This window comes from Sorghum bicolor, chromosome 8 (assembly GCF_000003195.3).
Source record: "Sorghum bicolor cultivar BTx623 chromosome 8, Sorghum_bicolor_NCBIv3, whole genome shotgun sequence".
Classification (NCBI taxonomy): domain Eukaryota; kingdom Viridiplantae; phylum Streptophyta; class Magnoliopsida; order Poales; family Poaceae; genus Sorghum; species Sorghum bicolor.
Window position 1 is genome coordinate 1,728,306 of NC_012877.2, and position 67,591 is coordinate 1,795,896.

General features: G+C 42.7%; 4 protein-coding genes and 2 long non-coding RNA genes across 6 annotated transcripts; 3 read left to right on the forward strand and 3 right to left on the reverse strand.

Moving 5' to 3' along the window:
- LOC8071446 (transcription factor MYB30) lies at positions 19,702-21,310 on the forward strand. Its single transcript, XM_021465909.1, has one exon. It carries the CDS (start codon positions 19,780-19,782, stop codon positions 20,737-20,739), a length of 960 nt encoding a protein of 319 aa, XP_021321584.1. The 5' UTR covers positions 19,702-19,779; the 3' UTR covers positions 20,740-21,310.
- LOC110437460 lies at positions 21,990-28,967 on the reverse strand. Its single transcript, XR_002455517.1, has 3 exons — positions 28,426-28,967; positions 22,959-23,380; positions 21,990-22,869 (listed from the first exon to the last, which is right to left on the reverse strand). It is a non-coding gene; the product is annotated as an uncharacterized LOC110437460 (long non-coding RNA).
- LOC8071447 (cell division control protein 45 homolog) lies at positions 31,399-33,855 on the reverse strand. Its single transcript, XM_002442679.2, has one exon. The coding sequence runs from the start codon at positions 33,695-33,697 to the stop codon at positions 31,868-31,870; it is 1,830 nt and encodes a 609-aa protein (XP_002442724.1). The 5' UTR covers positions 33,698-33,855; the 3' UTR covers positions 31,399-31,867.
- On the forward strand, positions 47,588-48,547 carry LOC8071303 (transcription factor MYB30). The gene has a single exon (XM_021446187.1). It carries the CDS (start codon positions 47,588-47,590, stop codon positions 48,545-48,547), a length of 960 nt encoding a protein of 319 aa, XP_021301862.1.
- On the reverse strand, positions 50,143-51,206 carry LOC110429738 (spidroin-1-like). The gene is made up of 2 exons (XM_021446188.1): positions 51,200-51,206; positions 50,143-50,771 (listed from the first exon to the last, which is right to left on the reverse strand). Exons 1-2 carry the CDS (start codon positions 51,204-51,206, stop codon positions 50,143-50,145), a joined length of 636 nt encoding a protein of 211 aa, XP_021301863.1.
- Positions 57,364-57,926, forward strand: LOC110429865. The gene is made up of 2 exons (XR_002447048.1): positions 57,364-57,505; positions 57,590-57,926. It is a non-coding gene; the product is annotated as an uncharacterized LOC110429865 (long non-coding RNA).

A 67,591-nucleotide genomic window follows, 5' to 3' on the forward strand; every position in this document is an offset into this window, starting at 1 on the left:
AACTAGAGGGATCCTCTCTACTTGGATGAAGAATTGAAACCCTAGCTTTGATTCTGTAGAAGAGGTATGATCTCCAGGGGCCAGGGGGTCTGGTTTTATAGTCCCTTCAAGTGAATCTGGGTCGTCGGATCAAACCGACATTGATCGCACGATTTTCCTTGATCCTTTAGGTCGGTGGAGCATAATCCGCGAAACATGTCCTGATTGGGCACTGTAGCTGGGCGGGCGTCCAGGAGAGCTGGGCGGGCGCCCTGCCTCCGAGCCCGATTTCCTTCCCGTTCGTTCCCGTGGCTTCTGGAGTCTTCTAGATGGTATAAAATTGCGCGGCACGTTAATATCTCTATGTAAACCCGACGTGTGGGCCATTCTTCCGTATTTCCTGATAACCCCCTGCAGAAATAGACAAACACCAAAACTCGTGGAATTCTGTCAGATAAAACCCTAAGTCTAGGTGTTAGTTGCATTTGGATCCTTTTCCATGATTAGTTAATGGTTAATTGTGAGCATTAAGGACCGTCAACAAGCTCCCCCAAGCTTAACCTTTGCTCGTCTCTGAGCAAAGATGGACTCAAGAGTTTCTGCAGTGGTTTCATAACTTAAAGATACACATGCGTTTAAACAAGATCTCATCTCTGGTTAGAGTAAACTGTTAAGACTTAAAACTTACTCATTTACCTTTCACCATGGGACTTGTAACCGTCACTTCTGTCTTGAGTAGTTAAAAGATAGAACAGTCTAGTCAAGCACCATGTCTCTTATTCTTGATCAGCTATAGCTCTGGAGTTTTTGCAAATTTTCAAATAAAACTCAGAGATTCCTTGTATGACTCTCTCTAGTCTCTCTTTTGTGGTATTTCTGGATCCTTACCAAGGCAGTAATGGTGTATGCCTTCTCTCAAAGTATGTGGTATTTTTGGTATGAGGCATAGTGGCATTGCCTTCTCTCTCACCCTACTCTAATAAGGTTTTGATATCTGGAGCTCATAGGTGGGAGATAAAATATACATACTTACAAGACATTTATTGCATAGTCAAACCATGGATCCAAAAGATCAAGTCAATCAGTCAAATCAAGATGTGCATGTGTGGCGAATGAATGGTGTATGGTGATGATGGTGATAACAATGGTGGAAGTCTAATTCTACTTATGCTCTTTTGAGGGGATACATACCTTTCTTGCTCTTCTGAAACTTTTCGAGCGGAATGAGATGCTCTATATTTTCTCTTTTTTTTTCTTTTCTCTCAGGTGGGTATCTTGTACCCCTAATTCTACACTTGTCCATTTTTACCTCTCGCCTCACTTTTTTTTCTTTTCTTTTGAGGTTCCGGGCACTTGCCCCTTTTTATTTCCTCGTATTCACTTTTTTTTTCAGAGCACTCATCTCTTGAAATAATGTAGCAAGTGGTAGTAACCAAGATAACTTGAGCATTTATTTCACAGGGGAAAACAGAAATGTTTTTGGCTATTCTCTCCCGGATTAGGAGTAGAATATTTTTGGGTGATTCTGGAGATGGAAATGGGTGGATATATGTGGATGCGTACTTCCGGAGTAGAAGTAGCATGTATGAGTGAACGTGCAAGTGAATCTTGATTTAACCACATGACAAGCTCCTAAGGGTCTACACAGCTTGACCACACTCAACGCTCATAAGCAGTAAAAAGTAAATGTGTGGCTCAAAGTCTAACAAGCATGTATATATGGCTGTGGTAGGAATTTAAACTCTCATCATACAGGAACTCATCATGTGTTTATTTAAAGATTTTCAAAGATAAAATTCTCCAGAATTCTAGCATCTCTAGGAACAGATAAACAGCAGCTCAATCATCCCATATCATATCCGTTAACGACTTAGACTTTAGATCAAGTACTCTCCCCACAAGTTCAGGTTTAGAGCAAATCTTAATTAATAACAGTCATTCTTAAACTTGAGAGAGATTTCAATTTTGAGAACTAATCATGGCAGAGCAACTATTCATCATTTCCATATGAGAGCTTATCACGAAGGTTCATAGCAAATTTTATTTATTTATTTAGCATACTAAGCAAAGATATATATATAAGCACAAAATCTTTATTTGGGTTTCTATGATTATGCATCTTTTTATTATTAGAGTAAAGTATAAACGTGAGTAGAATACTTAGCTGGATAAATGGGGGTGCTCTCCCCCAAGCTGGATTTTGACGTAGTTTCTTCTAATGTAGCTAGCAGGTGGCGGAGGTGTATTTGAATGTCGTCAGCACCCTGACAGCGAGTAGGATGTCCTCCGTCTGCTAGTCTTCTTTGATCCTTGAATTCTGTGGAACTCAAATAAACAACAAAGCTTTGTGGAACTAGTTAAGTGTTAGCATAAATATCTAGCCTTTATCATGTTGAGCCTCCTCAATAAATGTTACTCATTAGTAGGATCATAATTTTATTTTTATAATTTTATTTTTATAGGACAGGAATATATTTATTTCATTTTTATGCCACCACAGTGAATGTACTTATGGGTTTTATGCCATGAGCATACTCACATGGGGCTTACTATCTTCAACATTTTTATTTCCTTTTCAAGATGATATAAACCTGATTAACTAAGCAAACTATTTTAAATAATTGAAAGGAAAAAGATAACTACCAAGTTTACCTCTTGGCAAGGCGTTCGGTGTTTTTAAGTCCTCCGAACGGGACTCTCCATTTTCTCAGTTGTCCTGGGATTCGCTGGATGACGTAGTCGGTGGTTCCGGTGGCGCCTGCTCTTCGTGTATAACTATCTTCTCTCGCCACACCTGACTCGGTGCTACGGTCTCCTCAGGACAGTTTTGTTCAAGCTGTATGTCTTCAGACCTTACTACTTCTCCTTCGTAGTCTGCCCATCCGTCCTTGATGATTTGCTTCCTCTGGTTGCGGTTGTGTCGTCTTCTTATCAGAGGGGAAGTGCATGGGGACTTCTCCGGTTCCAATGTAGATGATTGCGTTAACGGTGCTGAGGAACAGTCTCCCAAGGATGATGGGTGGATCATACTCATCTTCTCCCATGTCAATAACCTTTCGGAATGTCTGATCTGCCATCTAGAGCTGAATGTATGTCGGTTTTAGGGGCATGGTTCCGAACAGGAGTTGATAAGTGACTGCGGCCATTATGTTGACGTTAGAACCGGTGTCCCAAAGCATCTTCTGGAAGTTGTATCCATCAATGGAGCACTGAATGCTTGGCATACTTGGGTCGTCCTTTTTGGTTATGAATGGTGACTTAAGTCGACGATCTTGACCTCCTTGAGCTGCAGTGACCATCTTAGCTGACTCGGTACACATTTGCTTGTTCTTGTTCCTGCTGTTGGTCCTCTTCCTTGGTTCATGTCGGGATTGCTCTGAGATTTGTGTAGTCTTATTCTTGAAGGTAAACGTCTCCTTCCTTCCCTTGATGTAGACACTGATCTTGGCAGCACTAGCGTGGATGACAGCTCCCGAGGTGTTCGGGAATGGCCTCCCTAGGATGATGGGTGCCCTCTCATCAGTATCAGTCTCTATCACCATGAAGTCTGCTGGGACGTACAAGGTACCAACTCGGACGTAAAGGTTCTTCAATATTCCCCTGGGCATAATGTTGACGCTGGAGCCAAAGTTGTAGAGTGCTTCTGGGAAGTCCATCATGCCGATGGAGATCGGGATGACGGTGCGTCCTCGATCGCCTCTCTTGATCGGCAGAAGGTCAGTAATTACTTCCACGGGTTACTCCAGTAGTTATGTCCTCAAGCATCTTAGGGCAGTGATTGCCTGAGTGTCCAGTCTCTCCAGTGTGTTTGTGCTCGTAGATCTAAGTTCTTCACTTGGTGGAGTCTGGGAGTTATAAAAGTCCTTCATATTTTGCTCGAAGTGTACCTGCTCATAGAGACAAGGCAGAGATCAAGTGCATGGGCCCTGTTGGTGGAAAACACCAACAGAACCAAAAGTGTATTTGCTCTTCTCTATCCTTAAGCATAGTGAGCAAGACACAGTTGATGGATAATAAGATCATGAGTGTAGCATTTAAAACATTCGTCAGATCAGATCACTCAACCTAATGGAAAGATAATCTATCTATACTTATGTTTTGTTTATATCTTCCTGAGATTGAATGTGCAACATTTTAGTTCATATGATTAGGAGTGTGGGATCACAAAGGTGGAAGGACTAAACATGTTAAATCGATTGGGTTGGTTAATCTAGAGTTGCAAATCATACATGTTTGTCTCTTTTATTCATGTGAACGCCAGAACCAAGGAGAAGCTTATAGAAGTGATAGTCAAGTACCTTAAGATGTTACCTTACTTGAAGAGTGATGGTACAGTATCACCTTGTGGAAGCTTTCCTCTCTTAGCGGTTGTGCATCGTGTTTGTGGCACCCTCCATGGATCATCTCTTGTGAGCTATTCCTTCCTTGTGTAAATTGTTAAACTTCGTGTGTCTCTCTCTTTATCTCCAATGTGAGTTTATCTCAGGACTTCCCAGGTCAATATTGAAAGTTTTCCTGCAGGGGTTAGTCCAACAAAATATTCAATATCTACTATAGCATACTATCGGCTCAAAGATCAACCTAGACACCATGTCTAATTTGATTTAGGAGGGCATTTTAACCTAAGCATCATGCTTAATTTAAACTCCCTTGGAAGTAAGATCATCAGCCCTAAACTAAGCACCATGCTTAATTAAGAGATAAATGAAACTACTCCAAACCTAGACATATACTAAAGCAAATAAAGGTAGCATGAGAGCATTTATAGAGTTCTACTCAAGTGGAGATGAAGTAGTGTGATTAGTATTTAACAAATTGAGCATGTCTCAAAGGTAGGAACAACCAACATAGCAACATGACAAAGAATGTTTTTATGCGAAGTACTCCCCCAAGCTTGAATTTTGCAAAATTCAAGATTGGATGAATTTAATTTAATGTTGCATGATGATTGGTTGGACATACCTTGTGCTTGTCATTCATCCGATCTTCTTGCACCAATCCTGGAAAGGTTAGTGACAAGAATACCCGAAGGAATATTTTTTACAACTATCCTATATGCTCAACACACAAGGTAATGTTGCAAATAATTAAAAGCTCATGTTACATCTGATCAGTGCTTGTTTTAGGACACTAAGCTTGTCCTTGGGAAACCATCAATTTATGTCAGTGAAGTGGTTTCCCCTCCAACGCTGACCTGTATCAAGATCAACTCAACGAGATCTGCAATATTTCATATAGACATATGCATCGACAACCGCCCTTTTAAAGTTTTTATAAATAGAAAGGAAGTGGGGGTTGGAGATCTCGAATGTGGTGATGTTGGAGAGACCAATGGATTGTGAAGATGTTGCATATGAGCATGGAGTAAATGAAGTGGCTATGAAATAAATTCCATGCTCATTAATGCTTAGAGTGAAATCCATGTGGTGTGGTGAAAATGGTAAGGTGAGTGTGATAAAATAGGAAAATAAAAAGGATACACGGACGACTTGGTTCGAAACTAGCACAGCTACCGTTCCCCGGCAACGGCGCCAGAAAGCTTGTTGGGTATTTTAAACGCAAACAGAAAAATCCGCAAGCGCACGGATACCGATGTAGCCTTCACCCGGGAGTATTCCAGAGTATCGATTTTCCACAGGGAATGTGAGTGTACTAATTAAGACTCAAGATCGCCCAAGGATAACTATATAATTATTTTTGATGGAAAGAGAGGAAGTTTCCTGAGAGTTCTCTAGTTGATCTAAGAATCAAGAATTACTTCAAGATTATTTATATCGGGACATCAGAGCACTAACCACAGAAAGAGATGAGAAGGGGGCTAGGAAGGTCTGACTACGGTCCTACAAACACCGATCCGAACGTGGCGGAATACGTCGACCGTTAGGGCTGTCACTACCCTAAGGCTACCACAACAATCCGCAGGATTGGGTGCAATTCCAGGTAATTGCAAGACTAAACACCACGTCTAATCTATTAATTACTACTCTAATGTTTCAAAGATTAGAGCACTTGATGCAAGCGGGAATCCAATAAAAAACTTGAATGTAAATAAAAGTAATTAGAGAACTCAGGAGTTATGAGTTGAAGAACCTGGAGAACGATGAAGAACGAACCAGATGCTGCAAAAGTACAATGTTGAGGAAGATCCGACAGATCCGGCTCCTCCTCCGCTCTCCTCTTCTCTCTCCCTATTTTCTAGATTACAACTAGAACTAACTAGAACTAGAACTAGAAGAACTAGAACTAGAACTAGATGAACTAGAACTAGATCTAGATGAACTAGAGGTAGAACTAGAAGAACTAGAGGGATCCTCTCTACTTGGATGAAGAATTGAAACCCTAGCTTTGATTCTGTAGAAGAGGTATGATCTCTAGGGGCCAGGGGGTCTGGTTTTATAGTCCCTTCAAGTGAATCTGGGCCGTCGGATCAAACCGACATTGATCGCACGGTTTTCCTTGATCCTTTAGGTCGGTGGAGCATAATCCGCGAAACGTGTCCTAATTGGGCACTGTAGCTGGGCGGGCGTCCAGGAGAGTTGGGCGGGCGCCCTGCCTCCGAGCCCGATTTCCTTCCCGTTCGTTCCCGTGGCTTCTGGAGTCTTCTAGATGGTAGAAAATTGCGCGGCACGTTAATATCTCTATGTAAACCCGACGTGTGGGCCTTTCTTCCGTATTTCCTGATAACCCCCTGCAGAAATAGACAAACACCAAAACTCATGGAATTCTGTCAGATAAAACCCTAAGTCTAGGTGTTAGTTGCATTTGGATCCTTTTCCATGATTAGTTAATGGTTAATTGTGAGCATTAAGGACCGTCAACAACTCCTCCCCAAGAAGTGACGCAAAAGGCGCCCGCACAGACGAGACCGCGCGGGAGGACTCAACCTCACGACCTCCACCAGCAGGAACGACCTCCGCAGGAGCAGAAGCCGCCGAGTTCGACTCAGCAGCAGAAGAACGAGCGGAGGAAGACTCCACAGGAGTCTCTAGCGCAACCTCCGCCCTCCGCTTCTTCGCCAGCTGCTTGACAGCGCCACCACCTTTCCTCTTCTTAGCCTCCGCCGCAACAACAGCCTTGGAGGAATCCTTCTTCTTCTCCAAACCAAGAAGAACCTCCAGAGGAATGACATAATCCTCATACTCAATCCCCAACTCTTCAAAAACACGGTTCAGGCGGGGAATCATACCCAGCGTAGACCTCCGCTGGAGATATTCCTTCTCCGAGATCTTCCCAACAATCCTACGAGCAGAAAACTCCACACGATCAAGGAAGGACTCCTTGGTCTCATCCTCCGGTAAACCCGCACCAAACCGGGGAAATGGTAGTCCCTCCGGAGGACCAAAGACTGGCACCTGCACCATCTCAATGGTGAACTCGTCGTTCCTGCGACCAAGGGGCCAATAGTCAACAGCGACCATCTCCTCAACCAAATCTCGACCTCCGAAATATCGGCAAGCCAGCGCAAATGCCTTGTCGCAGGCCAGTCGTCCCTCCGACATTTCCTGCGAAGGATCAACCTTCGAGAAGGGCTTCAACTCCTTCATCAACGACGCGTAAGGATAAAACTTATCAACACTACCATCATCCAAATCCCTCGACGCAACGGGGGTCTTCACATAGAACCACGCCCTCATCCAATCCTTCTCCCACTTCCCCTTTTGGCAGTAGGAAATCTCACACCTCGGCCCAGGCATCGTGCGACGCGGCATGAACGCGCAGCTTCCAAACTGCGCAACGCATTCAACACCTTCGGAATCCTTCACCTTTTTAGGCTGACGCTGGAGCTCGAAATAGGAGCAAAACGTATCAATGTGTGGCATCGCTCCGTAGAATTCACAAGCCCAGGCAAACTTGCTAAGGGTTAGAATCCCATTGGGGCTGAAATGCTGTAACTCCACGTTGAAACTCTCCATCACTTCGCGAAGGAAATGATGCGGAGGCATCCGAAGTCCGCAGGTGAAGAAATCCCTGAATACCACTGCATAACCTTCCTCAGGCGCAGGTACCGTTTGACCCACAGGAGGAGCCTTCGCTCGACCTTCCTTGAAAAACCTAGCCTTGACCATATCAGGAATATCCTCCGCCGTCACAGTAGACTCCCCAAACTCAAAGGTAATTGCAGCCATCTCCTCAAACTCCTTCAAGCTGATCAGATCACCAACAGAAGCTTCGACGTCAGACAACGTCTCCTCCAGATCTTGAGCAGCAGCTACCTCAAGCATCCAATCTTCAAACCTCCGCAACCAACCACCAGACCTAACACTAAGGAAATTACTCAAAGGACCAGAAAAATCTGACCTTGAAGGACGAGGCGAAGGAAAATGAGCCACCTTATATCCTCCGCAAACACTTGAGAGCTGTACGCAACTAAAGCAAACGCGAGTAGCTCAAAGAGCGAGATGTGGCGAAGCAAGGAACGCAAGTAGCAGGCAGCAAGGGTGAGACCCAAGAGCCTCCACCGTGCCCCTTTTATAGGGGGGCCTGCGGCAACATGACCGTTGCGATTCCCCGCGCCCAACGGCTATAAGCGGAGGAATTGGCCTGACCGTTGCGATTCCCCAATACCAACGGATAACTCAAACGGCTATAATATCCCCCGCAATCTAACACGCGAAGGATATCAGACTATTAGGGCAACAGTGATCGGAGGATCCTAAAAAAATAAATAAACCAAGAAAATTTATGACTAAGTAAAAGAAACAATTTTCAAACACTGCTAACAAACACATCCTGCGCACCAGGGGGGAAGGCAGCAACCATGCTCGTAGCCTCCGCAGCGTGGCATGTTTTTGAGCGCATGGACCGCAGGAGTGCCATTAGCCCAAAAAGGGGGGAACTGTTGGGGAATGGCCGCATCCTTCCCCCTGGTGTCGTCTAAGGATGCCATTTAAGCCCGGGAACCTCCGACCTCAGGAGCGTCGGAGGTTATCCTCCGCCCAGGGAACCTCCGTGCAATTGCCCGCGAAGGACCCTGAAAAGAGACTAATATTGGTAACTCGTCTCATCACGATGTGCGCAGGGATTGATGCTGGCGAAGGCACACGCGCGGAGAGAGGAGCAGCCTCCGACCCTCCCAAGTCCGAGGATGGCGATGGACGCGAAGGCTGCGAGGAACCTCCGACGCGTCCAGGCCCAGGAACCTCTGACAGAGACGCGTCGAGGGATCGGCGACCGAGCAAGCCGAGGAACCTCCGACACGCGAAGTGGCGAAGGATCCTAGGTCGGGCGGAGGATCCGAACCTCCGACCAGCTGAAGCTCTAGGCAGAGGACGCGCGTGGGGTTTTTATAGTGTGAAATTACACAGATGACTTAGGGCCAATAGACTGTAATAGGAGAATATGCTGGGATATTCCCCCACCGTCACGGGGCATTTTTGTAAATATCACTGGGTCGGTTTCCGAGCCCTATATAAGGGGGGACGCCGTCATTAATAAAGAGGGGAGAGCATTCACTGGGTTCACCTACTGTTGAGCCCACTGTCCGTTACTGCTCAAGCCTCTCACGGCACCGAGTGAGAAGGTTCTCGATCTACTGTACTGCTGGGGAGTGCGGAGAGCATTTTCCCAACATAATTAATATTTATCTATACAACTAAAAATTATGGAGAGGACCCATCCACAACTTTCATCCCTTTGATGGTCTTTTTTACTGTGCGATGACACGCTATCCCATCAACCTAGGTCCCACTCACCTATGCATGCAAAATCGTTTTAAGGAATTAAAAAAAGTCATAACTCCTAAACTAGAGATATAGATTAAATTTTGATTGCACCATTAAATTTCTTATAACAAATCCTTCAAAACAAGATCACACATGAATATATTTAGATAAAATTTTATTAATGAATATTTATCTTATAAAGATAAAATATTTTCTTTTATTAAGTAGAAACAATATTCTAGGTTCAACAGACAATGTTTTGTCTTTGTAAAAAAATATTATCGATTTAGAAAAATAGTATTTTAGTTTTAGGTTTATGAAACTGATATTACAATATACATAAAAATACATAAATACATGACATAGATAAAAATAAAAAAAAAATCTAGAGTAAAAAGCATAAGAAAAAAAATAAAAACACAAAATGGAGAAAATTTTCAAATAATGTCAAAGGGTTACTTTTTAAATATCGTAAATATATTTATAGAACATTAACATCACTAAATATATCATAGAACATCATTAAATATATTATAGAACATCACATCTATTATAGATTACATGTATACTAAGTGAACACCGTAAGAAACATCATAGAACATCACATATATATTACGTAAACATGACATAACACAATATAGAACACTAAATATATACTACATAAATATCACATATATATAGAAAATAAAAATAAAATTACTAAGAAAAAAATATAAAAACAAACATAATTAACAAATGATAAAAAGTGCATAGAGCAAATAAAATCAATGAATAATTTAAATAAGGATAAAAATAAGATTAAAAGGAAATAAAATATAAAATAAGAATGAAGAAACATAGAAAATCTAAAAAGAAAAAAGAAAAACAAATAGAAGCAAGGAAGAACAATAAAAATAAAACCAAAAGAAAAAGAAAATAAAAGGTAAAATTAAAACAAGAAAAGAATAAGGAAAGGACAGAAAATAAAATAAAATCGAAAAACAAAAACTAAAAAAATGAAAAAGGAAGAATATAGACAGAAAAAATAAAATAACAATGAAGAAACATAGAGTATGTGGATTTTAAAACCCGTAACAACGTACGGGCATTAACCTAGTTCAATGTTAAACATGTATGTAGCTTACATGTTTTCAAACTAAAAATTCAGAAATTTATTTAATGATTGTAGTTTTTAATGTTTGACTAGTCCCAACGACATGTTTTTATGACATAAGGTAGTACCATACAATAGATGTGTGGTTAATGTTTACTGATCGATGTATTTCAAAACTCCATACATGCATGTAGTATGATGATTTGACCAGGGTAGCTACTAGTTGCTATACGGTTAGTTTTGTGGCGAAAATAACAAGACATAGTTAAGGAGTGAGCGTGGATTGATGTGCGAGCTCGATACTTTCGATAAGGACACATGGTTAAAGGAATGTACCTCATATATACCCCCTATGCATGCAAGACTCTTTCACAAAATTCAAGACAATTAATTATATATTATTTATGGTATTTTACTGATGTGGCATCATATTTATTGAAAAAAGAGATAGAAAAAATAAGACTCCAAGTCTTATTTAGACTCTAATTGTTCGAGGTAATAAATAACTTTAGACTATATGATAGAGTTTGCATTGTGAATACCCTAAAACAAGTGCAATCCTCGGCATTAATATTCTAAGACAAATTAGTGTAACAGGGCCGCCACATAGCAAGATCGAGGCTGAATTTGCATTCTTTGGGAGGACAAAATTAAATCCTACAACTGTACTCCCTTCATTCCAAAATATAAGATATTTTAGTGTATATATATATATATATATATATATATATATATATATATATATATATATATATATATATATATATATATAATACACGTACGTGTAGTTACTCTTATATTCAATAAACTACATTGTGTATGTATTCATACTTGTTTATCGGTTTGAGTATGTTTATATACTCATATTAAGATACTCTAGATCTTACCACGCGAAAATTTTTCAAAAAAAAATTATATTTTAAATATATTACTAAAATGCCACTACTATATTATATACAATAAGTATAACCATATACTCTATGTATGCATACATACTTCACATACATATCACTCTAGATGGTCTAGTATGATCATATACTTTGTCTATATACATTTCGTTCGGTCATATACACCTTTAATCTAGAGATATATAGATGAGAGTAACTAGACGCGCGTGTAAAAAAAATGTGTCCTATATATATAGGGAAATTCGTATATTACGGAGAGTGTATGTAGGGCATATCAGACTTCTTTTCTTCCATTTAATTTAATAGTTATTCGTAATTATGGAGAGTAGCACTAGATGACATGATGTACATCAGTAATTGGCTACGAGTACTAGCTAGGCTTTTTATAGGACTTTTCGTCCGCATTGCCATACCCCTCTACATTACCCATATAAGTCATTTTATCTCCAATCGATCAGTCCCGGAGTCGACACACAAAAACAAAAATTAAACTTGATCAAAGTTAAACTAGTTTGACCTACACATGACCCATATATAGTTGCATTCTTCTGTACATGGAGAGAGTAATTGTTATATATTGCACTCAATTTCTGTTGTTAATTTCCAGATCCTAGTGGTAGGTCCTTTAGTGCTTAAGATATGATGCACAAATTAAAGCATGTCTAGAGGCCATGCTATGTGCTCACTAGGGCCATAGCAGTGGCGAATCCAGCTCGAGAAATGACCTAGGGCGGACTTATACTATAAAATTTTTACAAACCAATGGCAATATAAGCTACCAAATTCCATAAGTTGCTTTGGCAATATAATAATTTGACCAATATTAAAGTTTTCAGCATATATTTTCCACATCAAAATTAGAGAAGTTTGTTCCTTAAATTAAGAGAAGTCATACATACTAATACTAATAGTTCTAAACTGACTTCACCAAATCATTTGATGATTCATCCTTAATCAAATTTTAAACAATTAACTATGTGAAAAGGGCAAATACAAAATGAAGAAACCTGCCGCCCGACGCGGTTCTTAGGTTCCGCAAGTTTGTAAATTAGCGAGAGAGACGACCAGAAAGTCAGAAGTCGAGAATAGCGAGAAATGTGAGAAAGACCGATCGTATTCTTATTGTGTTTTGTGGGCTGTGGTTTTCTATATGGGCTGAACCACACATGATGGTCCAATACGTCTACGTTATCTTCAACCTCCGTCGGATACTCTGGAAGCCTCTTTTTATTTTGCACCAATGTCTAAAATTTTCATATAGTGTTAGATCAGCCCCAAGAGGACCTAGGGCGACTGTCATGGCTCGCCCTAGTGGTGGATCCGCCTATAGGCCATAGTGAGCCATGGCCTCTCCTCATTTTTGAAATTCATAAAGGATGTTATAGCTAGTATCGTAGGATACGTTGCTAATGAAGCTTTAAATTGGCCACTCTTACACTCCCTAAACTATGTACTCCCTCCATTTTGAATTATAAGATATTTTGGTATTTCTAAATACATCATTTGTACTATATACCTAGCATAGTGTATATCTAAAAGCATAGCAAAAGCCAATCTGAAGGTGGAAGGATATGTGAAAGAATAAGGAGTAAGGACAAGGCTCCTAACGCAAATGTACAAAGAGAAAGAAAATATAAAAATGATTAGGTGATTTGAAATAGTTGAATATTCCTAGTGCAAATTTGCCTTCTAACTTTGGAACGAAATTTTGAAAATGGCTACAGGAACCCAATATAAATATGCTCCCAACTATTTTTAGCTACATGGACAACTCATTGATTTACCAAAAACATTTTAAGTATTGGAGATGCTCTTATATACAAGTTTAGAACATAAAACTTGCATCCATAGATTTGTGTTTAAATGCCACTAGGATAATTCTAATTCTTTAGCAAATGTCAACTATAAAAGACAAATTAAGGGTTATTGTATAACATTTTTCTAATCAAAATATTTATCATTCAAGACGGAGTGAGTATTGTGTTCTTAAAAATCCTTGAAGTATATGAGATATTGGAAGCAATTTCCAATACAATGCTAAACATGTAAGTAGCTTAGATGTTTTCAAATTAAATAATTCATAAATTTATTTAATGGTTATAATTTTTAATGTTTGACTAATCCCAACGACATGTTTTAAATTTATGACCTAAAACAGATGTGTGGTTATTGTTTACTGATGGAATGTATTTCGAAGCTCCACACCTGTAGGTACCATGATTTGACCCGGGTAGCTACTAGTTGTTATACGGTTAGTTTTGCGGCGAAAATAAGAAGACATAGTTAAGGAGTGAGCGTGGATTGATGTGCGAGCTTGGTACGCTCGATAAGGACACATGGGCCCTCTTTACTTGCAAAAGATTTTACAAAATGTGAACAGTAACACTTTCGTTTGTATTTGACAAATATTTATATGATTTTTATATTTCTAAACTCAATAATTTAAAAGTTATTTATAATTTATATTCTCAACGTTTAACTCAAAACTTGTCCAAATAACTTTTTATATGGGCATGAAAGGAGTAGACGCTAATAACTAGCTAACTAGAGCGTTGGGTTAGTAAAGTCCAACAAAAGTGCATACTACATACTACTATACTAGTATATAAAGATTTCAAATGGTTTCACTAAACTCCGAGTTAGTGAGTTTGAACAGAAAAAAGGTTATACAAGAAAATAGTAATCCTTCCATCTATAAAAGAATATAATTTTAGCAAACAGTAACATATTTTAGTATCGTGAGATTGACGAAATATTAAATAAAAAACTTAATATTAATAATATATAAGTATCATTAAATTTATCATAAGATATACTTTTTCCATTCCAAATTATAAGCGCCTGTTTGGTACAGCTTACAACAGCCTCATGAGCTGTTGTGAGCTTTTTTTTTGCCAAACACTTATTTCTAAAACAGCTTCATGGGTGAAGTTGTTTTTCCTCTCCTCTCACAAAGACATGAGCTGAGATGAAGCTGAAAAAAAGTAGCTTATTGCAGCTCTCTCCCTCATTTCTCTCTCTCAACTATGCATGAAGTAGTTGGTGAAGCTATTTTACCAAACACTTTTTCCAAAACAGCTCAGCTTCATCTAAAAAGTTGCTCATGAAGCTATTTTCTAAAAAAAAAAACAGCTTTACTAGTGAGTTGAGCTGTGCCGAACAAGCCCTAAGTCATTCCAATAATCTTGGAGAGTCAAAGTATTTTAACTTTAACCAAATTTATATGATAAGGTAACAACATTTACGATACTAACTAAATATCATTAGGTTCTTCATTAATTATATTTTTATAGTATATCTATTTGATGTCATAAATCTTTATAATTATTTCTATAATTTTGGTCAAATTTAGGATGTTTTGACTCTCCAAGATTCTTGGAATGACTTTTCGATGGAGAAAGTACTTTCATATTATATTTAATCGATGTCATAAATATTAATATTTTTATTTAGATATTCGGTCAAACTTAGACACGGTGGCTTAGAATACATTTATCTAAAAACTTTTTAATATTCTCCGTCAAATCAAATCTTACGATGCATGCATAGAGCATTAAATATAGATAAAAAATAACTAATTACATAGTTTACTTGTAATTTGAGAAACGAATATTTTAAGTCTAGTTAGTCTATGATTAAACAATAATTATCAAAAATAAACGAAAGTGTACAGGGTCCAAATCCAAAAAGGTTTTGAGGCCATTTGTTGGAAAGATGCAGTGTCTCTTCCGTGTGAACACAGCCATATATAGTAAATACTAGGAACAGTGCCTCACGTGGGATTATATAAATAAATGAGAGAAAAGCGACTGGTTGGGCAGTGACGACGTGGAACCCCAAATCCCACAAACTATTGCAGTGCAGGGTCGTACACGTACCGTGGCAGGGCATGGCCACGTAGGCCAGGCCAGGCCACACCACACCACACTGTACCGTGGATCGGATCCACTGGGTTAATTATATTTATATATATAATAATAGCACTATTTAGCTTTTTTTTAGGTTAGTATAACACTATTTAGGCATTTTAGCTCACTACTGGTCTCTCGGTCCCAAAAAAAAAGTGACTACTTTTAGACATTATATTTGATCATTCGTTTAATTTAGTTTTCTTTACAAATTGTAAAATAAATAAATTATTAGTAAAAATATCTCTAATGATAAAATAAATTTTAACAAAATATATAATATTTATAAAAAAATTGAATAAGATAAATGATCAAACAAGATATTTTAAAATGACACTCTTTTTGAGATGAAGGAAGTAAATCATTATACAGTAAAATCCCGATCGAGACATCGGAATGTCTCACGAGCCACACCCCCAGTAGACTGTAATAGTAAAAAAAATTAATGTCCATACTTTCATAACTGCAAATTAATTAACTGAAACAGCAAATTAGGTGAAACCCGACCCAATCTTGCGTAACCTCACAAATAATGCTCTAATCCCCGGGGCCGTCGCTGTTGGTGGCCCAATTAATCGTGCCCGTCACACGTCACCACCGATCACATGTGTGTGTATAAATATAAATATAAATATAAATATAAATATAAATATAAATATAAATATAAATATAAATATAAATATAAATATAAATATAAATATAAATATAAATATAATACTCTTAGGAGTACTAATCAATAAATCACATTGTGTTGTGTAGATGCTAATTTATCGGTTTGAGTATGTTAATATATTTATATTAAGATACTCTAGATCTTTACTACGTTAAAAAAACTTTAAAGAGCACATATTTTTTAATATATTATGTAATACTATGACGGTAACATATAAATAAGTATAACTATATACTCTAAGCATACTTGCATACTTGACATACGTAGTACCATAGATGGTCGCATACGCTCTAAAATATACACATGTAGCTACTCTCTGGGAATAGGAAATAATTTTTCAATATATATTATTACGTATACATACTCTATACTATGTAGGCTATATACGTGTGTGTAGAGAGAGGGACACACATATATTACATATAGCTAGTTGCAGTGAGTATTAATGAAGGGCATCATCAAGATCATTCAAGGGTAACGAGATCCTGATCGGTCGATTTTATTGCGATCCACACAAGAAATGAATAAGAATAAGAAAAAAGATCTTGCATGCATGTGTGGGTGCCGATTTCTGAGACCCACGTAATTGTTTGTTTGGGCTTATCAGAGCTATTCTGCAGTGTTTTTTTCTCGTAATAAATCAGTCAACAGTACTTTCTGCCATGTCTTATCAGTCAAACGAAGTTAAAGTATCTCAACTTTGACCAAATTATAAAGATAATTACAAAGATTTATAACATCAAATAGGTATAATATACAAATATAATTAATAAAAAATGTAACGATACTAAGTTAACACTATAAATATTATTATTTTACCATATAAATTTGATCAAATTTAAGATGTTTTGACTCTTTATGATTCTTGAAATGACTTATAATTTGGGACGTAGAGAGATCAGTTTTAATTTTGCAGTGGCTGCTGGGCTGGCGGCGCAATGCATGCATGTATATATGTGGACCCACTATATATACACTGTAAATTGCCGTGTTAGAGCATCTCCAAGAGTTTGCCAAAACCACTCGCTATCCTTGGTTTTTTGGCAAAACTAGAAAAATCAAACTCCAACAGTTTGGCATATGGCTTGGCAAATTTTTCCAACTTGCCATCCACCGGTCGTTCACGCGCATATTTACGAGTGGCAGGGGACTTGCCATCCCGTGAATCGCCGGCCCCGCCTCCTCTCACGCGCGCAGATGGAACTTTCACCCTGCATTTGCTGCGCCACCAGGCCTCGTACTGCTTCATATATCCTGTCGCGACTCGAAGAACCAGCTGCGCCGGCGTCTTCCTCGTGAGGATTGGATCCAGATCCCATCGCGAAGTGCCTCCTGGACTCGAACAGACACAGTCACGGTGGTCGCCCTCCTCCCGATCCTGAGGTACATTATCCTTGATCTGATCTCAGTCCAACTCCATTCTTTGATTTGATTCCCGTAGGGTCATATGCCTTGATTTGATTTAGCGATCATGGTTCATATGCCTTGAATGATTCCGCTGGCTTGCTGGCTTGCCTTGGACTCGCTGACTCGATGAACAGGATTGCGGCTGGATCAGATATCGATGTTGGGGGCCAGCGGAGGATGAGATTTGGGTGGCTGCAGGAAGCGGCGATGTGTGGCGGCGCGCGGCAAGGCGAGGAGTGTCACGGGCGGCCAGTGAAGCGTCGAACAAAATTAGTTGACGGAGGTTTAGAAGTAGGCCTACTTTTTAAGTTTTAACAAGCTTATATGGCAAACTATTGGAGAGACTATAAAATTTCATTTGCTATATATTTTAGCAACTTGTCAAATCATAAGATTTAGCAAGTGAATTTTGACAAACTCTTGGAGATGCTCTTATGAGGGTGGACCCACTTCTTCATCACTTGATGAAGCCATGCACTTGATCAAGCAGATGCGTGTGGGCCGGCAGGCCGGGTCCATGCATTCACTTGACAGCTAGTACGTCTTGCAGCTCATGTTCTAGCTGCGATTACGACTACTGTGTGTGCCCACTATACACTGCAAATTTGTCTATATTTTTGGATATCATGAATTTTTCATTTTTACCTGAGATATAGTCGTACATGTATATATGTAGGTGGAGAGTGGAGACGACTGGAGAGACAAAGTAGTAATAATGTGATGAAAAACAAATTTGCAAGAACCATATATTAGTTTGTGGATGGAACATAGCTGTCATCCAACTCTGGCGACCTCTTTCATACATATAGCGGAATAAATTGCCTCGAGTGAGTGTGCAAAGGTCTACACAATTTGACACATAGTAATAGCAGTAGTAATCAACAACATCAAACAGTTCCCTCTAGGTAATCCTTTGCTGTAAACATCAAAGTGGGGCCGCTGGGTCAATCTTTATGATTCTCATGACGGCGTTGGCAGAAAGGGAAAGCATGCATATGAACAATATTTACAATATATACACATATATAAATCAAGCCCAAGAGCCAAGTGTTTGGCTATAAGTCAACTTTTAAGCAAGCTATACAATAGTTCTCTTATTTGTCCATAACTTTTTTATTACTTTTACACATGTCACACCTCATTCAATTCATAATTCTCCTTTTGTTCACTTGATGTCTACTAGGCCAACCACTATATATATCTATATAGGCTTCGGTGTCCACCAGCTTGTCGCGTGCAAGAGAGTGAAGCTCTTCTCTCTTCTCGTAAAACCATTATGGTACTTGCTCTTATACATGAGTACAAACAAAACCATAACTGTACTTGCTCAAGTGAAAAGAAAATCATTACTGTACTTGCTCTTAGGCCTTGTTTAGATGTGGAAAAAATTTGAATTTTGTTACTGTAGCACTTTCGTTTGTTTGTGGTAAATATTGTCCAATCATAGACTAACTAGGGTCAAAAGATTTGTCTCATAATTTACAGTCAAACTGTGTGATTAGTTTTTGTTTTCGTCTATTAATGCTTTATGCATATGCCGCAAGATTCGATGTGACAAGGAATCTTGAAATTTTTTTGGATTTCGAGGTGAACTAAACAAGGCCTTAGACATGAGTGAAAACAAAAACTGTACTTGCTCTTAGACATGGTTTGTACTTCTCTTTGACATGAGTGAAAACAAAACAATTACTAATTGACATAAGTGAAAACAAATTGGCAGCCCTCACGTAGTTGCTAGCGAGCTAGGCTTGGTTAGTGAAAAGGTGCTCCTCAGTCTCACGAAGTCAGACATGAGTGAAAACAAAACCATAGCTGTATTACTGTACTTGCTCTTAGACATGAGTGAAGAGTGAAAACAAAACAATTACTGTACTTGCTCTTACACACGACGGAAGAGTGAAAACAAATCAGCAGCAAACACGTACAGTAGTTGCTAGCAAGCTTTAGGCTTGGTTAGTAAAAAGGAGCTTGTCACTCTCACAAAGTCAAAAACGCAGTTCTTTCGTCCACAGTCGTCCTACTCCTATGTATATAAATAACGTACCGTCACACTTCATAGGCACAACTCCAGAAGCTTATTAGCTGCAGGCGGCAGAGGTAGCTAGGCACCGGCCGCCGGAGACACAAGCTAGTGGCCGGATCGACGACGATGGGCAGGCCGCCGTGCTGCGACAAGGTGGGGATCAAGAAGGGGCCATGGACGCCGGAGGAGGACATCGTCCTGGTGTCCTACATCCAGGAGCACGGCCCCGGCAACTGGCGCTCCGTGCCCATCAACACGGGCCTCATGCGCTGCAGCAAGAGCTGCCGCCTCCGCTGGACCAACTACCTCCGCCCCGGCATCCGCCGCGGCAACTTCACCCCCCACGAGGAAGGCATCATCGTCCACCTCCAGTCCTTGCTCGGCAACAGGTGGGCCGCCATTGCTTCTTACCTCCCGCAGAGAACCGACAACGACATCAAGAACTACTGGAACACCCACCTCAAGAAGAAGCTTCAGAAGCAGCAAGCCATCGGCGCCATCTTCGCGCCACCACCTCCGCCCTCCGAATCTCCCATCATACCGGCGGTAGTACCCACCGCCACCACCGGCAGCCATGCTGATTGCCATCACGATGACATGATGACCCTCTCCAAGGACAGCTACGGGCGCCCAGCCAGCAGCACACCAGCTCCGGCTGATGAGGTCACCCAATTCATCGGCCTGTGCTCGCCGCCGTTCGCTGCCACCAATGGTGACACCTTCTCGTCGCCGTACGCCTCCAGCATGGACAACATATCCAAGCTGCTCAACGGCTTCATGATGAAGAGCTCCCCGACACAGGATGACGCTGCTACCAATATCAAGCCCTCCTCGGTCATCGACATCAACCCTTTCGATCACAAGTCCGGCGGTGCACTCTCCGACGACGTGCCACTGCTGATGCCACCACCGCAGCAGCAGCAGCAGCAGGCATTGGCGGGACACGGCGGTTACCACAAGCCCAAGCTGCAGCAGCTGTCCTCCATAGAGAAGTGGTTGTTCGACGAGGCCGCCGAGCAGGTCGTCGACCACCAGCTGATGGAGATCTCCGACGGCTGTTGCTCAGTTCCCAGCTTGCTGCTTTAGCTCCAAGAGAAAGAAGCGAACATGGTAGCCGATACAAATGATCCAATTGGGTAGGTTAATTTGTCGGTGCAAGTTACTTTAGGAGAATTTTACTTTACTATATATATATATACGTTTTATCTTACACAAGCATGAGACAAGAACAATACATGCATAGTTAATTAGTCAAAACTCCCAAGTGAGAGGCACCACCATCTAGTTAGTGACATGATACTTGTGGTAGATAGTTTGACACTGCTAATCACAAGTCAGAAAAATAAGAACAAGTATAAGGGCTTGGCTAGTTATTAGCTGGAAAATTAGCATAAATTAGCTACAGTTGGCCAACTAGTTGGGTAATAACTAGTTGAAGGCTTGGCTAAAAATTAGCCCACATATTAGTCATCTGTCCTGCTTGGATGGGCTGGGAATAATTTTACCTGGCTAACAATTATCCCTTGTAACCCAATAGGCTCTAATAAAGGGTTGTAAGTAGACTTTATGCTTGAGATGTAGGAGAGAGAAGAGAAGTGATATGTAAGTTTACAACCAGCTAGGGCTGTAAATGTACATCCAGCCAGCAGTGGTTGTATAACTAGTCATGCTCTAAGAGATGGTAACATGAATAAGCAATTGTGACCAAATAAATGATATGTAAGCATGTCAAGATGATGTAATTACGTTACTTGTATTTGATATTTTCCTTGTGCATAACTGAGATGCACTGAGAATTTCAGATCAACTGAATGAGTGTTTTGTTTAGAATTATTTCCTTTTCTAAACAAAATAAATGTAAAATTTACTTAATTATATATGTCTGCAGTGAAAGTTTTATACCTATGCCTAGTGAGCATGGTGTAATAAAAAGGAAAATCAACCAAGCTTGAATAAACTATAGGTGGCCTTTTAATTAAGAAAATAAGAAATAGGTACCCAACTTCACCTCAACAAGAAATTAAAATTGAGTGGGAGATAGGCTCCATTTCTCTAGCAAGCATGGAGTAGACCATGCATGCCATGACTTGTTGCCGCACTTCTTTTGTATCTATTGGCAGTACGCAGTAGCATACTATTTTATTTTGTTAGATATATACAAGCTGCAGAGAGGTGTACTCAAGGATAAATAAATAAATAAATAAATAAAAAGAACAAACCTGCAGAGAGGTGAAGCAATTGTAGTCTCGATCGGCAAACAGATGGTCCCTGATCACATTTAGTGCAGAAAGAAAGCCGGTCAGCTTCTGATTTTTATTTTATTATTTTCTGCCCAATCCCTTCCCACTCCCCCACCCCAACCCCACACTCCTGCATTCATTTAGTGCAAATCATTCCTTTTCCTTTCAAATGTTTAATGCTTCCATGCAAAATTGAACAAGTGTTAAAGCATTTAAGCAACAATTTGCAATGAAAAATACGAATACTTGAAACCATGGTGCAAAGTGCAAACTATTGGCATAGATGTGGCCTAGCTAGTAGCAAGTCATCAACATAAGTAGAAATGCATTGCTAGTTAGATACATGTTCAACTGTGAATCCAAAGCTGTAACTCGGACATCTGACGTCAGTATCTCAGAGAATGTATGACAGTATTCCATTACTAAGACATTATTGACGTGTCCTGCAGTATGTCCCTTTTATGTCATTTGAAGAACAACCGAAAACTCTCCGAGAGTCATGCATATATCTCAAAGAGTTCTAAGTAGCCACAATGCACTAACAGGCAACTAAACCTACTGGCCAAGAAACAGAGACAAGCTATCACATACTGCTGATTGAAACCAGAACCCACAACCGCTGGCACTAGACACTGAGCCTGGCATGCTACTGTCATAAATAATTGCAACAAAATGCCGTGTGTAAACTTCACAAATCAATGGTATATTTATTTTGTTAAAATGTCCAATTTAAAAGGTATATTAGGTCGTTAGATTTTGTCAAAACTGATCTGACAGAACAAGATTAGGCTGATGATATATCAAGCTTTGATTGTGCTGCCTGTACAACCGTCCTAGCCTGTCTCTGAAATCCCAATGTCACGCACTTGATGAGAGTACCTGACCCAGCTCGCTTGGTGCAGCTAGATGTCTCGGATCAGAATATCAGATGGCATGGACCAGAAATCATATCAGCATGCACCGTTGAGGCTTTGTTCTGCACCAACCACAGACAGGAATTTTAAGTCAAGTCATAGTCTAGGTAACTGATATCATTAAGTCTTCAACCAAATGAAGGACGGCAACCTTCTGTGTTCTTGCCACTGCCAGAAATAGGCGCCTAGGGGGTGAGGGCCATCTGTACCATGCCAGAAAAGGCAATCCTTCCACATTCTTCAGTGATTCAAACTAAAATATGAAATACTAACTGAACTTGATCGACCTTCATGTGTATGTGTCATATGTTGATTAAAGGCAAGTATGAATGGAGCTTAGTGATGGCCAGGGTGGACCATGGCTCCCGTCACTTTTGCTAATCCGTGGGGGAAGCATTAGGCCTCAAGGCTAAATTGAAGCTTAAGCATGGAACTGATCCCCTCTTTCTCATGTAACCTCACTATATTAAGTGGTGGTCCCTCTAAACTTCCAGTCAAGTTCCACCACTGAAGGCAAGGCCATCATAACTGCATGTTTAACTTATCCATGCAAAGCATCCAACAACTTCGTACCTGCAGAGAGCACAGTAAGCATAGATTAGAAGCATACATCTCAATCAAGACAGAGACATCAGAGTACAGGAGGGACCAAGGCAGGACCAAATATGGATAATGTGTAACTGACTGCCCCAGTGGAATGTGCCAACACAAGTGCACAACCAATCTGCAGATGGGAATTGAGTATGAATCATGAGTGGTCAATTTATGTTACTTCTGGACGCCATAGGCAAGCTACAAGGAAACTTCATGCAGCATGGTGATATAGATAATGAGATAAGTTCGGTGTCACCGTGTCAGTTTCATCAAAAATGGTTTACATGTCTGTTCTCAACTTCTGATAACAGGCAAACTCAATCTTGGGTTCTGAAGTTCAAGTCGTCTGAAAAACATTAACTCAAAATTTTGAAGCACATGCTGATAAGCACTTCAGTATGACCACTGATCATCAGTTCTAAACAATTCAGAAGTCTCTAGTGCAAAGCTAACCATACAGCTCAACAACACCAACAGAAAAATGAGTCTTTATGTGCAGAGGCTTCAACTTCCATTTCTTCATGCAGACCTATATACTATGTCTTGCTGAAGCCTGCATTGGTTTTATGTACAGATGCGCATTCCATACAAAGTCTTCAACTGACAGACATAAGTTGTTATCTCTCTTACTTCTGCACAAGGGCAATGGACTCAAAGCTGAACCTTTATTAACACCAGTTAGCCCCTAATAGAGGATACCATCAGTCCTCACTCCTCAGGAGAAGCATACAATGCATCTGAAAGTGCATCCATAACATAAGGATAGTGTCATTATCAGTTATTTAATTGCTCTTTAATAGGCAGATGATGTAACAAAAAAAAAGGTTTATTTTGAGCCCCGAACCAATGAGACCGCTGCTGCGATTTGGCACCCACACCCGAGCCTCCTTCATTTTGGGCCCCGACCTGATGAGACCGCTGATGCGATTTGGCACCCGCACCTGCACCCACGAGGTCAACTGCCATCCCTAAGTAGAACTACTATGAGGTTTATGACGCAAGTCTATGGTGTGATGAAAACAGGCGTATGATTTAAAATAGCACTGATTCAAAAAGGACTTTAGTCTGTTATAAGTGGCTTGGTGTAACAATTTGTTCAGAAACTACTCTCTTAATTTATCATACAAACACATCACAGATTCTGTTTTTTGTTCTCATTTTGTCAGTCAAACATGTATTTATACCTATTAGTTGTGTGAGAATCTTTATGTGCATAGACACATATACACATGTGTATGTCTGCGTGTCACAACTTGTTTCCAAGAATCAGTGATCAGTCATTGACCCAACCCTGTCTGCCATGGAAAAACTTTTTTCTCAAATACGCATGAGAGCTGCATATCTTTTATATTAAGAAAGAAAAAGGGATATGAGAAAACCCCAAAACAAGAAAGATAACACCTCAACACACCCCAACACACGGGGCTACAACAAGCCCACAAGAACTAACAAATAAGAACTCCCAGACACACACACAGACAACAAACCCACACACACGAACGACCAACGAGCCAACCAATTAGGCAACATGAAGTATCTGATCAGTCAACAAGGCTATGCCCTTTTGGTGGAAAGATGTCCTAAAACTATTTGATATGTTTAGAGGAATTGCTAAGTGCGTTATTGGGATGGTTCCACCGTGCTTTTCTGGTCTGATCTTTGGAATGATAACATTCTGGAATCCAAATTTCCAAGGTTCTACTCCTTTGCCAGAAACAAGAACATCTCTGTTGCCAAATTTCTGTCAAATAACACACTTGAGGCACAATTTCATCTGCCCTTATCAGAGCAAGCCTTTCAAGAATTTCGAAGTCTCCAAGACCTTATTCAAGCTTTGCAGGTTGATCAAAATTCAAAGGATTCTTGGGAATACATTTGGGGAAGCAAGAATTATTCCTCCTCAAAGTGCTATAACTTTCCTTACAAGAATATACAACCTCCAGCTCCTTTTCTTTGGATTTGGAACTCCAAATTCTGTAACAAACTGCGGGTCTTCTTGTGGCTTCTCCTGATGGATAGACTGAACACAAGAAACATCCTGAGAAGGAAAAAGCAAAAACTTCAGGGAAATAACTACAATTGTGTCATCTCCAACAGCAACATTGAGGAGTCTGCATTCCATTTGTTCTTCAGCTGCCCATTTAGCCAAACCTGTTGGCAACATCTTGGAACAAGTTGGAACCTGTTAGGGTTCCTCCTTAAAATTAAAGAGTCCCAATCGATTTCTAGTTGAGAATAATAAAACAAGCCGAGATGTAAAAGACTTGTTTTTAGGTGTTACGTTTGTGTCTTGCGGAGTCATTGTTAGTGTCGTTGTTAAGTTGCAGCTCGAGGACGAGCTGCATGTCCAGGAGGGGTGTAGTGTTAGAAGAGTCAAGGACCTATTGGGCCTTAGCCCATTAGGGTTAATTAGTCGCTTGCTTATGGGTCAAGTAAGTCTTGCTTGTAAGTCAAGTAAACCTCTCTATATAAAGAGAGGAGATGTATCAATTTAATCAAGAAGAGATTAGAAGGAAATCCCTTCTCTCTCTTGTCAGCCGCGGGCAGCGCCCCGCGGCTGGCGTTCCTAGCGCCCAAAACCCTAGCCTCCTCTCTCGCTCTCACAGCCGCCTTCCTGTGAACAGTACCCGCAGCACTGTAGTGCGGGTACTGTTCACGCCATCAGCCGCCGCTCCTTCGATCCCAATCCATCTCCCTCGATCCCCAGCAGCCACATAACAGAACCTAACAACGGAATCCTTCCAAATGATGCAGCAAGCTAAGATTCAACATCAGAACCCCTTTTTCATGGAGACTTTCATCAACGCTACTTGGAAAATCTGGAAGCAAAGAAATAATTATATTTTCGATAGAGGTCGCCCGTCCTTTGGATCTTGGAAAAGCTCCTTCTATGAAGAAGCTACACTACAGGCTCATAGATTCAGTGATGATAAGCTCGCTGTCTTTCTTTCCTATATACCTTCCCTAGATTAGCTCTTTATCGCACCTCGGGCTTCCTTCTTTGTGAAACTACTTTTGTACAGTGTTGTCCTTTTATTTATTTTTTTTATTAACAAAGCAAACAGTGGGGGCCTTCCTGCTGTATTTTCTCTCAAAAAAAACAAGGCTATGCCCTTCGCACCCGCTAGACCCCATAACTTTGCTTCTTAGTGGACCGAAGCTAGGATACCATGCAAAGTAGGTGAAGCCCCATCAAAGACACACCGATTCCGATGGATCCAAAGCGACAAGGCTCCAAGAAAAATTAAAGAATTGAGACCCTGCCTATCCTGATCAGCGACGAACTCATTAGATCAGGACCACCAAACTTCAAAGGACGGCTCAGCCGGTTGGGGAGCAAGGATCTGCTGTCCAAATTTTTGTAACAGCTCAAACCAGAATTGCCTAGAGAAGACACAAGAAACCAGATGGTTTCCTCTTCCTGAATCCTGATCACACAGCAAACATTTTTGGTGATGCTGAAGACCCCGCCGAGCAAGACAATCTGCAGTCCAGCACTCATTATGCGCGACCAACCACATGAAAAAATGGCATTTGCTGGTTACACATGCTTGGGCATCAGTTTCAGCAAGTCACTGCCATGGAAAAACTTGCACAGCCGTTAAAATTACAGTGACCTGAATCAGTGCTGAGAATGATGTGAGATTAAGAAGTGACATTATAATCTCTACATTAGTTTTACTATAATGATCATCCAATAGTGTTCTAGGTACCCAGCAGGCCTGACTCTACCTCTAATTAAAGGCAGTCTCTAAGAGGTACAATTGCAAAAGTACATATGACCTTTAACGACTTAAGTCAAGGTTGCAATAAAGACAAAAACTGTTGCAGGAATGTGCCACCAAAAGAGAAAATAGACACAACAGAAAATCAATACCATTGTAAGAGCATCAAGCATGGGCATACATTATAAGAGAACACCTTGCAACTTACACTACTGACTAAAAATACTGTAAGAGCATCAATCAAATTACTGTATCAAATAATCATCCACGGCTTTGATGCAGTTGCATGCATGTTTCAAGTTTGTTTGCTTTCTTGTAATACTGAAGCATTGGTATTATTCAAAAAGTCAAAAGGTCATCACCCAGCAGCAGGTCAACGCACAAATTTATCTCATCTGAACCACAAGAATGAGCCCACGGAATAACTATAACCATCTCATCAGACAAAACCAAAGACAGGCCTTAGATAGCAGCCATATGAGGTATCAACTGTATGGCAGATCAGCTGGTCCTCCACTTGAGCCCTGCTGCTCTGCTCTCCTCCAACATGCAGCTGATCTTGCACCGTTGCAGTGCCGCCTCCGCTCCAGGCTCCAGCAGGTGATTCCATTCTATCCCTCAATGCAGCAGCCAGCAGGAGAGAGAGTTGGGGCACCACTGGTAGGGAGAGGGATGTGGCAGCACATGCATGCAGGGGATGCAGCATCAGGAGCCAGGCAGTGACAATAGGTGCAGCGCTGGCAGCATTGGGGGTCAAATGGACTAGGTGCCTCCTTGTCCACAAATTTTATAATTGGTTCCTGGTTCACAAATTTTAAGTACCGGCCAACAATTAGGTACCTTGTAATAGGCACCTCTCACTTTTTAACCATTAGATCTTGAATGACGATCGGTTATCATTATTTTCCATGTACCATAAGATTTCTCATAAAAAAACATTTATGTAGAATGATCTTGTATCATTGAATTCTAGAGTAGAGACGTTTGACACTCAGCAGGACTGAGTACCAGAAGACAATGTGTAGGTGGATGTCAAGTCATCATCAAAGATTCAGTTGCATCCACATATAGCTAAACAGTTAGCCGGCACCTGTCAACCATGATTGACATTGAATTGGACATCGTCGTTAGACCCAAATACAGTAAAGACACGAGTTAGGCATTGGAAAATTGGGTTTGCTGGTCGTTAGGTTGACAACCTTCGGTCAGCGTTTTATTAAAGGCAAGCAGAACTTAAAAAAGATTTGACAGAAGGGAAGCAGAACTTATATTTGCTGTACGGGAAGGAAGGGAACTTACGAAACAGACGGCGCGGGTGCCACGGCGGTGTGGAGATGGACCGCCGCTCTGCGCCGATGGAGCGCCGCTCTTGCGGATTTGGTAAGGGCATTTGCGCAGTGAGGCCCGTCCATGGCCAGAACCGGTCAGGCGCCGGCGCCATCCTCACTCGCCGGTCGCCGCGCGGCGGTGAATGGTGATGACCGCCGCCGTCTGAACTCTGAAACATGTAGACTGTGGAGTGTGGACAGATTCGGGGTTTCGGACTGCAGAGATTGGAGGGGTGAAAACAGAAAATAGGCTAATCTGGCTGTTCCTGTCCTGTAGTGTAGTCCACACGTCCACGGCCCAAACAGTCTGAGGCCCTGGGCCAGAATTTATAGAGCCCACAATTTATCACCGCAGACCGACAAGGCGACAACACACGGTGCCTTCCAGGAATGTACAAACAAGTACTCGGACGTGTCACTAGGGTGTTTGGTTAGGAGTGTTAGCATTTTCATTTATTTGATAATTAGTGTCTAATTATAGACTAATTAGGCTCAAAAATTTTGTTTTGTAAATTATTCTCTAGCTGTCTTTTTAGTTTTTTAAATAGTACTCCCTCCATTCAAATTACAAGACATTCCAAGAATCTTGGAGAGTCAAAGCATCTTATGTTTAATCAAAATTATAAAAAAAAAATTATAAAGATTTATGAATTAAATAGATATAATATGTATAATTAATGAAGAACCTAATAGTACTTAGTTAATATCATAAATGTAATTATCTTATCATATAAATTTAGTCAAACTTGAAATGCTTTGATTCTCCAAGATTCTTGAAATGTCTTAAAATTTGGGATAGAGAAAGTATGTACTCCCTCCGTCCCTGAAAGCTGCAATTTCTAGAGTTGTCTTAAGTCAATTTTTTAAAACTTTGACCAAATTTATAGAAAAAAACACTAAGATTTATAGTACCAAATTAATACCATTAGATTTATCATTGAATATATTTTCATAAGATACTCATTTTATGTTATACATATTGATACTCTTTTTTTATAAAGTTGGTCAAAGTTAAACAAGTTTGACTAACACGGATTCTAGGAATTGAAGCTTTCAGGGACAGATGGAGTAGCTAGTACTCCATACGTGTGTCCAAACATTCAATGTGATAGAAGTAAAAAAAAATTAGAAGGAACCAAACAGGGCCTATCCCAGCAGTGTTCAGCAGGTAACAAAGTATATTGATCTTTCTAAAAAAAACAAAGTATATCAATCTTCTTCCAGAATTCAGGGATATGGTTCAATAATTTTACATGACCAACTTCAATATAATCTAATTAGAAAACAACATGCATATAACATGGTTGAAGGAGAATGAAAAACAGGGAAATTTCAGTTTACTAGTTATATAATGACAGAAATACAGCTAATTCAGTTGTTTAATAAAAAAAGGGCTAATTCAGTTGGACAGAGTTCCTGAGTCGTGACTTCTCTGAGCACTTCAACTACAGCCAGTGTGAATGCTACAGAAGTTTCACACAAGAAATCAATTTGCAGTTGAATTTCCTTTTCAGATCATATTGAGATGGCCAACATTTCTTGCTGTTACAACATGCACCTAAAAGTGAAAAGGAAAACATTAGCAATTTAGCATTTCAGTTAACACTTGTCAACAGGAAATGGAAACTCTTCTCTACTATTTCGATCATAAACATCACAGAATCATGAATTTGCAATAGCTGGTTGGGAAATTCAAGTTTTCTTCTACAATAACCATCACGTGTTAGCCTCTAGGATGCAAATCACACAAGAAGGCTGTAATTTGAAACATGAGGATACAGTGTTACTCAAGATTGAATGGTTGGCTTCTAGCCTAGTGAATGGACACAGCAATTACAACTCAACAACAACCATAGGACTTGTTACAAAACAGCTCCATATACTGTAAGGTGCTAAAGAGCACTTGCCCAGAGCATTGGGGAAGTACTGCTCCAGAGTAGCTACCTGAACTATCTTGGACCAGGAGATATGACATACCTGATATATGGCCAGCTGCAATGAACTAATTAGAAAACCACATGCATATTACATGCGATGAAGGAGAATGAAAAACAGGAGAATTTCAGTTTACTAGTTATATGATGAGACAGAAATACAGCAAATTCAGTTGTTTATTAAAAAAAAACAGCTAATTCCGTTGGAAAAACCGAAAGGGTTCCTGAGTCATGACTTCTCTGACTCTGAGCACTTCAACCACAGTCAGTGGAACTATGTAAGAAATAACTTTTAATGTTTCAAATCAAATTGAGATGGCCAACATTTCTTTCTGTTACAATATGCACCTAAAAGTGAAAAGGACAACACTAGCATTTCAGTTAACACTTATCAACAGGAAATGGAACGTTTCTCTACTATTCGATCATAAACATCACAGAATCAAGAATTTGCAATAGCTGGTTGGGAAATTCAAGTTCTTGTCTGCGATGTGCGAAATCACTAAAACTGCCACATATTAATCTCTAGGATGCAAATCACACAAGAAGGCTGTACTGTGAAACATGAGGATACAGTGTTACTCAAGATTGAATAGTTGGCTTCTTAGCCTAGTGGATGGACACAGCAACTCAACAACCATACTAGGACTTTGTTACGAAACAGCTCCCTATTCTCTGTAGATTGTAGAAAACATATAAGCTGCTAAAGTGCACTTGCCCAGAGCATTGGGAAGTAGTGCTCCAGAGTAGCTACCTGAACTATTTTGGACCAGGAGATATGACATACCTGATATATGATACTCCTTGTACAAATATCAACCATGTAAGTTTGTTAAAGCACTGCAACAGTCACGATTAATATAGTACAGGTTTACAGCCAACCACACTGACAAAAAAGAAAGTGACCACTTAAAACTTGCTTTAGCAATACTTCATATAGAAAAGAACATATCTGCTCGTAAGAAAGCTTTGTAGCTCATACAAACAAGAGCAAGCTCACAAATATGTACTAGATAAAGGCGCTTGTTATAAACTTATAGGATTTCAATGAACTTGTGATACAGAATTGAATACAACAAATGTTCACAAGCATGTTTATGCAGATACAGATACAATCATCCATTCTATCAGATAAAGAAAAACAGTAAACACATATACCTTGCCCCCTCTATGTCAGAATCAGATTTGCATCTGAACCTATAGATCTATCATTGGCTAATGGGGGCATTAAAAAAGAGGAAACTCATTTTCTCAGCTTTCTGAAGTCATGATCATTGGCAGCTCAAACTTAGAAAGCAGAATGCCTGTCAGGCCTGCTACCACTAGGTTAGTGAAATGGCAGGTGGATTGGTATTTCGAACAATGCATGTCGTGTACCACCTGACCTCCAGCACCTTTATTTGGAGAGAATCATGCATGAGTCTCCCATCCTGGGAACTGAAAGAATGATCCACTTTACACAAAGCTCATGCCATCTGATCATAGCTTCTCCGTCAATCGAATCATGAAAGAACTGACAGCAACAACATCCAGAACAATCCATGACGACTCAAACATGTCATGGAAATAGTCCGCGCCAATCTCCTCTGCCGCAGACCTGAAAGCGTTACCAAACGCATTCCCCTGGACAGCCCCAAGCCTTGGCTTCCCGCATACCCCAACAACTAGCACCTTCTCAGGCTCCTTTGCTAAGCAAGCACAGATTAGTGGCTTCATCCTTGCGCCCCTTTCCTTTAGAGCATCCAGCAGAAAGAAGCAGAACTTGGTAAGTGCCTGCGGATGGCAAAGCTTGTTAGTGTCCACAGGGTCATCAAGCTTCACCCACCTGAACTTCTTGGCACTCCTTATAAACCCTGTCTTAGTAATCGCCGAGCTTCCTTGTCTCAGTATCGCCCTCTGTATCTCAATTGCGGACTGCATCCCTTTTCGCAACTGATCGGCATTGCTCAGTGACAATGCAGAGTAAGCAACCCAAAACTGCTCAGCTGCTGAAGACCCCTTTGCATCCTTGGACTCGGCATCCAGTGACTCAAGCAACGCTGTGACACCATACACAACATCTGCAGCAGAAACTTTGGACCTGTAGCCGTGCACTCTCAAGAAGCTCCGGTAGTAGAACTCGGTGAGGCCATACTCGGGCAGGAAGCGGTCAAACTCATCCCGCATCTTGCGCTTGACCTCCATGCTCATGTACTGGAAGTTCTTCTGGCAGTCGGCGAGCGGGAAGCCCATCCTGGCGAGCAGCAGCTTGAGCTTCTTGAGCCCATTGTCGCTCCAGGTCTTGAGCTTGGTGGCGACGTACGAGGAGCAGAGCATGGAGTCAAACAAGCTCCACTCCCTTAGCAGCATGAGCCTGGGCTCGTCCTCGTAGGCGATGCGCGAGGCCTCGGGCGCCCGGATCTTGGTGCCGTCCTTGAGCGTGACGACGGAGCCGGCGCCGGACGGGTCGAGGTTGCCGGAGCCGTTGATGTGCTGCTCGAGCTCCATGACGGCGGCCTGGTAGCGCTCGTTGGTGATGCGGTCGTGGACGAACTGGTCGGTGAGGGCGACGCAGGCGAGCCAGAGGAGCTCGTTAGTGTTCTTCCGCATCGCGTGGGCGAGGTCGTACATGAGACACCCCGACGGCTTGCCGTGGAAGGTGCCGAGGCGGTAGTACTCGCGGCGCAGCCGCCCAAAGAGCCTCACGGGGTCGTCAGAGCCGTCGCCGGAGAGGCGGCGCCTCTTCCTCCTGCCGCCGCCGCCGCCGGCGTCATCATCCTCGTCGGCGTCGGAATCCTCCGAGTCGGATGCGTCGGAGTCGGGGCCGCCGCGGCCGAGGTGGTCGTCGGCGTTGGCGTCAGCAGCGAGGTCGGAGGCGTCGGCGAGCGCGGAGAGGTCGAAGTCGTAGGAGAGATCCGCGGTGTGCTCGTCGTCGGCGGTGAAGAGGACAACGACGCGGTCGTTGCGCGCGCAGAGGTTGTGGAGGTGGACGGGGCGATGTGAGTCGACAACAAAGGCCGTGGCGGCGGGGGGGAGAAGCGCGCGCAGGTCCCGGTGCGCGCCCCAGTTGACGAGGACGAGGCAGAGCGGGGCGGAGGCGGCGGAGAAGGAGGCGAGGAGGGCGGTCGCGGAGGCGGCGGAGGAGACGGGGTAGATGGAGAAGCGGATGGAGTCGGCGGAGAGGACGTGCGCCAGCACCCTGACCGCGCACAGCGAGTCGGCGTCGGCCGCCGACGGGAGGATCAGGAGCGGGGACGACGAGCCTGCGGCCGCCGCCGCCGCGGCGCGGAGGCGCGCGTAGAAGGAGTCGACGCGGAGCTCCCGCACCATCGCCGCCGCATCAATCGGGGGGATGGGATCGTCGGTCGGAGGAGCTCGGACTCGGAGAGGTTGGGGGGAATTGGAGGGATCTGAGGAATGGTGGAGCGGCGGGAGCTTTTGTGAGGGCGCGCGGGGATTTGGGATTTGGATTTGGAATTGGAAATTTGGGTTTGGGTTTTGGGAGGGAAGCCGCCGATGCCCCGCCAACCAAAATTTTGGATTTCGGGGACGACGACACGATCACACGAGGGAGGCCGGAGGGGTTCTCGACTTCTCGTTCTCCCGCTTCTGGGCTGGGCCTGGACCTCCACATTGATGGGTACTTTCCGCTTGTGGGCTGGACCTGGACCTGGGCCTGCACATTGATGATGTTGGCTCGGCCCAGAGAGCGTTGGACTGGACCCGACTATCTTATTATGAGTTATGACATCTTCTTGGTGTCTCTAAATTTTCTTTTTCTTTTTTTTTTGAGAGGTCTTGGTGTCTCTAAATTGATCCAACAAAATGATGGAGTGGATGATGTGCTGGTTTGCGTAATAACCTCCCTCAAAGCCCAACAGTCATCCACAAAGATATTGGATCACGTTTCTTCTCAATGGCTTTAGGAAATCCATCCCCTTCAAAAACAAAAGGTGGTTTTTAGGGAAACCAAGAGCAAAACATTCCTCCTTTTAGATTTATAATTTTAGGGTTGCTCTTAGGTGCTCCCCTTTTTTCCGGTGATTCTTCGGGTCCGAACGGCCGGACACGAGCCGTGCGCCGAACAGTTCCCGCGTAATTTTCCCGCTCGTTCTTCCCGCGCGATGCTTTTGCACGGTGATTAAGTCCACGCGTGGCCCACTTGCATGTACGGGATTTCGTGTGCTGCCCGCACTGCATCTCGGCAGCGTCCAGGTAGCAAGTCAGGTATGTTTTATTTTCTTCTTTTTCTATTTCCTTTTTTCTTATTCTTTTTTCTTTTTTATTTCTGTTCTCCATTTTTATTTATATTTTTTTTTCTGTTTTATGTTATTTTTCGTTATCTGTTTCTTTTTATTTTTTATGTTTCTTTTTTCTTTTCTTTGCTTTCAATTTCTTTATTTTTTTCTTATTCTTCTTTATTTCTTTTATTTTTATTTTTCTCTTTTTTTTCTTTTCATGCTTTATTTTTTATTTTATTTTTGTATTTTATGTCATTTTTATTATTCTTTTCCATTTTTATATTTTATGTTTCTTTTTATATATTTTTTTCTTTTTTTCTTTTTTATGTTCACATGTTCTTTTATATTTATTTGTTTCATTTCCTAATTATGTTTTTCTTTGATTCATGTTTATGTTCTTTTTTCGCGTGCAGTGATCTTTCATGTTCTGTAATGTTTTTTTTAATATTCACATAGAATACATATAATGTTCTACGATGAATTTATTAGCGATGTTTATATAATATATATGCGATGTTCTATAATATATTAAGTAATGTTCGCTTAGTATATATATAATGTTCTATAATATATATGTGATGTTGTGGGGGTATAAACCCTTATACCCTCATGGTCCTATATGGGCCGCACCATCAGAGGTGGCTCGGCCCATAGGATGAAGACGTGCGGCGCACGACTGGTCGGCGTGCACCGCAAGACTACAAGATATTGTACCAAATAGGATAGTTTACTTGTAACTCTGTCCCTTCACGATATATAAGGAGGGGCAGGGGTCCCCTAGAGGACAAGTCATACACGATTATTCTCTCAACACAAATCAATACAACCAGACGCGGGACGTAGGTATTACGCCAACCCGGCGGCCGAACCTGGATAAAAGCTCGCCCGTGTCTCGCGTCACCATCGAGTTCGTAGTTTGCGCACCGTCTACCGATAAACTATTACCGTGGGTATACCCCAAGGTAGACTGCCGACTAGCTTTCGTCGACAGATGTTCTATAATATATTTAGTGATGTTTCATGATGTATTTAGTAATGTTCACGTAATATATATGCGATGTTCTATAATGTTTTAATGACTTCTATAGTGTATTTAGTGTTGTTCACGTAATATACATACGATGTTCTATAATGTATTTAGTGATGTTCTATGGTATATCTAGTAATGTTCGCTTAGTACACATGCGTTGTTCTATAGTATATTTGAAAATGTTTGAAAAGTATACACATGATATTCTTTTAAATATTTTTCTATTTTGTGTTTTTAATTTTTTTTTCTTATACTTTGTTCCAGATTTTATTCATTTTACTTATGTTATGTATTTTATTTATTTTTATGTATATTAAGATACAAATTTTATGAATCTAAAACTAGAGTATTATTGTTCTAAACCAAAAACATTTTTTCTCTGAGCCTAGAACATTGTCTCTGCTCTTTAAAAAATATTCTATCTTTATCTTTATAAAATAAATGTTTGTTAATAAAATGTTATCTAAATATATTTATGTGAGATCTTGTTTTGAAGGATTTATTACAAGAAATCTGATGGTATAATCATAATTTAATTTAGATATTTAGTTTAGGAGTTATTACTTTTTTATTTCTTGTAAAGTATTGCATGCAACGTGGGATGAGGTGGGCCTATGTGATTGGCTTGCCTATGACTAGCGGTGTGCCTGCCTAGAAACTATAAAAAAATAGCCCACACTGAACAGCGTCTGTATCAAAACAATAAAGAAACAGCTTACACACATACGTGTACCCGGCCGCTGCGGAACACACAAGGCAGGAAAATTGTCGGACCGAAGATTCGGTCCGAACGGCCGGAACCGAAGAGCCCCCCCTTTTCCCTCCTTGGGCTATGGTTCTATCCCATGGAGGAAGGGGTTTACTAAATATTTTACACATTATCTACCTCTAAAAATAAATTTCCACTTTCCAAGTGAGGCTAATGTTCCTAGTCACCTCAAAAAATAGTCCACCTTTCTGGGGTTGGATGTTCTTTTAATCGTGTTTGGAAATTATGCTTTCTCAGTGGTGCGGTGGCTGGTATTGCCAACCAGCTCCGGAAACATATTTCTAAAGGTAGTTTGGTTGCTAGGAGTGTGTGATTTCCTATAGGCCTCTGTAAAGATGGCTTTAGATAGAGTTGCCTCTGAAAAAAGAAGTTACCTCTAAAAAATCATTATTCTAGTAGTGAAAAGCCTAGAAACAAGAGCTTTAATTTTGCACGACAGAAGTCAATAAACAGCCAACAATTCCTCTAGGTGATCCTTGCTTTTAAAAGCGGGTCTGTGTCAAAACGATCCATGTGATGTTGTTGACACAAAGTGAAAGTTTACCTGCACAATGGACTGACACACGTAACTAAGAGCACAACCAATGCAACCACATAGTGGTATTAGTCCCCAAAAAAAGTTGTGATCCATGTAAACACTGTTATTTTAAGGCACCACCCATAAGGGTTCCCCCAACGCGCCTTGCTGGTGTACTACCCTAAATTTCATCTTAGCATCGATCGTCCATGTCATAGCAAATGGTTTTTTTAGATAAAGAATAATTTATATCCGGCTTCATCTATCGTCCGATAGAATCAGACCAATTATTACAGAATTCAGCCCGTAGGCTAGCAAACGGGTTGTATAGTGTTCCAACTTACAGCAAAGCACAAGGAAAAACAAAAAACAAGCGTAAAGTAATGACTAAGTAAGGCCAATAAATCTAGTTGACAGCCATCCATTGGAACTAAAGAAATGCAAAGCTGACGTCTCTAGATGTTGCCCAACTAGAGCAAGCTGATCCCGCTGATCATCATGCCGTTGCAATCTTGCCCACTGCCGGAGCCAGTGAGTTCCCCTGAAAAGTACCTGCAAAAAAGATTTTGGTCTACATTTGTCAAAAACCACCTCATTTCTTGTTAGCCAAACTGCCCAGCAAGGTGCTGACGCTGTTGTCAATAACAATGTGTTATATTTCTTATTTGCTCTCTTAGACCACCTATTAAAAAGGTCATCTATGCTTTGGGGAGGCGCTATACCGAATAGTAAATGTACCGCTCGCCACAAGAATTTGACAAAAAGACAATCCATAAAAAGATGTTGAATGGTCTCTGGAGAATGACAGAAGCAACATTTCGTGTCACCATTCCAGCGTCGCCTAACAAGGTTATCCTTAGTTAAAATCACACCCTTTTTTAGATACCACAAAAATATTTTTATTTTTGTAGGGACTTTAATTTGCCAAATATCTTGTGACATTCTCACCCCATTGTTAATTAACGCAGCATACATGGATTTGACAGAGAAACTTCCTGATGAATGTAACGCCCAGACAAAAACATCCCTTTGTTCATATAAGTTCACATCTTGTAAGGAGGCAACAATTTTGTGCCAATCCCTTAGGTTCGTACCCACTAGATTTCTGCGAAAAGAAATATTTAGTGGAGACGAGCCGAGTATTTGTGCCACAGAGTCTTGTTTTCTTCTTACAATATTGAACAACGATGGAAATCTATCTTTTAGTGGTTTGTTTCCTAACCAAGTGTCTAACCAGAATCGGGTTTGTGACCCGTCTTTCACTTTGAAAGAACTAAGACACATGAAGGTACCTTTGACATTCATCAAGCCTTTCCAGAAATGAGAGTCTGTTGGTTTTTAGCTCCCTAGAGTCTTATCTTTTATATATTTATTCCTCAGAAGTTCTTGCCACATGCCATCCTCATTTAACAATTTAAATAGCCATTTACTTAACAAGCATTTATTTTGTATGTCCAAATTTTGTATACCAAGACCACCTTGTATTTTTGGTTGGCACAAAATTTCTCATTTGGTTAATCTATATTTACGTTTGTGTTGGTCATTTTGCCAATAGAATCTTGATCTATAACAGTCAATTTTTTCCAACATTTCTCTTGGAAGTTCAAAAAAAGACATCATAAACATCAAACATCGGTAGACTGGTAAGTACCAAGTTTATTAAGACCAAACGACCTCCAACCGAAAGCATTTTACCTTTCCAACCACTTAGCCTCTTTTCAATTCTATTCTCAATCATTTGCCAATCTTTATTATTTAGTTTTCTAGTATGCATGGGTAGACCAAGATAGCGAAATGGGAAACTCCCAACTTTACATCCGAACAGCTGCGAGTAGTACGCTTCATGATCCCTTGCTTTCCCAAAACAAAAGATTTCACTTTTGTGAAAATTTATTTTGAGCCCCGATAGTTGTTCGAAAGTACTAAGTATCAGTTTCATGTTTATCGCTTTCTCAACATCATGACTCATAAAAATCACTGTGTCATCTGCATACTGGAGGATGGACAAGCCATCTTGAATAAGATGAGGGATGACACCTTCAAACTCGCCCTGCTTCCTTTCCTCTAGCAATTAGTATGGCCAGCATGTATGCCACTACATTAAATAGTATTGGCGACATTGGGTCACCCTGCCGTAAGCCTTTTCTCGTTTGAAAGTATGAACCTAGTTGTTCATTAACCTTAATATTAACATTTCCCCCTTGTGTGAAGTGCTCCACCCATTTGCACCATTTTTGTGAAAACCCTTTCATCCTTAGTGTTTGTTGTAGGAAGCTCCATTTTACCTTGTCATAAGCCTTTTCAAAATCAATTTTGAAAATAACCCCATCCTGTTTCTTTGAGTGAAGTTCATGTATTGTCTCATGGAGTATTACTGCACCCTCCATGGTATTTCTACCAGGAAGAAAGGCTGTTTGAGTTGGTCTAATAATTTTCTGGGCTATGGTAGATAATCTATTAGTTGCCACTTTGGTGAAAATTTTGAAAGATACATTCAACAAACATATTGGCCTGTATTGTTGAATCACTTTTGCATCCTTCTGTTTAGGTAATAAAATTATTGTTCCAAAGTTGAGACTATTTAGTAGCAAGGATCCATGATGAAAATCTATGAACAAAGCCATCAGATCATCTTTAATTAAATTCCAGAAGACCTGATAAAACTCTGAAGGGAAACCATCTGGTCCCGGTGCCTTATTATGTTCCATTTGGAAAATTGCAGTCCTCACTTCATCTTCTGTAAAATCAGTTGTTAATAACTCATTTTCTAGTGCCGAGACCTGAGGAATATCATCAGTATGTGACTCATCCAAAATAATTGTAGAGTTCTCGGATGGGCCAAATAATGTCTTATAATGATTGGTAATATGTTTTTTAAGTTGAGCATCACCACTTATTATATCATTCCCATCTTCCAGCTGGAAAATACGAGTTTTTCTATGTCTACCATTTGCCAACAAATGATAGTACTTTGTATTTGCGTCACCCTCTAATAGATGTTTCACCTTAGCCCTTTGGTACCATTTAAGTTCCTCCTCACGAAGTAGTTCAGCAAGCCTTTCATTTAACACATGCTTTAAGTTGAATTCCATTTCATTAAGCATGGTGCTCTCTGCCTTTTTATCCAATTCATCTAGTTTATTTAAAAGTGTCGTTTTTTCTTTCTTATAAGCACCACTTATATTTTTTGCCCATCCTCTAAGATATTGACGTAATCTTCTGATCTTAGCTTGCCACCTCTCTAAGGGAGTGCCTTCAGGATGCACACTCTGCCACACTTCACTTACTATGTCGCAGAAACCATCTCTCAGCAACCATCCCAATTCAAATTTAAATTGGGGTTGATAAGATGAGGATGAATTGTTTGTGCAACATAATAGTGGAGTATGGTCAGAAATCTCTCTAAATAGTGCATTTACGGTGGTAAGTGGATACTTGGACTCAAAGTCCGTGCAAACCAGAATTCTATCTAACTTTTCAAAAGTTTGATTTTGTAAGTGATTAGCCCAGGTAAAACTTCTTCCTGACAATTCTAACTCTCTGAGATTTAACGTGTCAATTACTGCATTAAACAGGAAGGGCCATCTATCATTATAGTTGCCATTGCTTTTCTCATCGGGTCTACGGATAATGTTAAAATCTCCACCTATAATAATAGGTGAAGCTTCTTTTGAACATACTCGCACAACCTCAGATAAGAAATTTGATTTTTGGTCAACCTGAGCCGGTCCGTAAACTGAAATCAAATTAAATTTAAAATCATCTTCTTTATGACGAACTTTAAACCGAATAAAAAAATCCCCTTCTTCAATCTCACCAATGTCAAAAGTTAACAAGTTAACTCCTAGGATCATGCCACCAGACCGTCCCCGTGGAGCCATGCAATGCCACAGAAAATCTTTGCCAACACAAATATTATTCAAAGTGGATTGCGGAAAATTGGCTCTGCCAGTCTCTGATAAGGCAATAAAATCTATGTTCTTTTCTTTTGTTAGGTCAGATAAGAATCTGTATTTTTTAGGGTCGGCAAACCCATTGCAATTCCAAAAAATACCTTTCATCTAGACCAATTTGTTTTTTTTTTGTACCTAGCACGTGACCTTTTGTTATGCGATAAAGGAGTCTGTAGACACAAAGGGTCATAACCCCCATCACATAGGTCTTCAGAGATTTCTGAACAAATAAGATTTAAAGCTTCTGCATCTATTTTATCTTCTATGGAGCATACAGTAGAGGTATCATCTGACACAAATTTCATTCCCTCCTCTATCCTATTCTGCTCATTCACTCTAAGGGCTTCTAGATCTCTCAAAGAATTTAAAGAAAGCTTCACTGTTTGTGCATTATCCCCAAGAATAACCCCTAGTGAATTAGTTGTGGTTATCAAATAGGAATCATCAAGAGTATGAAATGAGCTTGGAAAATTTTCTTTACCTTTGCCTGAAGAGGAGTCCAAATTTTTGCGAGCTTTCAATTTCGTCGCCTTCTCCAAAGAGTCCTGATCTGAAAACATCGCATTTCTTTTGCTGGCTCTTATTGGAGATACTGTCCCACCATTGTGCCTCATTTTATTGGACGAACCAGAGTCGTTCTGAGGAGTCATTAGATTAGCTTTCAACTGGCAATTTCCATCTGCTATTAACCCACTCTGAGTGAGTACCACCACTGTTTTGTTGTTCGCTTTGACACCTGTTGGTGCAGATTTCGCACCTGCCTCCTTGTTCTGCTGACCACTAGAACCATCACCCATTTCCTCTTGCTGGACTGCACCGCCATTGTGTTGTCCAGAAATAGGTAGCTGATTGCTATGGTTGCTAGGTGCGTTATCAAGTGCTAGCTCCTCCCCTTTTTTACCATCCTCATCCATTGGATCCTCCTTTTTTTTTCTCATTGTCTTTATCTTCATCCATGGTAGAGTCCATGTCAATAACCAGAGGCTCACCATCGGACATATCTTGCTCAACACGAAATTGCAGCTCATAAACAAAATCCCCAATCACTATATCCACAAGGTCAGGGATGAGGTTGGGATCTAGCACGGCTACCTTCATTCTTGCACGACCAAACTTCTTAGTGAATTTCATGTCAACAGCTCGAGGAACACCTAAAATGGAGCCAATCGCCCAAATAATAGGAAATTCTCGAAACTCCTTTGGTAGACCACGAAACTGAACCCAAATCTTATCAATTTCATATTTAAAAATCTCATTCTCAGTCCCTTTCTCAAAACGAATTTTACCTTTCACTGTCTTTGTGTCCATTGGACCCCAGTTCACCACACACTCCAACAAATCAGAGGATGGGAAATTAGTGATAAAGGCGTCAGTGCCTTTCTCCTCAATCACCCACTTATTTTTGTCAGGTAGTAGCTTTTCAAGTTCCACTGCCAACTGATCAGCAGTAAGAGAACCCTCCAAAACACGTACCACAACTGATTTTTCCTCTAAATTCAACTTGGGATTCTCAGCGACTGGAATAAAATAAAAACCCAAGCCTTTGACTGCATATCCACATGGAATAGCAGTAGTCTGCATTTTTTTATATTTGGGCAAGTTTTAGTAACATGTTCTCCATAGCAAATTTCACAACACAGTGGTGTAGTGCAAACTGCCATTATATGGCCTTTAGTATGACAGCGATAACAAAATGGTTTACCCTTGCTTTTTTTATTTCCTTGGTGGGAAGACTCTGGTATGTCATTTATCATGAATGAGGTATTTGAGGCATTGGTGTTAGGTGGGATAGTGACCTTGGGAGCTTCGGGTGCAGTTGTTGTCATTGTTGTAGTCGTGATAGAAGTAGATGCCTGCGTTGCAGCCACCATGGCTGGTGCCTGGACGTCAACGGTGCCATGAGGAGACTGTCCTGCCAAAACCTTCATCTCGCCACGGCCAACTTCACCGCCGCTGCTGCCAGCGGCAGCGTGCGCGCCACCGCCAGCGGCTACCGCGTCACCGCAACCAGCTGCCACATGCTCGCCTCTGCCGCCAGCAGCAATGTGTATGCCACCGCTACATGCAGCCTGAGTTGTCGGGGTTGTGGCTGCAACGTCCACGATCATGCCACCCGCCTGGAAAGGGAAGGACGGGTGTCCTCCTTGCCCTGACGCCGAAGACGATCGTGGGTACTGCCGCCTCTGGATCGGCCAGTTACCACGTCCGCGACCACCACCAAATGCCCCCCCATAGGGCCGTCCTCCACGGGATCCACCATGGTAGCCGTTGTTGTAGCCATTGAAACCATATCCTCCATGTCCTCCATGGCTGCGCCCGCGCCCGCGAGATGGGAAGAAGTCGTGGCCTCGTCCCCTTCCACCGAACCCCGGATTGAAGCCCGGACGGGAACCCGGGTTGAAACCCGACGCCCTTCCCCCTCCACCACGACCGAAGTTGTCGTTGCCTGAGCCCTGAGCAGCCATCGTCGTCCCTTCACGAACCACGTCCACGAAAGACTGCGTCGGAGCGATGGATGACAATGACAGCGCGGTAGATGGCGTCGGCGGCGACAATACTAGGTTTTTTTTATTTTCCTGGTGCCTGTCCTTCTGAATAGGGCGCACAACCCTTGGGTGGGTCGAAACACTTTCCCAGGCCCAATTTCTATCGTTCGAGTCGCCCGATCCGCTTTTCCTGTGGCCACGCTCGCACTGCACACGGTCAGTTCGACCGGAAGACTCGCGGGGGACAACGGAGGGAAATCCGGATCAGAGTACTGAAGATTGGAGGTTTCAAAAATTTTTGAATTCCTTTCGTATCTTGCCAGAGGTAACCTCGCCGGCGAGCTTGGCCGTCTGGACGACGACGCCAAGGCACCACGAGCACTAACGGCGCTGTTTCCTTGATACCTTGCCACCGGTAAACTTGGCCGTCTGTGAGACGAAGCCTGGGTGCCATGAGCACCGGCACTAAGTACTGTTGCCTTTGCAACACAATCACCAAGAGTTCTCGGAGGAGAAACTCGAGGAGAAGGCAGGGGCCCCTTCCATGGCGCCCCAGCAAACTTCCTTTGAACCAACTTTGTAACAATTGATCTAGGCAGAAGGCGATCTTCGGAGGAAGCATCGTTACCTGACGCTAGAGCTTTTTCAGCTCTAGCCAATTGATCCACCGAGAACCCTGCATCCAGAGCCTCCCTGATGAACTCCGGCGTCGATGGGCTATCCTCCACCAGATCTTCGTCGTCAGAGTCGTCTTCTCCTTCTTGTGTCCAGAACTTCGATGGAATCGCCTGAGCCGGTGAAGCATCGATGTCCCAGTGCCCATGAACTGGTTTCGGCCGACGGGAAGCCTCCACGGCCAGCGCTACAACCCTCGAAAGAGCCTCACGGCCCTGTTTGCAGCGTCGATCCTCAGCAGCTTCTCCTTCATCGTCATCGGCTTCTGCCGACTCCGCCGACAGTGCCCGCAGGGTCCCTGGGGCGAGTGTTAGCCGTCTCCCTCTCATTCGCCGCCTCATCCCTGCTTCCTCTCCATTGTCTCGAAGGTGTCAGGAATGGCCTGCATAAACTGCATAGGCCTCATCTGACGAAAAGTTGAGGTCATAGCTTTAGTCTCGCGTTGTAGAGGAAGGGTGGTGTTGGCCTTTCACCTGTACATCCGCTGAAAAAGGTTGCATGACCATTTTAGAGTTGCAATAGATCGAATGTGAGTCTGCGCTGGGAGGAAATGAGTTCTCTCTACTGCTTGCTTATGTGTACTGTATTTTTTTTATAAGGCTAACAACTTTGTTCGCCCGCGTTGTGGTGCCTTAATGTAAGTCATACTTAGGCCGTGTTTAGTTTCCGATGGGAAATATTTCGTGACACTGTAGCACTTTCGTTTGTTTGTGGTAATTATTGTCTAACCATGGATTAATTAGGCTCAAAAGATTCGTCTTGTTAATTTCGACCCAACTGTGTAATTAGTTTTTATTTTCGTCTATATTTAATACTCCATGCATACGTCTAAAGATTCGATATGACGGGGAATCTTGAAAAATTTTAGGTTTTTCGGTGGAAGTAAACAATGCCTTATTTTTCTTCCATACCTCACTCCTTTTGTTTCTCTCCTCCACAAGTCACTTGCGTTCCTCATCAGCTTTTTCTCTAACACAACACTTGTTTCTCCCTATGAAGCTAGCTACGCCGCATCCTCTGCTGGTGACTACCACTTGAGATGGACAAAGTGACAAATTGTGTCATGCGGACAGACCTGAAGCCACAAGCGTTGGGCGTGGCATAAGCTAGCTAAAGACACGAGTGAAAACAAATTGTATCGACGCAGATAGTTGCCAGCAATATCTATAGGTTGGTTATTGGTTAGATGATATCTTTCCTATATGTAATCCTATACACGACGGATTAAATTGCCATGAATGAGTGTTCAAAAGCCTAGAAACCCTAATCTAGTAGCCTTAAATTTTGCACAGCAGTATGAACAGTTGCAAACTAGTTTCTTTAATTCAGTCATCCTTCTTGGGTAGGTCAATTTCTATGATATACTTCCCTCTATCATATGTAATATAGTATATTTTAGGAATTTTAAGATAAATTAAGATATAACGTGAAAGACGTATGTATTATTTTTTATTTCTTAATCAAGCTATCATCGACATGATTAATGGTGATTGGTTGATAATTTTGCTCCTAGAAACCGAGGACACCTGGATAGCAGGACGCCAAGCTGCTTACAGCCGGCCGACTCCCAGGCTCTCGCCTCCAGCAACATGTTCTAAAAGAGTAACTCTGGCATCATTGCGACCCTGTTAAAAGTCCGCACATTTTTTTCCTTCCAAAGCAGCCATCCAACAAGGAAGAAGAAGGAATCAAATCCCCTCCGGAATGGCTTGGGTACCGCCTCGCGATCTAGCAAGCCACACATGGCATACCTGACGACTGATGGAGCAGCCTAACAATGATGTGATCCATAGTCTCCGAAGCTTGGTCACACATGACATATTTATTGTTGCAGACTGTGTCAAAAACCTCCTATTGGCAGCCCAGCATCGCTCCTGCAAACATAGCCAAAAGAAGAAGCATACTCTAGCTGGCGCTGCCGTTTGCCCGAGCTCCTTCGCACCCAGCATCGGAGACGAGCCCAAAAACATGGCACCATAGGCACTCGCCATCGAATACTGTCCGTCAGCCCATAGCCGCCACGTAAACGTATCTGGTGCTTTGGAGAGCTGCACCCCATCTAGCATATCGCACCACTGATAGAACTATATGAGGAAGTGCTGGGAGATCGAAGGAGCCCGCCAGGTGACAAACCCAAGTGTTCCCCGCGAGCGCCTCCGCTACGGTCGTCTTGAGCTTCCTCTTCCGCACAGCCGCAAAGACTAGAGGCGCAATCATCTGAATGCTCTATCCATCCGGCCAACAGTTTGTCCAGAAGAAAATGGACCTACCATTGCCAATCAGGGTTTTCTTTTTCGGTGAAATTTCGCCGAAATTTCCGAAATTTCGCATTTTTTGGTGAGGTCCGAAAAAATTTTTATATCGGTCAAATTTTTCGGTTAAATTCATATTTCGCTTCAAAATTACTCCAAACAACAATAAAATGACCCACCATATCTTCTAGTCTTATCAAAGCTCTAAATTTTTTCAAAATTATTTAATTTTCTCACTCACATATTCCGTGACACTAGCATATGCAGCTCGCCCACCGTCAGCCCGCTGTACTACTGCAATAATATATTGTGTTATTTCGTTAATATCATATAAATTTGTGATGAGTGATACATTAGAAAGTTTTTTTAGTAAAATGATGTCAAATTTTTTAAAAAATCAATTTGAATTTATTTAAATTTTATCCGAAATTTCTGAAATGTTCGAAATTTCTTATTTATCGGCACGTGCCGAAAAAAATTTTCTACCGAAAAAGAAAACCTTGTTGCCAATAGCAAAGACAGCTGCCACCTGGAACAAAGTCAGGACCGCGCGCTCCTTCGTCTGCGGCAAGACGATCGCGCCAGGCCCCCCCCCCCCCCCCCCCCCCATCGCGCCAGACTGTGACGCGTCGCACGTCCAATATTCCTAGACCACCGAGCTCCGTCGGCCTGCAAACCTTGAGCCATGCCACTTTGCACTGTCCGCCACCCACTTCAACGCCACCAGCCCAGATGAAAGCTCGACGGAGCTTGTCGATACATTCAATCGCCCAGGGGACGGGCACAAAGCAATTGAAGTATGGACTGGGATGGCGGACAGATCAAGTCACCTTGGTGAGCGCCGTGCAACCTACGGCGTTGAGCAGCCGCCCCTTTCCTCGGCTGCTCGTTAGAGCGCTTCAACCTGAACACAGACAGTGGGATCCCTAAATAACGGCAAAACTGATTTTTGTCCTCTAAAACATTATATTTGAAGACATAATCCATTCGAAGTCCCTAAGAAAAGGGAACCTATGCATGCACAACAACACACATCCTAGTATATAGCGAAGGTATGTAGCTATAGACATGAGTGAAAACAAAGCATCGATCGTCGCATCAGGTGGTTGCTAGTAATCTGGTTGGCATCAATTAATTAAGAACGATGACAGGAAGTGATCACATAATAAGCTAGTCTCTCTCACATGAACCTCTCCTCTTATATATATAATAACCACCGTGTCACAAGCTTTCATGGAACAGTAGTATAGCAGTACCGGCCGCCAGAGACACCAGCGTAGCTAGCGTGGAAGACGAGATGGGCAGGCCGCCGTGGTGCGAATGCGACAAGGCGGGGATCAAGAAGGGGCCATGGACGCCGGAGGAGGACCTCACCCTCGTCTCCTACATCCACGAGCACGGCGCCGGCAGGTGGCGCCTCGTGCCCGCCAGCACGGGCCTCCTGCGCTGCAGCAAGAGCTGCCGCCTCCGATGGACCAACTACCTCCGCCCCGGCATCCGCCGCGGCAACTTCAGCCCCCGCGAGGAACGCGTCATCGTCCACCTCCAGTCCTTGCTAGGCAACAGGTGGGCCGCCATTGCTTCCCATCTCCCACAGAGGACCGACAACGACATCAAGAACTACTGGAACACTCACCTCAAGAAGAAGCTCCAGGAGGAAAAGGAAAAACAGCAAGCAGCCATCTTCGCCGCCGCCGGACATGTCGACGACGACCGGCGCCATCGTCGTCACGACGTGACCGCCAGTAGTCCCCTCTCCAAGGACGACGGCAGCTACGGCTACGCGCGCCCGGCGGCCTGCAGCAGCTCCACAGCTGCTGATGAGGTCACCCAGCTACTCATCGCCCGGCGGCACTCGTCGTCGTCGTCGTCGTCGTACCCCTCTAGTATGGACAACATATCCAAGCTGCTCAAAGGCTTCCTGAAGAGCTCCCCGCCGCCGGCGCAGGATGACGACGCTGCCGACAGCAAGCTCAAGCCCTCGGCCATCGACGACGACGTCGTCGTCCATCCTTTCGTAACTTTCGACCACATGTCTGGCACCACCGGCAGTGCGCTGCCACCCATCTCCGACGTGGCATCGACGGCGCCGCCGCAGCAAGTGCTGACGACGGGACATGGCTGTTTCCACGACGAGGCCCAGCAGCAGCAGCAGCAGCTGTCGTCAATAGAGAACTGGTTGTTCGACGAGCCCAATAAGCAGCAGAGGATGGAGAACTCCGACGGCTGCTGCTCACTTCTTCCCATGCTGTTTTAGAAATAAAAGAAGCACAATGATATAGCAGTCACAAGGCCACAAATTGACAACACGGTCACAAATTCAATAACCCATCACTACGGGAAACACTAGATTTGCCTAGAGCTTTGAGGTTTGCCGAGAGCTTTCTATCGGGCTCTCGGCAAACTCGAAATTTACCCACGGTGACTCTCGGCGAAGAAATACTCTCGGCAAAGATGTCTTTGCCGAGAGCCCGGCTCTCGGCATAGGCAAACTCTCGGCATATTGGGCTCTTTGCCGAGAGCCTAACTGGAGCTCTCGGCAAAGAGACTGACGGGGCTAACACCGTTTTCTTTGCCGAGAGCCCCGTTAGGCTCTCGGCAAACCTGGGTCTTTGCCGAGAGCTATGGTTCAGCTCTCGGCAAAGAGGGTCCTTTGCCGAGAGCTAGGGCACGGGCTCTCGGCAAATTTATTTTTTTTTGTTTTTTGGCCACCAAATTTTTTCCCTATGCTCCCTAGTTAAAGTTATGCAACATATTCAAATTTGGTATAATTTTATCAATATTTGCTATATTTCTTGCTTTTTTTCGTCTCAGTGAATTTCTTGAAAAATGTAGGTTAGAACTGCAAGTGCATGAAATCACGCGTTTATATACACGAAAAGTTGATATTCATGGTACTTATGCTAATTCAATGCCGTGTGCATGAAAACACTCTAGCTCTCGCACATTTCCTTCACAAACCCTGACTTTTGAGACGGTGCGGAATAGGTTTTAAATTATGGAAAATTCAAACGAATTCAAAAAATCACGAAACGAAACGAGGTGTCATCATATCACATGTGTAGCTTGTGGTAAAAATTTGAGAAAGTTTCGTGCACGGCGTCACGTCGGATGTTTACAAACCCACACATCTCTTCTAGTGAGATCTTATAACATACGTGGAGATGTGTGGGTTTCTAAACAACCGACATGACATCGTGCACGAAACTTTCTCAAATTTTTACCACAAACTACAAATGTGATATCCTCACACTTCACCAAGTTTCGCGATTTTTTGAACTTGTTCGAATTTTCTATAATTTAAAATATGTTCACCACCATCTTCAAAGTCAAGGTTTTGCAAAAGAAACGTGTGAGAACTATGGTGTTTTCTTGCACACGGCCTCAAATTAGGGTTAGTATCATGAATATCAACATTTCATGCCAAGAAACGCGTTATTTCATGCACTCGCAGTTCGAACCTATATTTTTCAAGAAATTCAATTAAATGAACAAAAACTATGAAATATAATAAATATTGATAAAATTACACCAAACTTGAATATGTTGGATAACTCTAACTAGGGAGCATAAAGAAAAAGTTTGGTGGCTAAAAAATAAAAAAAAACAAATTTGCCGAGAGCCCTTGCCCAGGCTCTCGGCAAAGAACTCTCTTTGCTGAGAGTGTGACAAAAGCTCTCGACAAATTAATACATGACAAATAAAAAAGAACAGTGCTTTAAAACTTTTTATATAGTGAATAATCATTTTAAATAATTTTAAACTGATTTTGAAATAAAAAAATAAAAAAAAGGTTTGCCTAGTGTCACATCTCGAACACTCTCGGCAAAGCTATCGTATATGGTCAGCCGGTCAGCCCCCGAACGCATCTCTCTCCTGATCTCGTATCTCTCTCCCGCATCGCCTCCTCCCGAACGCAGCTGCCCGAGCGCGGCTCACCCCGCCCCGCACCGCCGGACTCCGCCCCGCCCCGCCGCGTCGGACTCCGCCCCGCCCCGCCGCGAGCGCGGCTTGCGCCGTCGGATTCCGGCCGCCCCGGCCCCGACCGCGGCTCGCCGGAGCCTGGCCGCCCCGGCCCGCCCCAACCGCGGCTCGCCGGAGCTCGGCCGCCCTGCCACGCCCCGACCGCGGCTCGTGCCGCCAGATCCCGGCCACCCCCGACCCTGTCCGCCGCTCGCCGGAGCCCGGCCGCCCCGCCGCGAGCGCGGCTTGCGCCGTCGGATTCCGGCCGCCCCGGCCCCGACCGCGGCTCGTGCCGCCAGATCCCGGCCACCCCGGCCCTGTCCGCCGCTCGCTGGAGCCCGGCCGCCCCGCCCCTGACTGTCGCTCGCCGGAGCCCGGCCGCCCCGCCCTGACCGCCGAAGCCCCGCCCAGCTGCAGCAGCTCCGCCAACGCCGACGTCGACGTCACCAGCAGGTACGCCGTTGCTACCCCGTTCCGTTCGTTCTTGAGTACAGTACGGCAATTGCAGCATGTCACCCCTGCATACAATGTTACTAGCATATCTCAACTCTTACATTATGTTGGTCTTCTCCATTCTTATTTGTCTCTAATAATTAGTGTGCAAGTTGACTATCCCTGAGATGACAAAATATGTGGAGAAAGCTATTGATGGTCTGTGCACCCGTTATAATATCTCAATGTCAGTTTAGTTACCAAGTACAAGTTCTATTCACTACACTTTTGAGTAAGGACCACTACTTATCCTCTGATGAACTGATGATGGATTTTATCCCTATCTCTAGTTTAGTGTAACCTTTTTGCTAAATTAGCTGTATGAGGACGCCTTTATCTTTCTGATTGATACTAAGATGTCAGTGAAGTGTTGTCAAATATCTTCCCTTTTGTAAATTTTTTATGCTTTGTGGTTGGCCTTCGTGCCTTTTCGGTTGATATGATTTGTGGTTACCGGCCATCGTGTCGTTGCTTTTGCAGGATTTGGGTTCCTCTCCACGCAGGGGAGGTGCTGCCGAAAATTTGACCTTAAATGTGTGTTTCATTTTGCAGAGAGGTGTGTGCATAGGAGCGGACCCGGAGTGTCTCTGCTACACCTTCGCACTAGGTATACCCTCTCGTCCCGCATCTTCTACTTTACCTGCATTCTTTTTTAGGGTTTAGGGTTTCTTGTCGTAGATCACGTGACCCAGTTAGGCGTCTCCCGTCCGAAATAGGTACGGTTGGAGGTATGCAGATTACTGCATATCTCTCTGACCGTATCAGTTTCGGATTGTCCACGTTCTTTGGACAGCCCGCGTATGCGTAGTAGGGTTAGTTTCCATGGTTTGCTCATATCCGAGATAGAGTTTCGGCATCACCTCGACGTTGTTCTTCGGATACACACTCTCAATGGTAGGACGTGTATCTGGAGAACAGCGGGGAGGTGCTGCCGAAATTCTGTCTCGGATCAGAGCAGACTATGGAAACTAACCCTACTACGCATACGCGGGTGGGATTAGGACCTATCCTATCCTATTAGATGTTAGGTACACCTTTTATCTGCAAGTCACATTACTCGTCGCTATATATGTTAGAGGATGGATGATCGTCAGTGGATGTACACGGGCCGTAGAAGTCAGACTGATTTCACCAATGAATGGTTCACGAAGACTGAGGCTTTTTTGGAGAGTGCATTTGGACCGGCTACGAAAGGAAGCAATAGAGTGTTGTGTCCCTGCATGAAATGTGCAAATAGGAGATGGCAAGACAAGATAAGAATGGGTCAACACCTTTTGAAGAATGGATTTATGCCGAACTATACTCGGTGGGTCTACCATGGTGAAGCCCATCGGACAAGAGAGGAGGTCGTCAGACCACGCATCGAGCATGTTGATGATGATGCCGGGGTCGCAGACATGTTAGATGACTATCAGCAGGCACAGTTCTTTGATGGACGTGCAGATGAGGAGACCGAGGAATGTGCAAAGGCGTTCTACAACATGTTGTCTTCAGCACAGAAACCTCTTCACGGTCAAACTGACATTTGTCAGCTCGATGCCATCGGACGCTTGATGGCGTTTAAGTCCGATGCTAACATGAGTCGAGAATTCTTCAATGTAATGCTGACTGTGGTTGGTAGCCTGCTACCAACTGACCACGTTCTGCCAAAGAACTTGTACGAGTGCCAGAAACTCCTTGCTGGACTTAAGATGCCCTACGAGCAGATACATGTCTGTCCAAAAAACTGTGTTCTATTTAGGAAAGATTACAAGGATGCAAAATACTGTCCAAAGTGCAACTCCTCCAGATATCTAGAGGCTGACTCTGGGGATGGCCAGAAGAAACAACTTGCGATCCCCGTCAAAGTCCTACACCACCTCCTGTTCGTTCCGAGGATCCAACGGCTATACATGAGCGAGACATATGCGAAACAGATGACGTGGCATAAAGAGGGCAAACGATACAATCCTGATAAGCTGGTGCATCCGGCTGATGGTGAAGCATGGGTCCACTTTGATAAAATTCACCATGACAAAGCAGAAGAGGCTCGTAATGTGCGTGTTGCGCTGGCAACAGATGGGTTCAATCCCTATGGATTGATGGCTGCCCCATACTCATGTTGGCCTGTGTTTGTTATCCCACTCAATCTCCCCCCCGGTGTCGCCTTCCGACGTGAGCACATATTCTTGTCGTTGATAATTCCTGGGCACCCAGGGAAACATATGGGTGTGTTCATGGAGCCTGTGATTGATGAATTAATCAGTGCTTGGAACGAAGGGGTATGGACATATGATCGGGCTACACAGAAGCCCTTCAAAATGCATGTTTGGTACCAGTACTCCATACATGACTTCCTAGCGTACGGTATATTCTGTGGCTGGTGTGTTCACGGTAAATTCCCATGTCCATTATGCAAGGATCGTGTGAAATTCATCTGGCTCAACAAGGGTGGCAAGTATTCGTCATTTGACCAACACCGTCAATTCCTCCCTATTGACCATCCATTTCGGCATGACATTAAGAACTTTAGGAAAGGTGTCGTAGTGACAGATCCTCAGCCGCAAATGTTCACTGGTGCTGAGGTTTATGATCAGATAGAGGCTCTCATGCTTGAGGAAGGAGTTGATCGTTTCGAAGGGTATAATGAGCATCATATGTGGACTCATAAATCGGGCTTGACGAGGCTCCCCTATTATAAGGATCTTCTTATGCCACATTACATTGATGTAATGCACACTGAAAAGAATGTCGCCGAGGCACTGTGGGCAACCCTGATGGAAACTGAAAAGTCAAAGGACAACCCTAAGGCTAGAGTGGACCTGGCAACATTATGCGATAGGCCAACTCAAGAGATGCGGCCTCCTGCAAACGGAAAGAATTGGAAACGACCTAAGGCTGATTACGTCTTGACTGCCAAACAAAGGAGGGAAGTCCTTCAATGGATTCAGACGCTAATGTTCCCTGATGGGTATGCAGCGAATGTGAGGAGGGGAGTGAACTTAAGTACTCTAAAAGTCAACGGGATGAAGAGTCATGACTTTCACGTATGGATTGAGCGGCTTCTTCCGGCGATGGTTCGAGGCTTTGTCCCTGAGGGTGTATGGATAGTGTTGGCAGAGTTGAGCTTCTTCTTCCGACAGCTTTGTGCTAAGGAAATATCTCGGACCGTGATTAAAGACTTAGAAAAAGCGGCACCTGTCTTGCTTTGTAAGCTAGAGAAGATCTTTCCACCCAGCTTCTTCAATCCGATGCAACATTTGATATTGCACCTTCCGTATGAGGCACGAATGGGGGGGCCTGTGCAGGGCCATTGGTGCTATACAGTCGAGAGAACACTCAAGACTGTTCGCAAAAAATGCAGAAACAAAGGCAAAATTGAGGCTTCCATTGCAAGTGCATTCGTTTTGGAGGAGGTTTCAAACTTCACAACATTGTACTATTCTGAGATGCTTCCAAGCGTGCATAATCCAACCCCTCGTTACAATGAAGACGAAAATGAATCGACCCTAAGCCTTTTCAGAGGGCAACTTGGAAGGGCAAGTGCACCAACCACAAAGAAATTGACGATGAAAGACTGGCGTTGTATCATGCTATATGTCTTGACCAACCTTGACGAGGTGGACCCGTACATTGGGTAAGTTCTTAACAGACTAGTTTCAATAATTCCTTAGAATTCTCCTTCTAACCTGGATTCTCGTTACAGGGAATTTCTTCATCAGTACTGGCAACAAGCAAGGGACCCTACCCCGCAAGAATTAGATACCCTTCTCTCAAAGGGTGCGGGGCCAGGGAGCCCTGATTTCATTGGTTGGTTCAAAACCAAGGTACTGTTGAAAATACCTCTTTTTATTCAGTACCTCGTATGTTCAACTAATAGAGCGATCTATCCTGCTTGAACTTGCAGTCCCGCACCGATGCGTCTATGAGTGATGAGCTCAGACAGGTTGCCGGCGGCCTAGCCTTTAAGGTTAAGTCATATACTAGTTATGATGTCAATGGGTATCGATTTCACACATCAGCATATGAGCGAAGTCGGCCCAATCGAAGAACCACAAATAGTGGAGTTTTGACGCCTGGCACTGATGGCCTAGACTATTATGGAAGAGTTGAAGAAATGTTTGAAATTTCATTCTATGGACGCACAAATCTTCGTGCTGTCATATTCAAATGCCATTGGTTTGATCCTACAGTAACAAGAAAGACCCCTCATCTCGGCCTTGTCGAAATTCGACAGGATTCTGCCTATCTAGGAGAAGATGTGTATATTGTGGCGTCACAGGCCACACAGGTTTATTATCTCTCCTATGCTTGCCAAACCAATGTTGATCTCAAGGGTTGGTACATTGTGCACAAGGTATCGCCACATGGCCGACTACCTATACCGAACGATGAAGATTACAACTTCAACCCAAACACGTATGAAGGAGAGTTCTTTCAAGAAGAGGAGCTAGAAGGGAGGTTGGTGATAGACTTAACTGAAGCGATAGGAATGGATGTGGTTGTGGTTGATGATGATGATGCAGCTGATGAGGTGCGAAATGCAAAGGACTTACAAATGCTTGATCGATTACATGAAGGCAATGACAACGACGACACTTCTCCTTCGGATAATGATGATTACTTCGATAATGTTGATAGTGATAATGAGAGTTATGATGGTACATGTAATACTTTCTAATTTTGTTGTACATGCAGATACTTTATAATTTTGTAATACATGTCATACTTTATTTATTATGAATGTATATCTAATTGCTTCTTTATTCCTTTGAACTGCAGGTCATTGAACAAAGATGGTGGGCGGCCGTCAGAGGAGCGTGGCGTCGCTCTTTCGAAGGACGCGTCCTGTAGTTGAAGAGGACGTTCCGGAGCCGTCTCAGAGGAGGCGTGGACGCAGGAGCCGCCAGCCGGTGCCTCCTCCTCCTGTGACGCCTCCTGTAGAGGAGGAGGAGGACGACGAGGTGGAGGAGGAGGCAGGTGCTGAGAGGGTCCAGGAGGAGCAGGAGGAGGAGGAGGAGGAGGAGGAGGAGGAGGAGGAGGAGGAGGAGGAGGCAGTGGCAGAGGGCAGGACTGCAGGTAGCACTTCCTCGACTACGTCGAGTGTCTACTTGCGAGGACCCGCGTCCCTCCCTCAGCCACCACACCCAGCCCTACGCGCTGTGATTCGTCCCGAGGGGACTAAGTAAGTTACTTACATACTATTACTACTTCCTATGGTATGTTGATCATGGAGATATAAACTTAAATGTTTTCTTAATGACTTTTACAGGAACTGGACTATTGTGTCAGGGGCACGTGGTGGCACTCGCCATGTCAACAGCATCCTAGGTCTCTTGTGCAGGGAACACTTCCCTGGAATTGTCAAGTTCGCGGGGAAGGAGGAGCCGGCCTACACGTTTGCTCACTACGCGGCCGCCACCGACACGCAAGAAGGCAATGTGGCCAATAAGGTTATCAAGGAGTTCTGGGTAAGTCTTCCTCGCACTACAAGTCTCAATACATTGCATCTTTGGTCTATCATTGCAATAATGCCATGTCTATATGCAGCGCCACTTCAAACTAGAGGATGGAATTGACCAGGACTATGCCGACACCGTGGTTGCCGCGTCTGCAAGGACGCGCGTCAGTGAGATGCACTACGACGTGCGCGTCCAGACCGTCATCAACTACTATGCGACGAGGCTTGGACAGAGGAAGACCAAGGCGGAGGCAAGGGAAATAGATTTGACCCGTGAGCAGTACATGGATGAAGAGGTAGATTCTCATATTGATTCCTTAGCCTTCTATCAGTGCATTGTTTCATATTCTTATATGTAACATACTTGATGTGAAGATGAGGGCCTGGTGGTGCGCTAACTGTCCTGACGCCTGGGAGGCGATGGTGGACAAGTGGCTGGACCCCGTGTTTCGTGAGGCGCACAGGGCGGCCCAGGAAAGGCGTCGACGTATGCCTGGTGTAGCACACCATCAGGGGAACCGCAGCCTCTCTGGATACGCACAAGCATGGGTACGTGGTAATGTTTCAATTCATTCAATTATGCCTCATTTGTAACCCTGTTGCTATCTTTCTCGCAGTCGGCGGCACACGGGGGACAGCCTTGCTCCTTGTTCGCCGCGTATGGCATGTCCCACAAGGGCCCAGCGTCGTCTGACGTCTCCTTCAGCGTGGACGACCCGCCCGAGGCGTACACCAACGCGGGCGTCTACGACAAGGTCACCGCCTACGCGCAGGCGGCAAGGCAGGTCCATGGCCCGGACTACGATCCATCCACCGATGACATTGATGGAGACCTTGTCATGAGGATAGGAGGCGGCAAGAAGCATGGGCGCTACTGGATTGGCAACAGCGTCATCGACAGGTCGACTACACCCACCCTCTCCCAGATCCGAGCATCGACCACGAGCGTGAGCATCCGCCCACCCGTACGCCCACGGCCGGAGCCGGCACAGCACCGGGTCGACGCACTCCAGGTTGTTCATCATTTTTCAATAGTTCTACTTCGCGTTGCTTTTGTTACCTTTGCATTACTCTAACATTTGATTTCCAATGTTGTAGGCTGAGCTCGAAGCATCAAGGGCCGAGCAGCAAAGGATGGCTGAGCGGTTGGAGGCTCAAGAGCGCCAACGAGAGGCCGACCAGCTTGCCCATCAGCAACAGATGGCAGATATGATAGCGTTCCTACAGTCGGTTGGGGCCCAAACGGGTGTAGCCCTTCCAGCTACGCTACTGGCTCCACGGCCACCCTCTCATGTATTTACTACTCCTATTAATACTCCTGTGAGGAAACTCAATGACACAAGTAAGTCCTAAACTAGTTATTGCCGTCATCTTGTCTAATAAACTATGTTGTCCTTTGTGCAGCCTCCGTCAGCGGGTTCAAACGCGGCACCTGGCATTTCTCCAACACCTGCCATCTCGCCGACACCTCCAGATGATGGCTCTCCTGCGGTACGCGGCCAAGGTGTCCCTCGTATCAATTGGGGGCCTTCACAGTGAGTCAGGTCGACTTAGCTTGAGATGCAGTTAGTTTGGAGTATGTGGACTATGTGGTGATGGATTTATTTTGTTTAAACATGTGAACTTTGTGGAATGTGGTTATTGAACATGTTGGAGTTAGTTTGGATGTATGTGACTTTAGTTTGGAGTATTTGAACTTGTTACGATGGACAAAGTGATGGAAATAATCATTTATGTGGTATATATTGTCATCGATGTCGATTATGTGAGCTATAGGCTCCTGGATGTGAAATATATTATTTTCTGGAAATATATGTGTCATATGATCTTCTCAGTAGAAATTGGATGAAAAAATAGAAAAAAAATATTTTGGTCCATTTGCCGAGAGCATCTCTCGGCAAAGCTGAAAAAGTGGTCGATTTGCCGAGAGGGACTCTCGGCAAAGCTGAAAAATGGTCGATTTGCCGAGAGCTGGCTCCAGGGCTCTCGGCAAAGAAGCCCACCTACATGTCCAAAATAACCAGCTTTGCCGAGAGCCCTCTGGAGGCTCTCGGCAAAGAGGTTTAAAAAAAAAATTAAATACTTTGCCGAGAGCACTCCTGCCAGCTCTCGGCAAAGACCTTTCCCAGGAAAAAAAAATAAATTTCTTTGCCGAGAGCTTGGTCAGGTAGCTCTCGGCAAAGTTGCCGTCAACCGCCAACAGCCGTAACGGCTACTTTTCTTTGCCGAGAGCTCGGTTTGCCTCTCGGCAAACTCTTTGCCGAGAGCCCGATGAATGACTCTCGGCAAAGACCATTTTGCCGATAAGAGATGTGCCGATAGGGCTTTGCCGAGAGTCCCTCTCGGCAAAGGCTTTGCCGAGAGCAGGATTGCCTTTGCCGAGAGTCTGTGGCTCTCGGCAAAGCCTCCGTATGCAGTAGTGCATATACTACAATCGCAGATTCAATCAACAAAATTTAGTTTGCTAGATATAAGGTACAGTGAAGTCTACTCAAGAAAAATGATTAAATAGAAGAATGGAACACTATATATTACAGAAACTATAATCCATGCTGGCTCATCACTGCTGGATAATTTGGAACTGATAGTTTGTTGGGTAACCGTGTCGATTTATAAGAAAAAAAGCCCTATCACGGCTAGATTTAAATGAAATCAACTGGCAATTGTGCCGGTTGTATTACCAAGTGGCAATGATTTCTTGTCATTAGACCTAGAAAAAAATTCTTTTCAATACGATTAACTCCGCCTCACCTTTATCCTTCTTTTCTCCTCTCTCATTCGTCACTCTCCCACCCAATATCTCCTCTCCTCTCTCTCTCTCTCCCCCTTCATAAATCCCGGTTAAACTCACTTCACTTCACTTCAAGCCCCCCCCCCCCCCCCCCGGCCCCCCTCCACTCTCATCCCCATGGCTCTAGCGTGGGCATGCCCCAGTATGGGCCAATGGCCCTGGGTGGCAATCGATGCAAGGGCACAGATGTCGGTCGGGTAGCGGAGGTGCATGTTTATTTTTGTTTAATTTTCTTTTACTAGCAAATATGTCCATAAGTTGCAACAAGAAGTACAATTTTATTATGGATGGTGCTCATGCTATGAGAATGAAATAGGTTTCTTAGAAGATTTATTAATTGAGCTTGACTTAACCTTAAAGTGAAAATAAAAGTTGATACTCATAATAATGTCGGAGACGTGGAGCAAGCAATGAGATCTGGCCAGGGGAATCACCTGCAGGCTCTTCCTCAAGTCGATCAATACGAGTTTGGCGGCCAGTGAGCCTGTCCTTTGGTGTAGCAGTGAGATTTGTGCAAATATTGGTCAAAGCAGCTCGATGGGTCTAATCGTTATGTGCGTAGATTCACAGGCGAGCAATCTCACACAAATAGATGGGAGCATGCTATCTCATATCTTCACCGGAAAAAAAAATCAAATTATTGGCTTGATTTTTTTGTTCCCAAAAGCACTGGAGTTGACAAAAGACTTGATTCTATTTCAACTTTTTTATGTTGATCATGATTGACCAGTGGAGGAGGCGGGTGCAGTGTGGTTAAGAGGTGTTTGGATCTGGGGGCTAAAATTTTCGTCTGTGTCACATCGAACATTTGGATGTTAATTAGAAGAACTAAATATGAGCTAATTCTAAAACTAACTGCATAGTTGTGAGATAAATTTATTAACTCTAATTAATCCTCTTAGTCATGCGATGTTTCCGTGTACATAAAGCAATAGGATTGGAACTTGTGTAACAACGGACGAGGAAAGGGCACCATGACTCAATATGTTTAACAATTGCCAAGCCCCTGTCATCTAGTAAATATGCCTGTGCGTTACAACGGGAGAAAAAACTATCAAATATTCATGAAAACAAAGATTATTGAAATGACATATATTTAGTTATGTTTTATCATATGTATAAAATTTGTTGCAAAGCACATAGGTATTTTTATCCTGTTTATGCATTGATATAGTTAAATATCGAGTTGTGTGACTTTGTTTGTGGATCCATAATCAAAATACTAGTCTGTCTACTGACGATTATGATGGAAGACATCTTTTGACTTTTCGTATGGTAACTCTCATTAGGGATTACACTGATACATACGTATAGTTTGGAGACAATTTATTTAGAATAAACTGATAACAGTTTGATCAAGATTTCAATTAGTCAGACAAAAACTTAAACGGTTGTAATAAAAAATTTTTTGTTCCTAATCAACAAATTGCATAACAAAAAATCCTCTTTTTTTTCTTAAGCAAGAGATCAAGAGTTCAAATATCCTTAATATTATTTTTTCTATTTATCTTTAATATTTATGAAAAATAGAATAAGATAGAACGGTGGAAATTTGACAAAACGAAATGAAAAAAATTAACGTAGAGTAAAAGAACAAAAATACTAAAAAAGAAAATGGAGATAAACTTTTTTATAAAAGAAACGGAAACACACGTGAAGAAAAACAGGGGAAAAGGAAATACAAACAGATCGTGAAAAAAAAGAAAAACTTGAATTGATAGGGCACCGAATAAGAAACGGGAAAAAGGAAGAAAAATGGAAACCCGGATCTTGCAGGGGAAGAAGGAATAAGAAAACAAATATCACCGTACACGTGTACTCCCATTTGAACTCAGAGATAGTAATTAACCATATAGTTCAGACTCCATTGTTGAAGTTAAAGGGAGATCGATCAAAAAAAATAGATGGACGAAAAAAAGAGCGATGAAATGGGCATTGCCACCGGTAGCCAAACTCGAGCAGGGCTATCACTGTCGTATGCCCACTACCTGTTCGAAATCCGGTAGTAAAAGCCAGTTTAGAAATTAGAAGCCGTGGAGATGTTGTCTGTGTGGCAGTGATTGCACTCTTTGTCAACAAGCAGATGGCTCCCGATAGCATTCAATGCAGAAAGGAAGCCAATTTCTATTTTTTATTTTACTACCAAACATATCTATATTTATGTTTTACCTCTCCACAAAATTTTAAAGCTATCATTACATTTTTTTTAACTTTGACTAATTCTATATAAAAGAATATTAATATTTACAATACATAACTAATACCATTAGAGTTTAGGGTTTAGAGTTAAACTTATTTGGAGATAGTATTGGATAATTACTAGTATTGGATCTAATCATTAGTTTCACTAACAAGTTTGAAGTTGCTTAATTATATGTGTTAATAGTTCGTATATAGCTTTAATTTACTATCCAACTACCTTGTGGATCTAACACCTGCTAAAAATTAGTAACTATTTACTATTAGCTAGCTAATATTTAGTAAAAATACTTCTAAACAGTCCCATAGTTTGTGCGGTAGCGATTGCACTCCCTATGATCTTCTTATTTTTACTTTTTTTTTGCCCTGTCCCTCCCCACTCCCCAACCCCTATCCTATAAAATGTCTAATGCTTCCGTGCTAAACTTAAAATAATTGTGAAGGCATTTATTTACACAACAATACTCCCTCCGTCCCAAAATAAGTGTCGTTTGCGCTTCCCCAAAAATAACTTTAACTAAATATATAGTAATAAAATATTAATATTTATAGTACATAATTAGTATAATTGGAAAGATCTTTAAGTCTAGTTTTTTAACAAATTTATTTAGAGATATAAGAGCATCTCCAACAGTTATGCAATTGGAATTTCCAACAATTGGAATTCGCCATTTGTTGGAGTTTGCCAAGTCCCTAAACGTTTTGCCAAAGAAAAAATAAGTTCATCTCCAAGTGTTTGGCATTTTTGACTTTCATCTTCGCGGAAAATTTTCTCGCGCGTCGCGCGAGCGCCCGTCGCGTGCAATTCCTTCGCCCGTCGCCGCCAATTATCTCGCACGTCGCGCGGCCGTGTCGTCCCGCAAGTCCACGTCGCCGCTTGGTCCAGGCCGTCGAGATCAGATCTCGTCGCTACAATCGATCTCCTAGCCTCACGTCGCTGCAACAAAATGACGCGGCGATGGATCTCCTAGCTGGCGTAGCGTCGCATGAAGAAAGGAGAGAAGGCGGTGATAGATCTCCTAGCCTCACGTCGCTGCAACAAAAGAAGGCGGCGATGGATCTCCTTCGTCCCCGCGCCAAGAAAGGAGGCGGCGCACGGGGAAAAGAGAATAGTCGTGTGCGAGGACTCGTATCGCGGGAAACTACCACGACGTGCGGAGTACGGGCACGACAAGGAGTCCAAGATTCTCGGGATATCAAAATTGTCAAGCCATTGTGCTTATGCAAAAATACCAAGTTTGGTCCATCAAATGTCAAGTTTGCCAAAACGCATAAATCAAGGCCTGGTTCAGTTCGTGAAAATTTTTGGATTTCGCTACTGTAGCACTTTCGTTTGTTTGTGACAAATGTTGTCCAATCATAGATTAACTAGGGTCAAATAATTCGTCTCGTGATTTACAGACAAATTGTGTAATTAGTTTTTGTTTTCGTCTATATTTAATGCTTCATGCATGTGCCGCAAGATTCGATGTGATGGAGAATCTTGAAAAATTTTGGAAACTAAACAAGGCTTAAATGCAAAACTGTTGGAGAGCAATTTTTAAGGTTTTTGGTAAATTTCAAGAATGCAAAGTCCAATTGCATAACTGTTGGAGATGCTCTAAATATTGCACACATTTTCTACAAATTGAGTCAAAGTTGTGGCACGAAAACTCAAAACGACACTCTTTTTGAAGGGAGGTACCTTTCAATGAGAAGAATACGAGTGCTTACCCATCATGTGCATGTGTTATATGCTGATTGGAGGCAAAGCTAGCTTCTAGCAACTAGGTATTCTAGAGAGAGAAAAAACCGTAAACATTGATTAGAAGCTCAACACACATCTCAATCACGAGATTATTGGTCTCAACAGAGGATTTCTTGTCCCTATTTCTAACGTATTCTATTTTGAAAATAGTGCATAAGAGTTTTATCTACGTGAAACTCTCTCTACTCCTGTGAAACTTTTATAATCTCTCTTCATTAATATAATATCACATTATTATATTAATGTTCATATAAAACTCTAATAAAATTCCATTAAGACAAATCATACACATACATACCTCTGAAAAAATACCGTTATGTCAAATAGCATTTAAGTCCCATCATCACGTTTTAAGTTTTTTTTTATCAACAATCATGTTTTAAGCTAACGGTGGTCACTCGGGCCTGTCTCTAACTCTCTGGCCTCTGTTTGATTTTCCTTATTAAATTTTAGCTAACTAAATTTTAATTACTTTAATAGCTAAAGTTCTAAACATATTGACTAAAAAAACTAAAATAATTTAATTCTATTAATTATTTAAAAATAATTAAAATAATTTTTAGCTAGCTAAAATTTAGTAAAGAACAACTCTCTTGTCTTGCCTCCATTCAACATTCACACGAGCGACCACTTGCCTGACTGAATCCATCTCGATCCTCTTTCTCGATTCTAAGGCCCAAGGCCCAAGGCCCAGCAGACTTCGGGGTCTGCACTGCACGGCCAAGGCCTGGCGGAGTTCGCAGGCCGCGGAGCCTGCGTGGCCGGCCCGCTGGGCCGCGCGAGGGGCAGAGGGGAGCAGTCCGCTGACGGGCTACGCAAGGGGATGAGGCTGGCTGGGCTGGTTTGTTCCTTATTATACCCTCCTCTTTTTTGTTTTCTCTCCCATTTTCTATATTATATATATACTCAAGTTTGCTAAAAAAACTCAAGTATATATGGTTGTATATATACACAAGCATATATGCAGACACTTTAGGTGTCCATGTGTATAAGTTGATATGTATGTATATATATGTGCTAAAAAAACTCAAGTATACATCGTTGTGTCTATACGGAAGCACATATATGCAGACACTTTAGGTAGCCATGTGTATAGCCACTCTCACACAAACTTAGGCCATGTTTAGAATGCGGGATTTCTCTCCGGTGAGCAGTCGCGGAAGACGCTCCCCAAAAACCTGATTGCCCGCAACACCCGAGCAGGTGTCTCGTTGCAAGGCGTCGGGTTCCGGAGGCCTGCTCTCCCGATCTCTGTGCGCGCAGAGGTTCGGGACGGGAATGGACAGAAAGCAACTCGACAGGAGAGAGGACTGAGTGTGTCTCGCAGGTATGGAAGGTGTCTCTGCATATGGAATATATAGGCCCCAGGAGGAAACGTCTGGTTAATGGCAATCAATCATAATTAATTGCCATTAACGAGTCAATCAATTAGCAATTAATTGCCATTAATTGCACAACGGTCAGATCCTGTTTTCCTTCCTTTCCTTATTCACCACGCATGTGCCACGTCACGTCTGGTCTGGTCCTCGTATGCCACGTCACGCTCGCTCGTCTCGACCTCGACAAGACAAGACAAGACGCGGCGGCGGCGCGCGCGTGTGGCACCCCTTCACCCTCCCTCAACTTCTCCATAGGGGCTAACAAAAGGCCACCTATTTAAGTTGAGTTAACACATGGTCAATCATCAATATGGTACTAAACCATTTTTATTATAGCATTAATTATGGACCCTTGAATTAATCATCAAATATAATTATGGGCTAATGGCCCATTATATTCAACAATCCCCACCTATTTCTAGGGCACATAAGAAAAGCTCTCGAGTTTCCATGTCGTTTCATATACCAGTCGTTTCGGTGGAGACTGTTAAGTTGAACTTCCACCTAGAGTACAGACTACACTTAGCCACAACTTGAACAATGGACTATGCCTTGAATTGCAAGTTTTGTGTGATATAAGTTTCATCTACACTCATAACTGATACCGGGTTGCATGAACATCCCCTCTGGTTGAAGCATATAAGTCATACTTCTGGCCCATTCATGAGTATCTAGAGATCACCCAAAATCTCATAGACTGTGACTAGCAGTCAAACTCATATAGGTGTATTCCTTAAAGATGTTCTGTAGGACAACATCTATCGCTTCACAAGCCGCTTTGGAATACATTAAGGTATATAACCAGCCTTCCTTACAGACTTAGGAAAGAAGTGCAATTGAGATGAGTTAAGTAAAGGGTCTTTCTTCACAATCTACTTCTGGCTTGTTTCACCATTCTACTTCACAGGATCTCCGATCACATAGAACAGGTTGCCACCATGGTAGACCTCACGTGGGTCTCAAACCCATCTCACTCGATGCACTATCTATCACATTACGTGATAGTCCCTTTGTGAATTGATCTGCCAGATTCTTGGACGTGTGAACATAGTCCAATGCTATAACTCCGGAGTTTCTCAATTTTCTGACAGTCTTCAAACGCCGTTTGACATGCCTAGTAGACTTCATGTTGTCCTTAGAACTGTTGACTTTAGTGATCACTGTTTGATTGTCACAGTTCATGGAAATAGCCGGCACAGGTTTTTCAACCACCGGTAGATCCATTAGGAGTTCACGAAGCCACTCGGCCTCAGCACCGGCGGTGTCTAATGCTGTGAGTTCTGCTTCTATGGTTGACTTCGTTAAGATAGTCTGCTTGCAAGACTTCCATGAAACAGCGCCACCTCCAAGCAGAAACACATATCCACTTGTGGCCTTTAACACATCAGCATCAGATATCCAGTTTGCATCACAATAACCTTCTAATACCTTCGGGTATCCGGTATAGTGAATGCCATAGCTCACAGTACCTTTCAGATAGCGCATCACTCTCTCAAGAGCTTGCCAATGAATATCTTCCGGATTTGACACAAACCGGCTAAGTTTGCTCACTGCAAACGAGATATCAGGCCTCGTGGCACTAGCAAGGTACATCAATGAGCCTATAATTTGGGAGAATCTTAGTTGATCCCTTGCTATTCTTCGATTTTTTCTCAATAGCACACTAGGATCATAAGGCGTAGGAGCAGATTGACAGTCACTGTACCCAAAGCGACTTAAAATCTTTTTCACATAGTGGGACTGCACAAGTGTAATCCCACCATTGCCTTCTCTTGAAAGCTTAATGTTTAGAATAACATCAGCTTCTCCCAAATCTTTCATCTCAAAGTTATTAGACAAAAAGTCTTTAACTTCCTTGATCACATCAAGGCTTGTCCCAAGGATCAGTATGTCATCCACGTACAGACAAAGGATCACACCTTCACCCCCACCAAACCGATAGTACACACATCTGTCAGCTTCATTAACAGCAAAGCCGGCAGAAGTTAAGGTTCTGTCAAACTTCTCATGCCATTGTTTTGGAGCTTGTTTTAGGCCATAAAGGAATTTTAATAACTTACACACCTTGCCTTTTTGACCACTTGTTACAAATCCATCAGGCTGATCCATATAGATCTCTTCCTCTAACTCTCCATTTAGGAAAGTTGTCTTCACATCCATCTGATGAATGAGAAGACCATGAGAGGCAGCCAAAGACAGTAACACTCGAATTGTGGTCAAACGGGCAACATGTGAATAAGTATCAAAGAAATCTTCCCCTTCTCTTTGGGTATAACCCTTAGCCACAAGCCTAGCCTTGTACATCTCAATTGTACCATCAGGCCTAAGCTTTTTCTTGAACACCCATTTACACCCTATAGGTTTACACCCATAAGGCCGTTCAACCACTTCCCAAGTTCCATTAGACATTATTGAATCCAACTCATTCCTTATTGCTTCCTTCCACAAGTCAGCATCAGGAGAGGAAAATGCCTCTTTAATGGTTGTTGGGGTATCATCCACGAGGTACACAATATAGTCATCTCCAAAAGACTTCACTTTTCTTTGTCTTTTGCTCGTTCGAGTGACTACATTATCATCCTCCTCAGGATAGTGAACATGGGGTTCCTCAGATTGTTCTATCGAAATAAATTGCTCATGGGAATTTATAGACTCATGACTAGAAATATTAGGTGTACTTTTCATAGGAAACTCACTTTAAAAGAATGTTGCATCTCTAGATTCCATTATAGTACCAACATGCATATCTGGTACTCCAGAATTTATAATTAAAAACCTATACCCAATGCTGTGAGTAGCATAACCAAGAAAAATACAGTCAACTGTCTTAGGTCCGAGTTTGCGTTTCTTGTTTATTGGCACATTCACTTTAGCCAAACAACCCCAAGTACGCAAATAGGAGACATTTATTCTTTTCTTTTCCCATTCCTCAAATGGTGTGATTTTTTTATTCTTTGTAGGAACTCTATTCAGGACATGACACGCTGTCAATATCGCCTCACCCCACCATTCCTTAGATAGACCCGATGTCTCTAACATGGCGTTAACCATCTCAGTTAGAGAACGGTTCTTTCTTTCGGCAATCCCATTGGACTGTGGTGAGTATGACGGTGTCCTCTCATGAATAATTCCATGTTCTACGCAGAAGTCAGAAAAATCACTTGAAAAATATTCTCCACCACGATCGGACCTTAAGCGTTTAATTTTCCTCTCAAGTTGATTTTCTACTTCAGCTTTATAGGCTTTAAAATATTGTAATGCTTCATCCTTTGTTTTAAGCAAGTACACAT

What these genes read in the sequence shown, in the direction of transcription:
- LOC8071446 (XM_021465909.1), top strand. Translation starts at nt 19,780, where the DNA reads ATGGGCAGGCCGCCGTGCTGCGACAAGGTGGGGATCAAGAAGGGGCCA.
- LOC8071447 (XM_002442679.2), bottom strand. Translation starts at nt 33,697, where the DNA reads ATGGTGCGGGAGCTCCGCGTCGACTCCTTCTACGCGCGCCTCCGCGCC.
- LOC8071303 (XM_021446187.1), top strand. Translation starts at nt 47,588, where the DNA reads ATGGGCAGGCCGCCGTGGTGCGAATGCGACAAGGCGGGGATCAAGAAG.